Consider the following 72,089-nt stretch of genomic DNA (forward strand, 5'->3'; position numbering starts at 1 on the left):
TAAATTAGGCAAAAGAGAAGTTTAATAACACAACAGAAATATTACACTTGGTGGATATTTTCAGAGCATTGCAACCCCCAAAATAGGATATACATTCTTTTGAAGTGCACGTGGAATATTTTCCAGGATTCATGATGTACTTGGGCACAAAAGAAACCTTAGCAATTTTAAGAATTTTTCAATTACCTCAAGCAACTTTACTGAACACAATGCCATTAAGCTAGAAATGAACAACAGAGAAACAAAGGAGAACAAAAGAAAACATGGAGATTAAACAATATGTTATTAAAAAACCAATGGTTCAATGAAGAAATCAAAGCTGAAATGAAAAAGTACCTTGGGACAAAATAAAATGAAAGCAAAACCACACAAAATTTATGGGACACAGCAGAAGCAGTGCTGAGAGGGTAGTTTATAGTGATACAGGCCTTCCTCAAAAAAGAAGAACAATCACAAATAAACAATTTAACCCACCAGCAGAATGCACTAGAAAAAGAAGAACAAAAAACCACAAAAGGCAGCAAAATAAAGGAAATCATAAATATTGGGGAGGAAATAAATAAAACAGATATTATAAACACCATAGGGAATAATTCAATGAAACCAAATGCTGGTTTCTCTAAGAAGTATGTAAAATCAACAAACCTCTGTCCAAACTCAAATAAAAGAAAAGACAGAGAGCACTAAGAGCAAAATAAGGAAGGAGAATGGAGAAATTAAAACTAATTAAAAAGAAATACAGATTATCATACAAAAATATTATTAAAAGTATATGGAAATAAACTGGAAAAACTAGAGGAGATGGAAAAGTTTCTGGAAACATACTGTCCACCAAAATCAAGAAGAAACTGACCCCTTGAACAAGCAGATCACTAGAAATGAAATCAAAATAGCAATATAAAATTTCCTTACAAAAAGCAGTCCAGGACCGGACGGATTCACGGAGGAATTCTACAAAAGATACAAAGAAGAACTCATACCAGTCTTTCTCAAACTCTTCCAGAAGATTGAAAAGGAAGGAATACTCCCAAAGTCAAAGATGAAGCCATAATCACCCTGATACCACAACCAGGCAAAGACACTACCAAAAATAGAATTATAGGCCAATATCACTTATGAACACAGATGCCAAAATCCTCACCAAAATAGTAGCAAATAGAATCCAACAACACAGATAAAAGATTATACATCATGACCAATTGGTGATCATGCCAGGGACACAGGTGTGGTTCAACATAAGCAAATCAATCAGTGTAATACAGCACATCAACAAGAGAAAGGATCAAAACCACATGATCATCTCATTAGATGCAGGAAAAGCATTTGTTAAAATTTAACATCCACTTATGATAAAAATTCTCACCAAAGTGGACATAGAGGGAATATATATCAGCATCATGAAAACTATAGAAAACAAACCTACAGCCAACATAGTACTCAATGGTGAGAAAGTCAAAATTTTCCAACTAAAATCTGGGACAAGACAAGGATTCACACAATCACCACTCCAGCTCAATATAATCTTGGAAGTCCTAGCCACGGCAATCAAACAAGAGAGAGAATTAAAACGGATGTAAATTGGAAAGGAAGAGGTAAAAGTCTCACTGTATACAGATAATATGTTATTATATATAGAAAACCCTGCAAGATCCAGACAAAAACTTCTAGAGCTGATCGAAAAATTCAGCAAAGTAGCAGGTTACAAGATTAAGGTTGAAAAATCAGTGGCATATATTTACGCTAACAATTCAGATAATAGTATAGAGCTACAGTCAACACGACATCACTGTGTTGGTAGGAAAACAGACATGTAAGCCAAAGGAACAGAATAGAGAGTGCAGAAATGAACCCAGAAACTTTTGGTCAATTAATCTTTGACAAAGTAGGCAAGAAAATACAATGGAATTGGGACAGTCTCTTCAGCAAATGGTGTTGGGAAAACTAGACAACAGCATGGAAATTAATGAAGCAAGAACACTCCCAATGAAGCTAGAACACCATAGACAAAAATACTCAGAATGGATCAAAGATTTAAACATAAGCCAAGATAAAATCAACTTCCTTGAGGAAAATAAAGGCAAAACGTTATCTGACATACGTATCGAAAATCTTCTTGTAGAAGAAATGCAAACAAGAATAAACAAATGAGACATAATGAAACTTACAAGCTTCTGCACAGTACAGAAACCGGAAGTGAAACAGAAAGACAACCTACGGAATGGGAAAAAAATTTGCATATGAAACCGATAAAGGCTTGATCTTCAGAGTATATAAGCAGCTCATCCTACTGAATAAGAAAAAATAAACAACACAATCCAAAATTGGGCAGAAAATCTAAACAAGCCTTTCTCCAAGGAAGAGATACGAATGATCAATAGACACATCAGAAAATGTTTAATATCACTGATTATCAGAGAAATGCAAATCAAAACTACAGTGAGGTATCACCTCACACTATTCAGAATGGCCATCATTCAAAAATCCACAAATGACAAATGCTGAAGGGGTTGTGGAGAAAAGGGAACTGTCCTTCACTTCTGGTGGCAATGCAGTTTGGTTCAGCCACTGTGGAAAACAGGATGAAGATTCTTCAAAAGCCTAGGAATAGACTTAACATTTGACTCAGGTGTCCCACTTCTGGGCATAAATCCAGAAGGAACACTATTTCAGGATGACAGTTGAACCACAATGCTCACAGCCAGCAATATTTACATTAGCCAAGACATGGAAACAGCCTAAATGTCCATCAACAGTTGACTAGATAAAGAAGAGGTGGTATATTTATACAATGGAATGCTATTCAGCGATATAAAATGTCAACATAATGTCATTTTCAGGAATATGGGTGCTCCTGGAGAAAATCAGTCTAAGTGAAGTAAGCGAGAAAGAGAAAGAAAAATACCATATGAGATGGCTCATCAGTGGAATCTAAAAATAAAATAAAACAAAACAAAAAAAACCCAAATTCAAAACAGAAATAGACTCGCAGATATAGAATACAATGTTTTGGTTGTCAAGGGGTGGAGGGCGGGAGAGATACACTGGGAGGCCAAAATTGTAGAATAGAAAAACAGGATTGTACTGTAGCACAGGGAAATATATAAAAGATCTTACAGCAGCTCAAAGAAGGAAAAATGGGACAACAAATGTATATATATTCATTGTAACTGAAAAATTGTGCTCTGCATTCGAATTGGAGACAACATTTAAAATGACTCTAAACCAATAAAAAAAGTAAGAAAAAGAAAAAAAAAAACATGATCCTAAATATTACAGGTGCAAATATAAATTACAGAGGAAAAAAATATGCAAAAGTGTAATAAAACCAAAGATTTTGTTTTATGTTTTCTTTTTAAGATAAGCAAAATCAAAAAACTTCTAGCCAGGTGCATCATGAATAAAAGAGAGATGCACAAAAGAAATAAAGTCACAAATAAAAGTGGAGAAATAACAATTGTTGCCTCAGTTATAGAAAAAAGTGTTCATTTTGTCAACACTTATATGCCAATAAACTGGACAAATTAGAAGAAATAAACAAATGTCTAGAAAGAGACAGGGATAAGGAGAAACAAATAATTTGAACAAACTGATTACTAGAAGAAAGATAGAATCTGCATTTTAAAAATCTTTAAAAATTAGGGCAGATTTAAACAGCTCCCGTGGAGAACTGTGCAAAAATACAAAGCAGGACTTATACTCTTCAAACTATTCAAAAATATTGAAGATGTGGGAAACACCCAAATTAATTCTATGAAGATTTCATTACCCTGATAGCAAAGCCAACAAACAAAGTACAGTCAAAGAGATATTCAAGCCAATATACTTGATTGATTTTGACGCAAATATTCAACAAAATATTATTAGCAAACTAAATCCAGCAATACCAAAAATGAATCATATAGCATAATCAACTTGGTTTCATTGTAGGGCCACAAGAGACGTTCAACATACACAAATCAATAAGTTTGATACACCACATAAACAAAAGAAAATGAGAAAATGGCGTGGCTATCCCAATAAATCCATCAAAAGCATTTCACAAAATTCAAAATTTATTCATTAGGACAGCAACAACTGCAACAACAGCAACAAAAACAACAAAATCAACAACAAAAATAGAAACCTCTTACCAAAGTAGGATTCAGGAAATATATCTAAACAAAACTAAAGTCATTTATTACAGGACCACAGACAAAATAATATGCAATAGTGAAAAACTAAAAGCCAAATTAAGGAATACGACCTGAATGCTCACTCTCACCATTTCCATTAAACACAGTATGGGAAGTACTAACAACAGCAATTGGAATAGAAAGAAACTTATTCAACTTGGATTGAATGAAGTAAAACTGTTATTATTTTAGATGACCTAATAATCTATATAGAGAACCCTAAAGATTCTCCACACCAGAACAACTAAAACTAATAAAGACATTTAACAAAGTTGCATGATTCATGATTAATATACAAAAACTGTCACATTTCTTTACACTAAAAATTAAATATTCCATTATTTTAAAAAATCCATATGAAATCAGATCAAAAAATGAAAAACCTATGAAAAAACCAAGATAATAATATTGAAAGGACACTGATAAAGAAATTTGAAGATGATGCAAAGAAATGGAAAGAAATCTCAAGGTCTTAGTTTAAAGGAATTAATATTGTTAAAATCTACATACTACAAATATGTCTATAGATATAAAGTGATTCAGATCGAAGTACATGATATTTTCCACAGAAATTAAAACAATCCTCAGATTTGTATGAAACTGCAAAAGTACCAGAACTGCAAAAGGAACAATGAGGTAAAAGGACAAAGCTGGAGACATAAAGCATAACCATCCCAGATCTCAGAATATATTACAAAAATACAGTTATCAAAACAGCACAATACTGGAAAACAAACAAACATCTTTATCACTGGAACAGAACACAGAGGCAGAAATAAAACACCACACATATGGTCAACTAAACTATGACAAAAGAAACAAAAATATACAATGCCAAAAGTACAGACATCAGCAAGTGATGTTGAGAAAGTTAGACATCTACATATAAATCAATGAAATAAGAACACTCACCACACTGTGCAAAAATAAACTCAAAATGTTTTAAATATCTGAATCTAATACATGACACAATAAAACACATGGAAACTAACATAGGCAAAACAATAGATAAATTGTAGTAAAATTTTCCTATATCATTCTCCCAAGCTGAAAACAATAAAAGCAAAATAATCAAATATGTCCTAATTAAACTTAAAACTTCTACAGAGCATAATAAACAGAGTCAAAAGATGAGCTTCCAAATGGGAGAAAACATTAGGAAACAATGCAATCAACAAGAGGCTAATTTCTAAAATACACACATCATTCATACAAATCCATTACAAGGTGGATAAGAAATGGCCTACTCAATGCATCCAGTATGGATGGCTGGATAGCCTATGCTGGATAAGATCCTCAGAGGAGGACAACGAAAGACAGGCACAGCCAGCTGGATAAGAGATGTCCTACTTAATGAAGTTCCGTGATGAACTTTAAAACAATCCTTTATCATTTAACTTTCTGTGCTTATGCGGGAGCATGGGGACAAAAACAGCTTAAGATTATTAACATTGTTATAACTTAGATGATATGTGAGGCATTGTGCAAGTCCTATATAAACCCTTTTTCTAAGAATCAATAAAGAGAGAACTGCTTCACTTCTCTCCACACAGTGTTTGTGTGTATATGATTTCGTGCCACTGACAGGGTTAATTAATTTATTTTGAGTACCTTAAAAGGATGTTGCATTATGTATAATACTATTTCTGCACCTATTGAGATGATTATGTGAGTTTTATTTCTCATTCTATTAGTGTGGTGTGTCACCTTTATTGAGTTGAATATTTTGAAGTATCCTTAAACCCAGGGATAAATCCCTTTACTCATGTATGTGTATGATACGTTAAATGTGTTGTTGAATTCATTTTGATGTATTTTGTTGAGAATTTTGGTACATATGTACATCAGGGAAAATATTCTATATTTTGCTTATAATGTCCTTTCTAGCATTTTCATGCAAATAAAGCTGGCATCATTAAACAAATTGGGATACTTTCATCCCCTTCAAATTCTTGGAAGTTTTGGGGAAGAATTGGTGAGAAATTTTCTTCAAATATATGACAGAATTAACCAGTAAATTCATCTTGTAAATATTTTCTGGTTTGAGAGGTTTGGATAACTGATTTACTCATACACACTATTGCTCTATTTAAATTTCTAATTTCTTCTTGATTCAATATTGGAAGAGATATGTTTCTGGGAATTTGTCTTTTGTACTAGGTCTTTCAAATTGTTGGCTAGTGGTAATTTCTTATGATGCTATGCATCACTACATCAGTTGTAATATCTTCTCTTTTATTTCTAATTTTATTTGAGTCTTTATTTTCTTAGTCAAACTAAACGTTTGTCTACTTTATGTTTAAAACAAACAGACTTAGATATTTTTTTCTTATCTTTTCATTTGTTTCTCTTGTTATTTGCCTTACTCTCATTCATTCATTTTTCTTTTTTATTCTTTCTGTTTTCTCCTAGATTCTTGATATGTAAAGTTAAGTAGTGTGATTCTTTGTATTTCTTTTATTATTAAATACTATTAATTAATTAATTAATTAATTAATTTAAATTACTTATTTACTTATTTATTCATTTGTTTATCATTGAAGTACTGCCATTTACAATGTGTCAATCTTTGGTGTATAGCATAGTGTCCCACTTCATGCATATATTTGTGTGCCCATTAAATTTAACTTCACAATATTTAACATACTGCCCTGTGTCATACAAAAGACATTTTGAATAAATCTATTTTTATACATAGTGGATAACATTTATAATTCTACAACTCTCAAATATATCCTCTCCTAGCCCCTTTCAGCAGTAACCATAAGATGATTAAGTAGAGCTGCAAGTGTGTTTCAGTTTTGTAGATGAAATCATAGTGTTTTCATCCAAAATTTTTTTTAAGGTTCTACATACTTCATGTCATGTATTATTTTTCTTTCTCTTTCTGGCTTACTTCAATTTGATAAACACATTATGGGGACATCCATTTTGCTGCAAACGTAATTGTTTTATCATTTTTTCTGGTAGAATATTATTCCATTGTGTAAATATGGCACAAATTCTGTATACTGTTATCTGTTGATGGACAATTAGGGTGCTTCCATGTCGTGGCTGTTGTATATAGCACTGCTTAAAACATTGGGGTGCAGGTGACATTTTGAATCAGGGTTCTCTTTCATATATACCCAGAAGTGGGATTGCTGGATTTTATGTTAAGTCTATTTTTATTCTTTTGAGGAATCCCCATCTTGTTTTCCACAGTGACTGCACCAAACTATATTCCTACCAACAGTCTAGGAGGGTTCACTTTCTCTGCAGCTTCCTCAGCATTTATTGTGGGTGGACTTTTGAATGATGGCCATTTTGACTATTGTGAGGTGATACTTCATTAGAGTTTTGAATTGCCCTTTTCTGATAATGATAGTGAGCAATTTTTTTTCATATATCTGTGTGGCATTTGTATGTCTCTACTGGAGAATTGCTTGTTTAGGGCTACTGCCCATTTTCAGATTGGGTTTCTTTTTTTTAAATATTTTTATTAGGTTGTTTGAACTCTTTATATTTTGGAAATTTAGCCTTTGTCAGTTGCATCACTTCTAAATATTTTCTTTAATCCTTAGGTTGTCATTTTACATTGTTTATGTTTCCATTTGCTGTGCAAAAGCTTATAAGTTTAATTAGGTCCTATTTATTAATTTTGCTCTTACTTCCATTACCTGGGTAGGCTGTTCTAGGAGATCATTGCTGAGATTTATCTCAGAGTGTTTTGCGTATGTTTTCTCATAGGATATTTACTGTGTCTTGCCTTACATTTAAGTCTTCAAGTCATTTTGAGATTATTCTTGTGTATGGAGTGAAGGAGTGTTCTAACTCTATTACTCTGCATGCTTCTATCCAGTTTTCCCAACACCAGTTGGTGAAGAGATGGCCTTTTCTGTGTCATATTCTTGGCTACTCGGTCAAAGATTAAATTCAACTTAGGCCTGCACATTTATTTGTAGGCTCTCTATTCTGTTCCATTAATCCATATGCCTGTTTCGGTACCAATATCATGTCGTTTTGATTATGGTAGCTCTGCAATAGTGTATGGAGACCAGGCAGGTTATTGTTCCAGCCTCTTATTTTGTCTTCAATATTGTTTTGGAAATTATGGATCTTTATTTTATGTATATAATTCTTATGATCATTTGTTTCAGTCCTAAAAAGAAATGTTTTGATTAATATGATAGGAACTCAGATTAAGTCTGTGGATTGCCTAGGGTAGTATGGCCATTTTAGCAATATTATTTCTTCCATTACGAGACCTTTGGGTATCTTTTCAATTCTTCAAATCTTTCTTGATTTCCTCAATCAATGTTTTCTTGTTCTCCAAGTACAAGTCATTCACCTCCTTGGTCAGAGATATTCTTAAGCATATTAAAATTTTGGGTGCAGTAATAAAATGGGTTGTTTCTATACTTTGTTTTCCTGTTGATTCAATGGTAGTGTAAATAAATGTATTTGGTTTTTGTACATTAATCTGGCTACCTTGCCCAGTTCCTTTTTTAGCCTAAGTATTTTTTGTGAAGCTTTTACAGTTTTCTATATATAGTGTCATGTCTTCATATCGTGACAATTTTACTTCTTCTTTTCCAGTCTGAATCCTTTTATTTGCTTTTCTTGCCTGATCATTGTGGCTAGGAATTCCAAGACTATATTTAATTGAAATTGAGAGAATGGGCATCCTTGTCTTGTCTCAGGATTTTGTGGGAAGGGTTCCAGTTTTTCAACACTGAGTATTTTGCTGGGTATAAGTTTGTCATAAATAGCTTTCTTTATGTTGAGATATGGTCCCTCTATACCCACTGTGATAAGAACTTTTATTGCAAATAGATGTTAAATTTTGTCAAATGCTTTTTCTGCATCTACTTATATGATCATATCATTTTTGTCTTCTCTTTTGTTGATACGGAGTATCACAATTGATTGATTGATTTGACTATGTTCAACCATCCTTGTGTTCCTGGGATGAACCTAACTTGTCGATGGTTCATGGTCTTTTTTTTACATGCTCTTGGATTCTTTTTGTTAATAATTTCTCAAGGATTTTCCTTCTATGTTTATCAATGATATTGGCCTATAGTTTTCTTTTTGGGTAGTGTCTTTGTCTGGTTTTGGTATCAAGTTGCTCTTGGCCTTATGGTGTGAGTTTGGGAGTACTATCTCCCTATCAATCATTTGGAAGAGTTTGAGGAGAACGGGTATGGATTTTTCTTTGTATATTTCATCAATATCACCGTTGAAGCTATTTGGGTTTGAATTTTGTTTGCAGAGAATTTTTTTTATTTTATTGATAATTCTATTCCAATTCTGGTGATATGTGTGTTCAAGTGTGTAACTTCTCCTTGATGCAATATTGGTGGGCTGAATGTTTCCAAAAACTTCTCCATTTCTTCCTGGGTATCCAGTTTGCATACAGTTGCTCATGGTATTCCCTTATGATTTTTTGTAAATTTGTTGTACTCTTCATAGTTTCTCCATTGTCATTTCTAATTTATTTGTGTTCTCTCTCTTTCTTGTTAGTGAGCCTGTCCAGAGATTTGTCAATTTTGTTTACTATTTCAAAATAGAGATTGATTGATTTTTTCTATTTTTTATTTCAATTATTTCTTCCTTGATCTTTATTTTTTCCCTCTTTCTGTTGACTTTTGGTTTTGTTTGCTCTTCTTTTCTTGATTAGTTTACCTAGAACGTTAGATTATTTATTTGAAATTCTGGTTCTACTTTGAGGAGGGCCTTGTCACTATGAACTTCCCTCTTAAGCCTGTTTTAACAGTATTCCATAGATTCTGTGCAGTGTTTTGTCATATTTCCAAAGATATTTTTTAATTTCTACTTTTATTTCATCACCTCCCCCCTTGTTTTTGTGTCATGTTTTTTAATCTGGATGCTGTCATTTTTTCTCCCTGTTTTTCTGTGATTGAATTCTAGTTTCATGGTATTATACTCAGAAAAGATGCTTGAAATAATTTTTATCTTCTTAAATTTGTTGAGGCTTCTTAAGTGTCTGAGTACATAATCTTTCATAGGAAATGTTCCTTGTGCACAGGAAAAGAATGTATATTCTGTTTTGGGGAGAAGTACTGTTTTGAAATTATCAAGCACCTCCAATTATTTTATAATTTATTTTAGTATCTTTGATCCCTTTTTAATTTTCTGTGTGAAAGACCAGTCCAGTGATGGTAATGGGGGGTTATAGTCTCCTAATTTGATTGTGTTCCCAGGGATTTCTCTATTTTTATCTATTAGTGTTTGCTTTATGTATTTAATTGCTCCTATATTGAGTGCATATATCTTAATTAGTATAATACCCTCATTTTGATTTGTTCCTTTAATCATTATATCATGTCCTTGTTTATCTTTCTCTATGGTCAGTTTGTAAAGTCTCTTTTTGTGAAGTCAATACTGCTAGTCCTGCTTTCTTGTCATGTGCATTTGCTGGAATATATTTTTCCACCTTCTGACTTTCAATGGATGTGTGTTCCTCTTACTAAAGTGGGTCTCCTCTATGCTTCATAATGTAGGGTCTTGTTATATTGTCACATCTGACTATATATCTTTTGTTTGAAGCACTAAGTCCATTAACAATTGTGATAATTATTGATAGACTGGTGTTTATTTCCATATTGAACTTCATTCTCCAGTTGATATGATATTTTCTTTTTGTTCATTTCTTTTTGTTTTTGTGGCTTGATCAGTTTCATTTTATTACCTTGGTTTCTTTATGTCTTTGTGACTTCATTGTAAACTTTTGACTTATCATTACCTTGTTTTGTATGTATATTGACACGTACTATATTTGTTTATTTTAACTGATAAGAATACAAACTCAAACCCATCCTACAGAGAACAGAAACAAGAAAAAAAACACTCTGTATGTTCCTGTTTCACTCTTTGACCCTTAAAATTTTTGATGTCCTTTTTTACAACATCATATTTTTTCTGTTGTAAGTCACTGTAGATATTGCCTTTCTAATTATGCCTTTCTCTTTTCTATAGCATCCTGCTTCTTTATTATTTAGAGTAGATCTTTCTTTTATTCTTTTCTTTTGCTAAATTCTTTAAGTATTTGCTTGTGTGGAAGTTATTTATCTCTCCTTCTATTCTAAAAGATAGCCGTGCTTGATTAAGTATCTTAGATTACAGCTTTCTTTCATTCAGGACTTTGAATATGTCTTGCCACTGTCTTCTGCCTGCTGTTTTTGTGTAGGAAACGAGTTTACAAATATGTATATAATTATATATAAATGTAAAGAACACCTATAAATGAAGATAACAAATATGGTGAAATCTTATAAGTTAAAAAACAGGAAACATTCATAAAGGAAATTAAAACTGGTCGAAAGAAATGAAATGATCTCTTAAGTTAAAGCTGTGAAACAATGTGTTTGAAACAACTATACTACACAAAGCAATCTACATTTAGTGTGATTCATGTCAAAATACCCATGAGATTTTCCAATATATAGAACAAATAATTTTAAAGTTTATATGTAACCACAATGATCATGAGTTGCCAAAATAAATTTTAAAAAGAGTATTAAATATAATGGTGTAAACCTCTCCCATGTTAAACTGTCCTACAAAGCTTTAGTAATTAAAACAGCATGATACTGGCTCAAAAACAGACACCAATCAAAAGAAGAGAATAGAGCAACCAGATATACTCCCTCACACGAATGATCAATTAACCCATGAAAAAGGAAGCAAGAGTATAAAATGAAGAAAAGACATTCTCCTCAATATGTAGTGCTGGGGAGATTGATCATATGAAAGATAGATTAAAGTATTTCCTCACATTATATACAATCAATGAGCACAGAATATCTTTTATTTATTTTGGTTTACTTATGTTTCTTGCACCTTTAATTTATAGATCTATGTTTAGATCTTTTATTTCACTTACCAAATGTATTCCTCTTTTATACTTTTTAGCATAAATTTACACACAATAGTTTTCCTAATTTCTCTTCCTGATAATGTGTTGTTACTATACAAAAATGCAATGGATATTTGTATATTCATTTTGTGTTCTGCAAGTTTACTAAGTTTGTTCATCATTTCAAACAGTCAATGGAGGAGTCTATGGAGTTTTCTATCTATGCATAATTATGTCATCTGTAAAAACTTCACTGCTTTACTACATGTTGGATGAATTTTATATTTTTTCTTGACTAGTTGTTCTGGCTAGGACTACTAGTAGTGTAATTTAGGACTTGTGAAAATGAGCTACTTTTCCTTATTACTGGACCAGAGGAAAACCTTCCTGCATGTTAACATTGAAATTGATATGTCATGGATTTTTCACAAATGGCTTATATTATTCTTAGTTACATTCTATCTAGAGTGAATTTAAGAATATTTTTATAAAAAAGTCAAGATGAGATCTGTCAATAATTTTCCTACATATTTTAAGATTGTTATTTTTGAATTCTTTGTTTTTTAAAGGGATGGTATCACATATATTCATTTGTATATGTTAAATAATATTTATGAATCAGGACTAAATCCAACTTAACAATAGTTTATACTACATATAATATGCCATGAATTCAGGTTGCTAATATTTATTTAGAATGAAATTTACAGATACTGAAGGAAAACTTTACATTGTAGCTTGAAGGTACATTTATTTATTTAAAAATTATATCTCTCATTTTGAATTTGGTTTAATTTTAGTGGAATTTATTTCTAAATAAATATATAATTTTGGTAGAACTGGATTTACTACAGTTAACTGATTCAGAACATTGCTATTATTTACAATTAGTGCACAAAACACTTGCCTTAAAATGCCGTATTATACTAACAATGTCAACTGTTTCTGGACTGAGAAACATATTGCTTCCTAAAATGCAACACCTGGTCTTTTCCACCCCAAACGACATATAGTGTTACATCTTTGTTTTTTGATTGTTTATTTGCCCCAAAATGGAGGCAACGTTTATCGAACCCAGGATCTTTTGCATAAGTCTATTTTTCAATATCGTTTTGGAACACTTAACAGAAACCCCAAGAGTATGTACTACAAAGATGACAAGAAAATTTACTACTTCTAGGGACTGATAAACTTCTGAGTGAAAGAATTGCAAACAAAAAAACATTTGTAAATATACAATAAGATTGTCTCTTTTGCATTTTTAATGTTGAATATTAAATTACATTGGTTTTAATTATAGCACTGAATTACAGTTTAAAACAAAATTTCCCCTTGTGGGATTTTAAATTTGATTGATTCGATTAATCTAAATTTATTTCATAAATATTAACCATTTATTTATAAACATAACACATAAACTGATATTTATTCAACTCATGTTTTGAATATAGAGCTACTTATTGTAAAGTACACAGATAAATACCTACTTCCATTTCCAAATTAAATTATGTTTCAGTTTATTTACAAATGATGATGAAATAGTTATACATATTCTGTACAGGTTTTACACAAATTTCACTCTAAATTCCAAAACTTTAAAATTATTTTATATATTTTCTGCATTATTTATTCTCTGTTTACCAATCTGTTACAAATTTGTGTACAAATGTATGGAGATAGATTTTATTTAATAGACCCAAAAATTAAATTATTTAAAAAGATTTTGTTGGGTAAAATTTGCAGATCAAAGTGTAAAAATAAGCATCATATATGCTTCATTTTAACTGGATGAATGAGAAGTAAACACTGGCTGAAAGTTAAACTTGAGTTGCTAGGAGACCAGTCGTTTTGTGATGTCACAGCTACTCAGGTTGAGAACAATTTTGATGGCCTAGCAGTTTATCTGTGCAGGCCTGCCAAAGCAGCATTTGAAGCTGCAGTGCTCAAAATCATGCAGATTAGAAAAGTAGCTGTAGAAAAATTTATATATAATGACACATATTTCTTCAGAAATTCAAGATGTGTCTCGTAAAGATGGACCAAGTGGTTCAGGAAATTCCGGTTGATCTCTATTGTGTGATCAAACAATCTCTGGAGACTTGGACTTGAGATCTATGATTGAAGAAAATGCTTTTCAGACTTTGTCTGAAGAATTCTTGATAAAAAGGCCATTTTACACAAATTCTGTCTCTGAATCAGATGAAGATAATGATTTTCGTTCTCTGACATTTCTAAGAAAACTCTGGAAAATGGCTGGGAGTGACCAATTTAAATCCGTCTGGTGGGATGATAATGGAACTTCCATAGTGATTGATGAAGATGTCTTTAAGAAGGAAGTTTTGGAAAGAAAGGCCCCTTTCAAAGTATTTGAAACTGGAAGTATGAAAAGTTTAGTTAGACAGCTTAACCTTTATGGGTTTAATAAATTGCGGCAGAATTTTCAAAGATCTGCTTGTCTAGAAGACTTTCTGGCAGAAGAAAATAAGTCTCTGTTTTAAGCAAAGTATTCAGAAACTTTAGTTACCACATGGTAACTTATATATAAAATTTTATTTTGTACATCATTCTATGGTAATATAAATGTAAAGATAAACTTTGAAAATTATATAAAACTTCTAAGGCTAAAATACTTTATTTTTTCTAAAAAATGAGGACAGTGGCTAAAGCATTCAGATGATAAGAAACTTTGCTGGCAACTATGAATCTTAACAGAAATCTAAATAAAGGTATCAAAGCTGCTTTTCAAAAGTGGCATTCACTGTTACTGCAAATGCTAATCCTTTAATTTAATGACTATACTATTTAAATGTGTATTTTCCAAAAGGATCTTCAAAATCATCAGCAATATTCATATTTTGATTATAATATCTTTGCATAGTAAACGTGAAATCTGAGGTTTTATAAGTTAGGCTTATTGTAGTGTTGTATTTTGGTTTAAACTATTATTTAAATCTTCCTACTCTGGTTGTAGCGGCAGTTCTATCATAATACATATTTTAAATGAGGCTGTCCCCAGATTTTAGTGAAAATAAAAAGAAAAGTAGGGATTAAAAATGCCTCTCTGGTATCTTCATTGGCTGAAGATTTCAACAAGAAGCACTATAAAGCAGTGGGTAATTTTGATAATCATATTTCTGGTTTTGTGGCTTACACTAGTGGAGAAAGTGCATTTTTACCTTCTGCAAATTTAAACATGCCTCTAATAATAAAGCCCTCTACTAGCCACAGAAATGGTGATACAAGTAACCCGATGAGAGGTGATTTTTCTCCTCCATCATCAATGTCAGTTAGACCACCAGAACAAATTGCATTGGATCAAAGTGCTATTTTAAATAAGCTGACCACTGTCCACGGGCACTATCAAAGCAGCTACACTGAAGCAAATGGCCGTGTTTTGAACTTCATTACAATTACAAATTCTAATTCTCAGTACAGCATCTTGTCTCCATAAAGAGGAATTATTTTGGACACATGGTGGGCCTTCTTTTTTTCCAAATAGATATCACAACATATCTGCCAATGAAGGTCGATTTTCTAAACTTAAACCAGGAATCAACCCATGGTTTCCATGCCAGTGATAGTTGATACATCAGCTAACTCTCTTTCAAGGCCAAATCATTAGACATCTTCAGTTTATGAACGTCATACTAATTACAACTGATCTACCAGAGGACTAACAGATTATGCAGGAAAACAAAGATTAAAATTGATGTTGGCAAATGTCGACAAATATCTGCAATTTTCTTATTTGAACAATAAACATAGATGTGTACCTGTATTTATCTTATATTTTTTAAATAGTGTTAAGAGTTCAATGGGAGACAAAGTTACTATTTAAATAAAAAAAGTTATTTGATTGATATGATCATTTGATGGAACAATATTGGAGTTAATTTAAATAATTTCTTGTAAGGAAAAAGAAAAAAAGGAAGAATTTGGAGAAAGACTAAAACATGGAGAGAGGGAAAAGTACTAAGTGGTTCCTGGTTCATCCTGGAAAGGATTAAAAGTGTTAAATTAGGATGGGTTTGAACAGAAGATAAATGCAGGAACCAGCCCAGGGATCACAGTCTCTCTTATGTCATGCCTGAAATCATAAAGGTCACATGATATAGCCTCAGATGGCACTTTCAGCCTATGGTAGAATTTAGGAAGAAATTTTATCTATGGTCTTCTTTGTGCTGTCCTAAAAGCGTTCAAATTGGTTCTTTCATTTCCTGCCCTCAAGAGTCTACGCTATATTTTCTAGTCAATATTTAATGTTGCTTTTATGTTCCAGCCAAAGACAAGCTTACGTCCTCAGTGTGGCACTTAAAGCCTTTCCAACTCTAAGCACACAAACTCAACTTAGTTTAGTTATTTCTTTATAAATCTGGCATCTGTGTTCCTTGGCATATCTTTATGTTTCACTGTATCTGGAGATACATACAGACAAATGCTTGTCAACTATTTTAGCTGCTACCTCACCACTTTTGATCCAGCTCATCACTGGACTTTGGGTGTCCTCCTTTTACCTACTTAAAATTTCCCAGTCTCAGCACAGAAACTACCTCCTTCAGATGTTTTCTGTCTATCCGCCTTTCCTTGTCTAACTTGGATACCAACACAGTAAGCACAGTACATGTCACAGGATGCATTTTAGTATTTAGTGAATGAAAAATACATGTGTACTTTAAGCAAAATCTACTTTCCTGAAACAACAAAACTCTCATGGTTTTCAAACTATTTTGTTATAGTCTTTACTCTTCACCAGAAACTAGCTCTTTTCATAGCCCAAGGACTAGTTAATCAAGACAGTAAGTGGAGGTAAGTACAGGAGACAAAGTATTATTTTCTTCTTAATTCATGCCTCCGGAGGCCTAAAGCATTCCATTTTCACTTGCTGCATTTTTTCCTGTCTCTTCATCACCCACCCACTGCAGAATAGCTGATTCTCTTCCCCATACCAATAACTATACTGACTTCTGATTAATTTACTTCTTAGAATCAGAGCTTTGTCCATAAGAGACACTGCTATTGCAAATATTTAATGTAGGTTTATGCACCCCACATAACTTGTGCCCCTTCTAACATTCACACAGGTAGTATCTAAGAGGTACTAGAAACTTGGTTGGGGTGGTCATATTCAGCAACCAAATTGCAATCTAAAATGTGTGGACTAGAAAGAGGTGAGGCTTGTGGAATTAAAAATTTGTTCAACTGCAAGAATACCAAACTTCTGCAGATATTAGGAAATATAAAATATTCATGGAAGAATTTGACAATTTCCCATTAATTTAAAATAAAAGGTGAAGCATTTTCAGAATGTGAAATGACCTGTAGTGTTGGAAAAATTGTAGGCAAGTTCAGGGTGTCTAAGGCTTCTGCTCATAATCATGCAGCCAATGTCAGCGGATAAGACTGGAATGGCAACATTGGGTCCTGAAAACATGTCACCAGTTGTGAAGAAAGCCTTTGATAATCTGGAGAAAGGGCAAAAGGTCCAGGGTAAGCTCTTGCAACATCCCATCAATTTGTCCTTTACCAAGAGAAGAAAAGAGACCACTTGCAGCAGGAGATCTGTGTCTGGACAGCAGTGGTTTATCCTACAACAGAAACATCAAGTTTTAAGTTTGTCAGCTCAACTCTGATGGTGGCTATGTTGTTGTTTACATTAGCAGTCTGGAGTTCAGATGGGCTGGTTCAGCAGCTAGTTTCCAGCTCTCTTATCAGACAGTGGATTTTACCGTGATCATCTGAACAAGGTTCTATTATGATAAGTCAAAAGCTACAGTTTACTTTAAAAATTAGAAACCCTAAGGAAGAATATTGTTTGTTTGTAGTTTTCTACCTGGGAAAATCTAGAGTATTGGCAAAAGTACAAAAGTTGGCTGGTGCTTTGAAAACTATTCTCTGAGCTCTGCACACAAAACACTTCCCGCTAAATACTACAAATCTGTCTACCACTTTGTGTGTGTGTGAAGATGGATTGTTAAGCAGTAACTACGTTTTTCTTAGTTGAGTCATCATTAAATTATTCTTCTGCATCTGGCAGAATATCTGTGAATTAAGAGGTTCATTGAGCCACCAGATTTTCTTCCAGTCAGGGAGAGGTATATTATATTTCCCAGTATACTAATTGTTACCTGTTCATTGAATCCTGAGCTGATGCGAGGGCCAAGCCACTGAACCTTGAATTGGACAGAGGCATATACATTCTCCAGTCCCCAGAGCCCAGCACAGGACTGGGTCTCATTTTTAATTTAAGCTTATGTCTAATTTCTTTTTTCTTCTAATTCTCATTGTTGACACAACTTATTTTGGCTTTGAACACCCGTTGACTAATTTAGAGTGACTGAACAACTGACTTATTCCCGTTCACCTAGAAATTGCGAAAACCTTTTTTCCTTGTACTACCTGGAATAGAGTGTGCATAGTCATCATTTTGAAATCAGTCCTCAGTCCGAATAAACCAGAACCTTTATACTTCTTTGCCAAGCACTTGAGTAAGAATGTTTGTTGTGGATCTCAGCGATTATCCTCACATCCCATAATGCAACCATGAGAAAAAACACCACATTGTTATCCAAAATCATGTTTTTGTCAGTATTGCATTCCCATAGTAAAACAGTTAAGAATTTTAGGAGTTGTGAGATTTTACCATACTGAGATATTTAGCAACCTAGTATGTTCATTTCTTACAGATGCTTTCGGGGAGATAAGACCATCGGTCAGAGTTAGTGAACTTTATTTCTCAGAGAAAAAGCAGCCAGTTTAAAATTTGTATCCATTTCCTAATCTCAGATGAATACACAAAGTGAAATTTTGATGCCTACAGGAGCAGTAGGCTAACATGAAGGAAGTTTAAGTCATGGTAAAACACTTATTTTATTAGTATCTTTATGTATTATTTATTAGAATCACTTATTTATTAGTATCTTTACCTTGGATAAATATATCATGACTCAAGTTTACTTGCTTCAGAAGCAATCATGAGAAATGTTATGGGAATAAATCAATATTGACTTTCCATTTTTCCTTCTGATTCTATTGAGATATAATTTGTGTAGAATATTGTGTAAGTTTAGGTGAACAGGATAGTGATTTGATTTACAAGTTTCATGAAATAAATATCATAGCAACTTTAGTGAGAATTCATTATCTCATTTAGATACAATTTTAAAGAGATACAATTTGCCTTTTTGTTGTGATGAGAAAACATAGGGTCTAGTCCCTTAACAACATACATATATAACATAAAGCAGTATTAATTGTAATTTTCATGTTAATTTGGGGCATCCCTAGGACACATTTGTTTTACAGCTGGCGGTTTGTGGCTTTTGAGTGCATTAATCAAATCCACCATTCCCAACCCCTGCCTCTGTTAACTACAAATCTAATTTTTTTCTCTAAAAGAATGTTAGTTTTTAAAGTGTACTTTAATTTATAAACTGTTTTAGTTCCTCTTACACAACATACTGTTTGCTATATTTAGTAAATTTCAAACTGATCACAAGAATATATCTAGTTATGATATGTTGCTATTTAAAGATATTTCATATTTATTTACTATTCCCCATACAGCACATTTCTTGCCCCTGACTCATTTAATTTGCAACTGGAAAATTTTCTCTCTTAATTTTCGTCAAATATTTCTTTTTCCTCACACCTTTTTCCTCCTTCTTGTGAACAACCTGTTTCTTTGTATATCTATATCTCCTTTTCTGTTGTGTTATGTTCATTTCTTTAAATTCCAATAAGAGTAAAATCATACAGCATTTGTCATTCTCTTTCTGAATTATTTCACTTAGCATATTACCCTCTTGGTCTACCCTTTTTTTGCAAATGAAGAACTTATTCTTTTCATAGCTGAGTAATAACCTAAAGTATATTTATCTGTGTGTGTGTGTATATATATATAAATATAGATAAGTCTATAAAATATAAAAATAAAAATTATACATTGGTAGATATATATACTATAAACACACACTTTCTTTATCCATTATCTATTGCTGAACAATTAATTTGCTTCTATATCCTCTCTATTGTAAATAATGCTGCAGTGAATATAGGTTTGAATTTATCTTTTCTAGTTTTTGTTTTTATTTTCTTGGAATAAGTATCCAGATATGGAAATGTTGGTTTATATTTCATTTTGAATTTGTAGATAAAACTGCATACTGTTTTCCACAGTGGCAGCACAAATTTACATTCAATCCAGCAGTGCATCAGGGTTGTATTTCTTACCTCCTCACCAACATATTTATGTGTAATTTTTTCAATAATATTCATTATGACAGGACTGATATACAATCTTTTTGTGCCTTGGACTTGCATTTTTCTGATGGTTAGTGATGTTGACCAGTTTCATATTCCTCTTGATTACCTTTCCCCACTCTATATTCATTTTTAATAATGGGCTAAATGACCATAAGTGTCTGATTTCATTATCAGGCATTTTTGTGTTCCATTATTTTCTTTGTTCTGTGCCACTACCATATCCTTTTTATTACTGTAGCTTTTTATTATAGTTTTAAATTAGGGAACGTGATACATCTTCTCTGTTCTTTGTCAAATATGTTTGTGTTTATTGTTTGTTTTCTTTCTTTTCATTTATTTTTAGTGACTTCAATTCTTTTGTGTTTAAATGTAAGTTTAAAATTATTTATTATAAATTCTGAAAATGCCCTTCGTATTTTGATAGGCACTGGATTCAATTAATGTATTTTCTTGGCTAGTACTGTCATTTAAACAATATTTTTTTCTTCATTAATGAATACAGTATATCCTTTTATCAGTTTACATTATCTTCAATTTCTGTTATAAATATTTTATAGTTTTCTGTGTACAGGTCATTTACCTCCTTGGTTCAATATATTTCTAGAATATTTTTTGTAATGCAACTGTAATTGAGACAGTTCCCTCACTTTCTCTATCTGTTAGCTAGTTGCTTGTGTGCAGAAATGCAAAATTTTTGTATGTTAATTTCACATTCTGAAATTTAACCAAATGCATTGATAAGGCCTAGTAGTTTTGAGGTGCCATCTATAGGATTTCTGTTTAACGTATGTCATCTGCAAACAGATACTTTTACTCCTATTCTTAATTAGCTATATTATATTTCCTTTTGTTTTGGATAGCTATGGCTAGAATTACCAATACTATACTGAATAAAAGTGGTAAGGGTGAGCATTCTTGACTTCTTACTGCTCTAACAGGAGATGCTTTGAGCTTTTAATCAGTGACTGTCATGTTAGATGACGTCTTGTCATATATGACCTTAACTGTTTTGAGGTATGTTTCCTCATGCCCAATTTGAGGAAAAATATAATCTTAAATAGTTAATGAATTATCAAAACATTTTATGACCCTATTGATGTGACTATAAAATTTTATTCTTAAATTTGTTAGTGTGGTATATCATATTGATTAATTTGCAGGTAATGAATCACTTTTGCATCCCTGGATTAAAATGGACTTAATCATAATATATAATCCTGTTAATGTATTTTTTGCTTTGCTAAAATTTCAGTGATGATTTTTACATCAATTCTTATCAGTAGTATTTTACCTGTAATTTTATCAGGTATTTGTTCCAGTTTTAGTAGTAGTGTGATACAGAAAGGTGGGGTAGGAAGCCTTCATTCCTCTCCAAATTTTTGGAATTCTCTGAGAAGTATAGGTGATAGCTCTTCTCTAAATGTTTGGCAGAATTCACCTGTGAAGCTGTCTAGGCCTGGAATTTTGTTTGTTGGGAGATTTTGTTTAATGACATATTCAATTTCATTAGTGCTAATCTGTTCAAATTTTCTATTTCTCATTCCATCCTGGAGATTATGTCTTTCTCAGAAATTGTATAGTTCTTCTAGGGTTTATGTTTTATTTTCATAAAATTTGTTGTATCTTCATATGATGTTTTGTATTTCTATGATATAAGCTGTAGTTTCTCAATTATTTCTGAGCTTATTAATCTGTACTCTTTTTTACTAATGAGTCTGTTTAAAGTTTATCAATTTTATTTATCTTTCAAAAGCCATTATTTAGTTTGATTGAATGTTTCTATTTTTAATCATTACTTTATTTATGTTCTGAATTTTCAACTGTCTTTCCTTCTACTAACAATTTTTTTTCCTATTTTGCTATATCTTTGTAAGATTATAAGAGAGAGATGTTTCTTATTTGTATAAGTGGGATAATTTGCTATAAGAATCGTTATTATTACTGCTTTTGCTATACCCAATGGACTTTGTTTTTGTTGTCATTTTTCTTTATATATATTTCCTTTGATTTTTACAGCAATCCATATGTTCTTTAATATTGTATGATTTATCCTGCACATTCTACAATTTTTCTTAAGTTTTTACTTTTAATAAATTTCTATTCTCACAGAATCTATATGTTTCTTCTCAAAACAAGTAGAAAAATAATAAAATTTATACAAAAATAGGAAAGAAACAAATTTTCTAAAATTAACTTCGAAAAATGAACAAAGCTTTGGGTATTATCCTCCCTGAATTTATAACATACCACAAAGCTAGAGTAATCAAAACATCAATATATATTACTAACAGAGACATATATATCAATGGAACAAAATAAAGAGTCCAAAAATAAACCCACACACATATAGTCAATTAGTCTACAATGAAGGAGGCAAGAGTATACAATGGAAAAAAGGCAGTCTCTTCAACAAGAAGTTCTGGGAAAACTGGACAGTACATGTAAAAGGAAGATTTATGAGCACTTCCATCCATAGACTACAGAATAATATATCAATGGATTAATTTCCTACATGTAAAACCTGAAACTATACAATTTCTGACCAAAAACATGAGGAGAATGGACTTTGAGATAAATCATAGCAATATTTATTGGTGATCTGTCTCCCAAGTAAAAAAAGAAAAAGAAAATTTTCAATAACAGTTTTAAGTTTATGTAGGAAATATTAGATTTATTTTGTAATACAGGGATTCTACTTCTTGTATAAGTGTGAAGTGCAAAACCTTTTGCAGAGCAAAGGAAACCTTCTACAAGACATATGACAACACACAGAATAGAAGGAAAAAAATTCAGGCAATGAGACCAACAAGGTGTTATTATCCATAATATATATGTAGCATATTAGACTAAGTATTTTAAAACACAGTCCCCAACTTTAAAACAGTTTAAGGATCTTCATGGAAATTTTTCAAAAACAGACATGTGGATGATTTTCATTCACATAAAAAGAAACACAACGTTGCTATTCATTAGGAAATCTTAAATCAAAACCAGAATGAAATATAATCTCACAGCAACCAAAATGGCTATTAAAAAAGGCTTCAAATGACAAACATTAATAAGAATGTCGATAAAAGGGAACCCAAGTATACATTTTGTGGAAATATTAATTGATGCATCCACTATTATAAAAGTGTAAACAGTGCACAGAAAACTAGAAATAAAAGCAATATATGTTGCAGCTTTTCCAGTTTTTGTTATAAATCTGTAAAAACAAGAAAACATTAACTTTAAAGGATATATTACCCCCATTGTTCTTAACATCATCATTTATAATAGCCAAGGATAGATGCACAATTCAACTGCCCATCAACAGATGATTGACTGAAGTAGATGTGAGATATAGATAACATAATAAATACTTAGTCACTGTCATATTAAAAAATAAAATTCTTCCATTTGGAAAAATGTGACTGGACTCAGAAAGTGTTGTACATATGAAAATAAGTCATACAGAGAAAAACACTCCAAGTTATCACTTATATGAGGAAACTAAAGATATAAGAGAAATAATCATAAAGAAACAGGAGCAGAATCACATATATATGTGTAGTGTACCAAGTAGTGGTTTCCTTTCGGGACAGACAAGAAGGATGATGAAGACAGAAATATGCAAGCTACCAGTTATAATTTAGAGAAGCAACAGGGCTATATTTACACCACAGAAAAATATATTAATAATTTAAATGATTTTAAAGAGATTATAGGCATATATTTTAGTAAAATGTACATGTATTTGGGGAAAACAATGAAGGAAATAACCCAGGAAAATCAAAATATTTTGTAGTACTATGACATTAAGGGGGGTGATTTGTTCACTTTCTTTACTTTTCTTATAATGTCCTAATTAGAATTTAAGCTTTTAAATGAACAAGTATATTCTGTGAAAAAGTGACATAAGTTTAAACAATTTTTGTCTCTCCCCTTAAATCTACAGTAAGTAAAACATTCATATCTCAACAAAAATATAGAACACAAAACAAAACTCCAGAACTCATGTGTAAAGCTGAAGTTTGGTGGGCTAAAACACACAATGGAGGCTCAAATGAGGGAAGAGCAGATTTGGTGCCTACAACCAAGGCCCAATTATTAGAGTATCTGAGCCCACAGGCTCAGAGATCCCAGTAGAAACAGGGTCTCAGTGGTTCACACAGCTTCTTCCTCCAAATGCACCAGCACTCATGGTCACAAGTAACTAGGAGGGAGCCACAATGGAGACAGAAATTCCATCCTTCAGACACTCAGACATTCATGACACTGTCCTAACTCCCCATTCATATTGGTGGAGACAAGTTACCTTGCAACACTGGACATGGGAAAGTCACTTGCCTGATTCCAACTATCCACCTATCTTTACACGTTTCCTCAATGTGTATACTGAGTCTCAAAGGATATCAGATAAAAGGAAGGGTTCACCATACCAGTGACAACAGTGGCATTAACTACCAGAGATGTCTAAAAAGTGACAATGAAACATATCTTTTATCCAGACAGTAGTGACTGGAATGCGTCATTTTGAAATATTATGAGGTAGCTCAGGTAAGTATAACCGAAAATTGCGCAATATTGCAAACTACCAGGAAACAAAACAAGGGCTCCAACTCAAAAACTGTTATTTAGTGTCATTAGAGCAATAATTTACCAAGATCATGACCAATCACAGTAACATTATAGTGCATGCACACACACAGATACACAGACACAGACACCGAAAAAGACACAGAAACACACGATTACGCACACGCACACACACACATAATGTCAACCCTGCAGCAAACAAACTTAAAGTCATGGTATATTGCCATATAATTAATAGAGAATTCAAACAGGTGTCATACAGAAACTCAATACAAAAACAAAACTCAGATAGCAGTTTAGTGAGCTTAGGAATAAATTAAATGCTGATAATGAATACATTACCAAAGAGATTGAAACTAAAAAATAACCAAACGTTATTGGAGGACCAGATGAACTTAATATCTGAGATGAAGAATGCAACAGAAAGCATTGGGAACAGTCTGCCTTTGTGGAAGAGAGTTTAGCAAACTCTCCAATACAAAACTAGAAATGATAGAGGAGCGCAGAGATACAAGATATTAAAAAGTGAGGAAATTCTACAATAGCCATCAGACTTCTTCAGGAAGTGCACTTTAGAGTGAAATCCTGGAGGGAGGAGAAAGTTAGAAGGTAGCTGATGGTTTATTTAAAGAAGTAATTGTTGATAACTTCTCGAACCTGTGTAAGGAACAGATATACAATCCGTGAGCCAACAAAACACCAATAACTTTAAGGCAAAGAGACCTTCTTCAAGATACGTCATATGCAAATTGGCTAGTCAATGACAGAGTAAAATTTTAAAGACAGTCAAAAAATATTATGATAATCTACAAATGATCCCCCATTAGACTTTCAGCAGATTTCTCAGCAGAAAACTTTGGCCAAGGGTAAATTAAATGGCGTTTTCAAACTACTGAAATATGAAGTCTCTCACCTAAGAATACTCTACCTTGCACAATTATCACTTAGATATAAAGTGAAAATAAAGACATTACCAGACAAACAAAACATGAATGAGATGAAAAAAACAAAACTGAGACACCTTACACGGGGTGCAGAAAAGAGGACGTCTAAGAAATATAAAATGGCAAAAATATGCAAACATTGAAGAAAATGCTAAGCAGACACCACGAGAAATTTGCAACTGTTTCTTTGGGTATGTTCTTAAATACTACTGTACTCTATGGATTAAAGATAGAAAAATAGGAAATCAGGGGCAAGAAATATATATACATCAAACTGGTATCATTTTCACAAGAGTAAAAGAAATAATTTGAGACAGTAATCATAAAAGGTAAAAAGTAAATCAATATTAAAGGAAGCTGCTATCAGCGGAAAAAGGAATAAATTTTACATAAGATGTTTTATTTTTAATTGAAGCACAGTAGATGTACTATATTTTGTAGTTTCAGATGTACAGCATAGAGATTCCAACCACTCTGTGGAGTACATTGCATTATAAACTATTACAGTACTTTTAACATTCAATTATTATAAGTTATTATGTATAATTCCTTGATCTATACAGATTATACTTGTTGCTTATTTCCTTTATTTATACTACATTATATCTCTCAATATTGTACCATAAAATTGTCCTTCCCTTCCACTTTGGTAAACATAAATTTTTTCCCATATCTTTCAGTATGTTTCAGTCTTGTGTATCTAAACTCTCTATCTCTCTTCCATGTCTCTATCAATAAAACAATCTATCTGTCTATCTATCGATCTATCTATCTTTTTATCTACCATGTATCTATCTATCCTTCTATTTATCTGTCATTTATCAATAGATAGCTGTAGATAGAAGTACATAGATATTTGTTATTCTTTAGATTCCACATATAAAATATATGATATACTTTTGTCTTTGTCTAAGTTTCTTCACTAAGCACAAAATTTACTAGGTCCATTCAGGATGCTGAAATAGCAATGTGTTATACTTTTTCATGGCTGACCAATATTCCATTGCATATTTATAGAATCATCATATCTTCTTAAGTCCATTCTCTACTGTGGACTCTTGGATTGCTTCAAAGTCTTGCATGTTAAAAACAGTGCTGTTGTGAACATTAGTTCTTTTCAATTTAGGGTTTTTTCCCCAGATTTTTCCTAGGAGAGGTCTTACTGCTTCATATGGTAGCTCTGTTTTAGTTTTTAAAGATATATGAATACTGTTTTCCATAGAAGCTCTACCAATTTATATTCCTACCATGTGTATACAAGAGATTTCTTACCTCCACATCATCTCCAACACTTTCCATTTGTAGACTTTTTTATAATAGCCACTTGAACAGTGTGAAGTGATACCTCATTGTGATTTTGATTTGCAATTACCTAATAATTAGTAACGTTGAGCATTTTCATCACCTGCCCGTTACTCATCTGTAAGTTTTCTTTGGAAAAATATTAACTCAGTTACTCTGCTCTTGTTTTTGATTGGGTTTTTACTTTTCACATTGAGTTTTGTAACCTAAATCCATGTTACATCTATTAACCTACATCTATTAAACCCTGGTCACTTGCATTATTTGCCAATATATTCTCCAATTACACAGGCAGTGTTTTCACTTCATTGATTGTGTCCTTAGCTGTGCAGAAATTTTCAAGTTTGTTTAGGTCTCACTTGCTTATTTTTGCTTTTATATGTTTTGCCTTAGGAGACTGTTATAAGAAAATATTCCTATGATATATATCCAATAGTGTATCTCCCATATTCCTTTATAGCAGTTTTATAATTATTAGGTCTTACATTTAGGTCCTTAATACACTTGTAGTTTATTTTTGTATATGTTGTCAGGGAATGCTCTCATTTCATTGTTTTACATGTAGATATCCAGCTTTCCCAACACCTCCCATTGACGAGACTGTATTTTCTCCATTGTGTACCTTTGCCTCTTTTATCACAGATTCATTGCTCATAGGTGTGTGGAATTGTTTCTAGGCTCTCTGTTTTTATTGATTATATCTCTGTGCCAATGCCATGCTGTTATTATTACTGTAGTTTTTTAATATAGTAATGTATCTGGGAGGGTTATATCTCCAGATTTCTTGCTTTTTGTCAAGATCATTTTGGCAATTTTTAATGGTTTCATTTAAAACTTATAGTTATTTTTATCTGCTTCTTTGGAAAATTCTACAGCTTCGTAACATTAATTGCACTAAATTTGTAGGTTTCTTTGTGTAGTACAGCCATGTTAACAATATGAACTCTTTCAATCCAAGAGCACAAGACATCTTTCCATTTCTTTCAATCATTTTTAAATACTTTGTCAATGTTTTATAATTTTCAGTGTGTAGATCTTTCACATATGTGGTTACATTGATTCCAAGATATTCTAGGGAATTGGATTTTATATAGTATTGCTTTCAACGCTCATTTTTGGGTATCTCATGATTAATGTGCAGAAATGCAGGAGACTTTTTACATTAATCTTGTACCCTGCTCTCTTGCTTAAATTATTTATTATTCATAACAGTCAGTTTGGAGCCATTCGGACTCTCTGTGTAGATTGTTATGCCATCAGTACTGGTGACAATTTTGCTTCTTTCTTTCCATTTTGTGTTTCTTTTCCTTCTTTTTCTTTTCCTTTTCCTTTCTTGTATTACTATGGAACAGAAGTGGTGAGAGTAGGAGTCTTTTTGTTGTTCCCGAATTTACCCAGAATGCTTTCACTTTTCCCCCTGATTATTATAAATTGCTATAAATTTCCTATATTATGCTGAGAGATGTTCCCATTATACTCACTTTCATGAGAGTTCTGGTCATGAATGTATGTTGAATTTTGTCAAATGCTTTTTCTGTGTGTATTGACATGGTCCTGTGAGATTTGTCCTTCCTTTATTAGATATGTTTCATGCTGATTGACTTGTGTATGTTGAACCATCCTTGTGACTCTGGAAGGAATCCAACTCATCATTGTGCATAATCCTTTCTATATATTGCTGGATTAATTTGTAATTTTTCTTTTGAAGATTTTTGAATGTATATTCATCAAGGATATTGGCTTTCATTTTCACTTATTTTTTGGTAGTGTCTTTGATTTTCTTATCAAGGTAATGTTGGCCTCATAGAATAACTTTGGAAATTTTCCTTCCTACTTCATTTTTTGAAATACTGGAGAGGAAAGAGGTTTTAGTGAAGGCATCCAGGCATTTTGTTCAAGGGGTGTTTTCAAAATTATACATTTCATGTACCTTATACTGATTGCTCTTTTCAAGTTTTCTGTTTTCTCTTTATTCAGTGTTTGTAAGCTGTACATATCTAGAAATATGTCCATTAATCTTAGGGCATCCAATTGGTTGTCACACTACTGCTCATAGTGATTTCATAAACTTTTTTTATTTCTGTAATATCAGATGTTATTTCTACTGTTTCATTTCTTATTTTGTTTGGGTCCACCCTGTGTATTTCTTGATAAGACTGGCTAAATGCTTAACAGTTTGTTAATATTTTTAAGAAAAAATATAGCTCATAATTTTAGGAATTTTAACTTATTTTTTGATTTTTATATCATTTATTTTCAACCTATTAATTAAAGATTTCTCATTCTAATGCCTTTATGTTTTGTTTGTTCTTATTTCTAGTTATTTTTGTTGGTATGCTTGGTCCGTTCTGTGAGATTTCTCTTGTTCCTTGTAGAAGGCATTATCGTTCTAAACTTCCCTCATAGATTTGTCTTTGCTGCATCCCATACATTTTATGAAGCTGTGCTTTCATTGTAATTTGTCTTTTGGTATGATTTTATTACCTCTTTGATTTCATCATTGACCTTGTTTTATTTTATTTTTTTAAAGGATGTGGTTTAATCGCATGTTTGTTCTTTTCCTGTTCTTCTTTCTAGAGTTGATGCATTGTTTCATACTTATGTGTATGGAAAAATACTTGCTGTAATCTATCTTTGCTTAAAGTTCCTGAGGCACTTTTCATGACATAATTTGTGGTTATTTCCTTAGATAACATCCTGTGCACACTTGAAAAGTTTATGTGTTCTGCTTTTGTAATGCAGTGTCCAAAAACCCAGATAGGTTCAAATGATCTAATATATTATTAAGACATCTATTTCCTTACAGATATTCTTTCTGGATGATCTGGCTATCAGAATAGTGAGGTGTTAAATTCGTCTATTATTATTTTTTTATAATCAATTAATTCCTTCATGTCTACTAATATTTCTTTATATAGATAGGATCTATGGTGTTGGGTCCATATATAATTTAATGAGTGCAATACCCTATTTTAACATTGATCTCTTTTTCATTATATAATCTCATATATATGTTTCATTGTGGCCCTTATTTTGAAACGTATTTTGTATGAGTTGAGCATTGCAATCTGCATTTTCTTATCAATTCCATGAAATAACTCTTCCATCTATTTCTAGGATGTGTTTATCTTCCACCATAAAGTGAGACCTTTTGTGGTGGAGGCCAAGATTGTGGAGTAGAAGGATGCTCAATAATCACCCTTTCCCACAAATGCACCAAACTCACATCAACAGACCCACTCAGCTAACCAGAGAACCTGCAGAAATCTGGCAGAACATTGTCCTTTTCAATAGGTAAAGATGCTTAAAATCTGGTAGGATGAAAGGAAGAAAGAAAGATGAAAAGGCAAAACAGAGTGGGACAGGTCCCACAGGGAGGGAGCTGCAAAAATGGACTGGCACTCATTCACTGGGTCTCCACTCTACAACTGAGGGTTCGGCTGGACGGAGGGGGAGCCTCCAAGGCTTGGATCTGTACAGAGTATAAGTTGACTGACAGAACTAAGTTAAACAGGCACAGACACCCAGTCCAAGGTGCAGCCCGGAAGCTGGGGGCAGGGCCATGCTGCATGAGCTGGGTGGAAGATGGGGATGGCTGCACTGAGGCAGTCTGGGGAATGGAGGGGTCTTGTGTCATTGCTGTGGGTGTACGGGGCAGAACGACCTGGGCCCTCCATAAAACAACAGGGCAGATGTGCCCTGTGGGTGGAAGGGTGCATAACCATGTCTGAAAATTCACAAAAGTTTCTCGGTGAAGAGAGCTGGGGCTCAGACACAGACACCATACACTCTGGTGTTTTGCACCCAGGCAGCAGCAGGGGCAATATCGGCATCCACGTCTAAGGACTTAGCAGCCTTAAGGGACAGACGCAGTCTTCTCTACAGGCGGAGACAGATAGGATCATTCTGTCCTGGTTCCTCAGAGAACTTGCTTCACCAAGACAAACAAGGAGCTGGATTTTGGGCCAGACCAGGGACAGTGCTGTTCCTCAGTCTTCCCTGAGCCCACTTCTGGCATGCAAACCTGAGGCAGACATTATAGTGGCACAGATTGATGGAGTAACTGGCACCCTGAGGGTCCATGTGGCCCCCCAACTTTTCTGCTAGAATGCAGCCCCTGACCATGGTGCTGGGAGAGGGCGTGATGCCCACTCCTGCCTGGTCAGCCTGCAACAGCTGACTGCAGCATCAGGCAGGGCAGTGACAAGCCAGCCCAGAGTAAAGAGAGCTGCTCCAGATGCAGTGTTGGGTGTTGGAGTGATCTGCTTGCTGAGAGGCACTGGGAGCAACACAGTTGAGGGCTCCAATGGAGGGCCTCTGAAAACAGGAAGATGAGCATCCAAAACAAGATGAATACAGAAAGACTTCACATTTAATGTACCCAGTCTACAGGAGGACACAGACCACTGCCTTATTTTAATCTGTTTTTACGTGTTCCATTTTCTGTTACCCTATAATTTTTACTTCTTAGGCAATTATATATACACCTATTTTCATCCCTTTGAAATATTTAAAAATATATTTATTATTATTATTTTTCAACAATCTGCTTCAACTTGCTCTTCTATTATGCATTATACAATGTCTTCAAATATTTATTTCCCCTTCTTTAAAATTCATTGTCTCTCTCTCTCATTTTTCTCTTTTTTAAGTTGTATTAATTCATTGACATTAGGTAGAGAAATTCCTTTAGGACCAGAGTAGATAACTGTTATTCCATAAACCACAGTGCCAGAGAGGTAGGAGCAAGATGAAGAAGCAGAGAAACCAATCCCAATTAAAAGAATAAGAGAAATCCCCTGAAAGAACGATTAGTGAAATAGGTATTGATAACCTACTATATCAATATTTAAAAAAAGGAGAGATCAAATTACAGAAGGAAATTAAAGATAGTGTTTAGAGATATAAAACATGTTAAAAATGAAATGTGATCTATAAAGAAGAGCCGAGTAGAATAAGTAAACTCATTGACTGAGATGAGGTATGATATTAAGACGTCGCAAAGCAGACTAGATAATGTAGAGGAATGAATTAGTGACTTAGAAGACAGTAAAATAGAAAGCACTCAATCAGAAGAGCTACAAGAGAAACAATGGGAAACAAATGAAAAAAGCATAAGGGACCCATGGGATAATAGAAAGCATGCCAATCTTGGAATAATAGAAGTTCCAGAAGGGGAGAAAAGATCAAAGGGGATTGCAAAGGTGTTTGAAGAAATCATGACTTAGAACTTCCCAAACTTAAAGAAGGAATCAGATATCCAAGTACAGGAAACTCAGAGTGCCCCAAACAGGAAGAACCCAAATACACCCACAGCAAGTCATAAAATTAAGATGGCCAGGGTCAGGGATAAAGAAATGATCCTAAAGGCAGCAAAAGAATAGCAAGAGTGAGTTACAGGGGAATCCCCATAAGGCTCCCAGCTGATTTCACTACACAAATACTACAGGACATAAAGTAGTGGCAAGATATATTCAGAGCCTTGAATGAAAAAAATGATATACCCTAGGATAATTTAACCAGAAAGGCTATATTTTATGGTAGAAGGAGACATAAAGGATTTCACAGACAAGAAAAAGCTACAAGAGTTTAGCAACATAAGACCCATGCTAAACGAATTATTGAAAGCTCTACTCTAAAAAGAAAAGCAGCAGGATGCTACAGAAATATGAATCTCAAAGCTGGAAAGGTGACAACTCATGAATTATAAATAAAATAAACACCAAATTTTAAAACAAGACATACAAATCATTGAGAGAGTTAGAGGGAGGCAGGAAAAGGGAGGTTTTTTTTTTTATTTCCTTTTAGAATTTTTGTTCTCAGTAGGATGGGTTGGAGATCTTGTTACTATCAGTTTAATAAAAGCAGTTATAATAATGGTATAAAATACGTATATAAAAGGGTAACAAGAAGACATTAACTTATCAGGGTGTCACTAAAACTAAATAAATTTTATGATAATTTCAAGGAAAATGACCAAACGATAAAAGGAAGATGAAATGAACAAAGAGGAAAAACCAAATCAACAGCAAAGATAAGGTCAAATGGCAATAAACACAAACATATCATAGATTATTGTAAATGTTAATGGACTAAATGCTACAGTCAAAAGTCATAGAGTGGCAGGCTGGATAATAAAACCAGAACCTTCAGTATGCTGCATACAAGGGACCCACTTCAGGGAGAAGGACACATATAGATTGAGAGTAAAAGGATAGAAAAAGATATTCCATAAAAATGGAAAAGCCAAAAAAGCAGGTGTTGCAGTACTGATTTCAGTCAAAAGAGTTTTTAAAACAAAGGCCATAAAGAAAGATAAAGAAGGACATTTTATAATGATTGAAGGAGTGATCCAAAATGAGGATAAGTCACTCATTAATATATAGGCACCAAATAGAGGAGCACCTAAGTACATAAAATAATTACTAACAGATATAAAGGGGGATAGTGATGGGAATCTAATCATAGTTGGAGATTTCAACACTGCATTAACATAACTGGACTGATCATCGAGACAGAAAAGAAATTAGGCAACAGCAAAGTTAAGTAATACAATAGAAATATTACACAAGGTGGATATTTTCAGAACATTGTGCCCCCCAAAAATAGTATATACATTCTTTCCAAGTGCACATGGGACATTTCCCAGGTTTCATGATATAGTTGGGCACAAAAGAAACCTCAGCAATTTTAAGAAGATAGAAATTACCTCAAGCATCCTTACCGACCACAGCACCATGAAGCTAGAAATCAACAACAGAAAAACAAAGGAGGACAATAGGAAAACATGGAGATTAAACAATATGTTATTAAAAAACCAATTGGTCAATGAAGAAATCGAAGCTGTCATGAAAAAGTACGTTGAGACAAAAGAAAATGAAAGCAAAACCACACAAAATTTAAGGGACACATCAAAAGCAGTGCTGAGAAGGAAGTTTAAAGTGATACAGGCCTTCCTCAAAAAAGAAGAACAATCACAAATAAACAATTTAACCCATCAGAATGAACAAGATAAAGAAGAACAAAAAAACCCAAAAGGCAGCAGAAGGATGGAAATCATAAATATTGTGGAGGAAATAATTATAATAGAGATTAAAAAAAATAGCAAAAAAATCACCAATCAAATAGCTGGTTTTTTAAAAAAGTAAGTAATTCCAAAACACCTCCGGCCAAACTCAAAAAGAAGAAAAGAGAGAGAACACAAATTAGCAAAATAAGATAGGAAAATGGAGAAATTACAACAAATAAAATTGAAATACAGAATATCACATGAGAAAATTATGAAAAATTTATGGAACCAAACTGGATAACCTAGAGGGGACAGACAATTTTCTGGAAAAATGCTGTCCACCAAGAATGAATCAAGAACAAATGACCCATTGAACAAGCACAGAAGTATAAATGAAATCAAAATAGCAATATAAAACCTCCGTACAAATATCAGTCCAGGACTGGACGGATTCAATGAGGAATTCTACCAAACATACAAAGAAGAACTCATAGCAGTGTTTCTGAAACTCTTCCAGAAGATTGAAAAGGAAGGAAAACTCCCAAAGTCATTCTATGAAGCCACAATCACTCTGATACCACAACCAGGAAAAGACACTACCAAACAAGAGAAATATAGGGCAATATCACTGATGAACACAGACACAAAAATCCTCACCAAAATAGTAGCAAATAGAATCCAAAAACAGATAAAAATTTTATACATCATGGCGAAGTGAGGATCATGTCAGGGACACAGGGGTTTTTCAACATATGCAAGTCATTCAATGTAATAGAGCACATCAACAAGAAAAAGACCAAAACCACATGATCATCAAAATAGATGCAGGAAAAGCATTTGATAAAATTCAACACCCATGTATGATAAAAAGTCTCAACAAGGTGGGCATAGAGGGAACATATACCAGCATCATGAAAGCTATGGATAACACACATACAGCTAGCATAGCACTCAATGGTGAGAAAGTTAAAAACTTCCCACTAAAATCTGGGACAACACAAGGATGCACACTATCAACACTCCAACTCAAGATAGTCTTGGAATTCCTAGCCACAGAAATCAAACAAGAGAGAGAAGTAAAAGGGATGCAAATTAGAAAGGAAGAGGTAAAAGTCTCACTATATGCAGATAATATCTTACTAAATATAGAAAACACTACAAGATCCAGACAAAAACTAATATAGCTGATCAAAGAATTCAGCGAGGTAGCAGGTTACAAGATTAAGTTTCAAAAATAAGTGGCATTTCTTTACGCATATGATTCAGTAATACTATAGAGCTATAGTCAACATTACAGCACTGTATCGGTAGGAAAACATACATATAGGCCAATGGAACATAATAGAGAGCCCAGAAATGAACCCACAACCTTTTGGTCAATTAATCTTTGAAAAAGGAGGCAAGAAAATACAATGGAATTGAGACAGACAATTCAGCATATGGTGTCGGGAAAACTGGACAGCAGCATGTAAATCAATGGAGCTAGAACACTCACAATGAAGCTAGAACACTACACACAGAAATATAATCAGAATGGATCAAAGACTTAAACATAAGTCAAAATACAATAAACCTCCTTGAGAAAAACTTAGGCAAAATACTATCTGACATAAGTCTCGAAAATTTTCTCGTAGAAGAAATAAAAGCAAGAAAAAACAAATGAGACCTAATGAAACTTACAAGCTTCTGCACAGTAAAGAAACCGGAAATAAAACAAAAAGACAACTAACAGAATGGGAAAATAATTTGCATATGATACCGACAAAGGCTTGATCTTCAGAGTATATAAGCAGTTCATCCAACTGAATAAGAAAAAATAAATGACCCAATCCAAAAATGGGCAGAAAACCTAAACAAGCGACTCTCCAAGGAAGACATACAAATGATCAAAAGGCACATCAGAAAATGCTCAATATCACTGATTATCAGAGAAATGCAAATCAAAACTACAATGAGGTATCACCTCACACCAGTCTGAATGGCCATAATTCCAAAATCCACAAATGACAAATACTGGACAGACTGTGGAGAAAAGGGAACCGTCCTTCACTGCTGGTGGCAATGCAGATTGGTGCAGCCACTGTGGAAAACAGGATGGAGATTCCTCAAAAGCCTAGGAATAGACTTACCATTTGACCCAGGAATCCCACTCCTGGGCATAAATCCAGAAGAAACCCTACTTCAGAATGACACCTGCACCCCATTGTTCTTAGCCAGGAATATTTACAATAGCCAAGACATGGAAAAAGCCTAAAAGTCCATCGACAGTTGACTGGATAAAGAAGAGGTGGTATATTTATACAATGGAATACTAGTCAGCCATATAAAATGACAACATAATGCCATTTTCAGCAACACGGATATTCCTGGAGAAAATCAGTCTAAGTAAAATAAGCCAGGAAGAGAAAGAAAAATACCGTATGAGATGGCTCATTAGTGGAATCTAAAAACAAAGAAAAACAAAACAAAAAGAGCACAAATACAAAATAGAAATAGACTGGCAGACATAGAATACAAAGTTTTGGAGGCCATGGGGCGGGGTGTGTGAAGAGATAGACTGGGAGGCCAAAATTGTAGAATAGATAAACAGGGTTCTATTGTATTACATAGGGAAATGTATAAAAGATCTTAAGGCTGCTCAAAGACGATAAAATGGGACAACAAATATATATATGTTCATTGTAACTGAAAAATTTTTCTAACGCTTGAATTGGAGACAACTTTGTAAAATCATTAAAAATAAATAAAAAAATGTTAAAAAAGGAAAAAAACATTATCCTAAATATTACAGGTGTAAATATAAACTATAAAGAAAAAAACTTTGCTAAAGAGTAATAAAACCAAAGACTTTGTTTTATGTTTTCTTTTTGAGATAAGCAATTCAAAAAACATCTAGCCAGGTGCATCATGAAGAAAAGGTAGATGCTCCAAAGAAATAAATTAAGAAATAAAAGAAGAGAAATTACTAATTTTACCTCAGATGTACAAAAAAGTGATCATTTGTCAACACTTACATGCCAATAAACTGGACAAATTAGAAATAATAGACAAATGTCTAGAAAGAGACAGAGATAAGGAGAAAGAAATAATTTGAACAAATTTTTTACCTGAAAAAAGATATAATCTGCATTTAAAAAAATTGTTGAATACAAGTGCAGATTTAAACAGCTCCCGTGGGGAACTGTACAACAATACAAAGCAGAACTTATACTCTTCAAACACTTCAAACGTAGTGAAGATGTGGGAAACTCCCAAATTAATTCTATGAAGCTTTCATCACCCTGATAGCAAAACCAAAAAATAGTACAGACAAAGGGAACTTCAAGCCATTATATTTGATAGATTTACAGGCAAAAATTCTACAAAATATTATTAGCAAACAAAATCCAGCAATAACTAAAATGAATCATACACCATGATCAACTTGGACTCATTGCAGAGTCACTAGAGAGGTTCAACATACACAAATCAATCAGTTTGATAAAACCACATTACAAAAGTAAAAGAGAATACATGGTCATCCCAATAAATCCATAAAAAGCATTCCATAAAATTCAACATTTATTTATTAAGAGAGCAACAACAGCAACAACAACAAAAACAACAACAGCAACAACGACAGAAACCTTTTAGCAAAGTAGGATTCAGGAAATATATCTCAACATATCTAAAGTCATTAATTACAGACCCACCAACAACATAATATGCAAAAGTGAAAAGCTGAAAGCCAAATTAAGGAATAAGATAAGGATGCCCACCCTCACCATTTCTATTAAACACAGTATGGGAATTTCTAGCAACAGCAATTGTACAAGAAAATATGTTACTCAAGTTGAATTGAATGAAGTAAAACTGTTATTATTTTAGATGACATGATAATCTATATAGTGAAACCTAAAGATTCTCCAAGCCAAAACAACTAAAACTAATAAAGACATTTAGCAAAGTAGCATGATTCATAATTAATATACAAAAACTGTCACATTTTTACACAAACAATGATATATTCCATAATTTTAAAAGATCCATATGAAATCAGATGAAAAAACGAAAAACCTATGAAAAATCCAACATAATAAAATGAATAGGACACTGATAAATAAATTTGAAGATGATGCAAAGAAATTGAAAGAAATCTCAGGGTCTTAGTTTAGAGGAATTAATATTGTTTAAATACACATATTAGAAAATATGCCTACAGATATAAATTGATTCAGATAGAAATACTTGATATTTTCTGCAGAACTAAAAAGAGTCCTATGATTTGTATGGAACTGCAAAAGAACCAGAACTGCAAAAGAACCAATGAGGAAAAAGAACAAAGTTGGAGGTATAACCCATTACCCTCCCAGATCTCAGACTATATTACAAAAATACAGTAATCCGACAGCACAATGCTGGAAAACAACCGAAGATCTTTATCACTGGAATGGAACACAGAGGCAGAAATAAAACGTCACACCTATGGTCAACTAAACTATGACAAAGGAAACAAAAATATACAATGCCTTAAAGACAGCCTTCAGCAAGTGATGTTGAGAAAGCAAGACAGCTACATGTAAATCAAAGGAATTAGAACACTCCCTCACACTGTACAAAAATGAACTCAAAATGATTTAAATATCTGAATCTAATACATAACACAAAAAACTTCTGGAAACTAACATAAGCAAAACAAGACATAATTTGTAGCAAAAATTTCTTATGTCACTCTGTGAAATATGTGAAAACAATAGAAACAATATAAACAAAAGGTCCTAATTAAATTTAAAAGCTTCTAAACAGCAAAATATACAAAATGAAAAGATGAAATTCCAAATGGGAGAAAACATTAGGAAACTATGCAATTAACAAGAGGCTAATTTCTTAAATACACACATTTTTCTTACAACTCCATTAAAAAATCTACAAACAACTCAGACAGAAAATGAGCAGAAGACAATTCTCTAAAGAAGACACAGAGATGACAAAGAGGAAAAGGAAAACATGCTCACATTGCTAATCATTATACAAAAATAAAAGGCAAAAATAAAATAATGTTTTACATCACAATATTGAGAAGGGCTGTCATACAAATGTCTACAAGTAATAAAGAATGAGGTGGTTGTGGAGAAAATGGGACTCTCCAACGCTGTTGGTGGGAATGAAAATTGGTGAAACCACTTTGGAAACTGTATGGAAGTTCATTTAAAAATAAAAATAGACCTATCATATGACACAGCAATCCAACTTCTGGGCATATAAAACATAAATCCTGAAAACAAAGAATCGTAGAGAAAAACATAAGAATTACACTCTGACTTTGGACTTAATATGATTCTACATATGTCTCCTCTGGCAAGGGAAGCAGAAGCAAAACTAACAAAATATTATTGCATCACTCTAAACAGATATACGCTGCAGAAGAAATGATCAATAAAATGAAAAGTCAAGAAACACAATGGGAGAATATAATTGTAATTATATTTTCCAATCTAGTGTTAATATCCAATATATATGGCAAAATCTAACCCCACAACAACAACAAAAAAGACCAAACAATCCAATTAAAAAAATGTCCATAGGAACTGAATAGATTTATCTGAATCAATTTTCTATAGAAAACATACAGTTGGCTAAATGACACATGAAAATATGTTCAGAGTTTTAAATTATTAGGAAAGTCATAAACCAAGAATGAGACAAGACCTCACAATTGTCAGAAGGCTCTCGTCAAAAAGAAAACAAATAGATATTGGTGAGATTGTGGAGAACATGGAACATCATGGACACTGTTGATAGGAATGCAAATTATTGATTCCATTGCATATATACATCAAATTTTCCTCATCCATTTTTGTGTCAAGGGATGTTGGCTTTGTAGGCCCCTGTCTGAAGGCTCTAGAGAATAAGCCCATGGGCTGAACTTATAAACAAACTGTGAGGATTGTCTCATATCAAGGCTGGATAAGAAATGGCCTTCTGAATGTATCCAGCATGGTTGGCTGGATAGCCTGTGATGGGTAAGATCCTCAGAGGAGGACAACCTAAGACAGGCACAGCCAGCTGGATAAGTGATGGCCTACTTAATGGAGTTCCGTGATGAACTTTAAAACAATCCTTGGTCATTTAAAAACCTGTGCTTACTGCAGGAGCATGGGGACATAAATAACAAGATTATTAACATTGTTATAACTTAGATGATATGCGAGGCATTGTGTAAGTCCTATATAAACCCTACTTCTAAGAATCAATAAACAGAGAATTGCTTTGCTTCTTTCCACACAGTGCTTGTGTGTATATGATATCCTGCCAATGACAGGGTTAATTTAATTTGTTGGGAGTATCTTAAAAGGATGTTGCATTATATACAATGCTCTTTCTGCACCATTTGAGATGATTATGTGAGTTTTATTTCTCATTCTATTAGTGAGGCATGTCACCTTTATTGATTTGAATATTTTGAAGTATCCTTAAACCCAGGGATAAATCCCTTTACTCATGTATGTGTATGATACATTAAATGTGTTGTTGAATTCATTTTGCTTGTGTTATGTTGAGAATTTTGGCACATATGTTCATCAGGGATAATATTCTATATTTTGCATATAATGTCCTTTCTCTCATTTTTATGCAAATAAAGCTGGCATCAAAAAACTTGTTTGGAATCTTTCACCCCTTTCAAATTCTTGGAAGATTTACAGAAGTACTGGTGAAAAATTGTCTTCAAACGTATGACAGAATACACCAGTAAAGTCGTCTTGAAATTTTCTCTGGTTTGGGAAGTTTGAATTATTGATTTACTCATTCACACTTTTGCTCTATTTAAATTTCTTATATCTTCTTGATTCAGTATTGGAAGATGTATGTTACTGGGAATGTGTCTTTTGTTCTAAGTCATTCAAATCATTGTCTAGTGGTAACTACTTATGATGCTTTGCATCTCTACAGCATCAGTGGTAATATATTCTCTTTTATTTCTAATTTTATTTTCTTAGCCAACGTAAAAGTTTGCCACTTTATGTTTAAAAGAAGCAGACTTAGGTATTTTTTTTTATATTTACAAATGTTTCTCTTTTTATTTGCCTTCCTCTCATTCATTCAATTTTCCTCTTTATTTTTTCTGTTTTCTCCTACATTTTGAGGTGAAAAGATAAGTACTGTGAATCTTTGTATTTCATTTATTACTGAATATTTTTATTTAGATACTATTTATTTATATGCTTATTTATTTATTTATTTATTTATTTATTTATTTATTTACATATTTATTCATTTATTTATCATTGAACTACTGCCATTTTCAGTGTGTCATTCTGTGGTGTATAGCACAGTGTTCCCGTACATGCTAACATTTGTGTACCTATTAAATGTTACTTCATGGTATTTAACTTACTGCCCTGTGTCATACAAAAGAAATTTTTAAAAATGTATTTTTATATATAGAGCATAACATTTATAAATTTAAATACCCCAAGTATATCCCCTCACAGCCCCTTTCTGCCGTAATCATAAAATTGTTTAGTAGGTCTGCGAGTGTGCTTAAATTTTTAGATGAAATCATTGTGTTCTCATCCAAATTTTTTTTAACATTCCACATATTTCATGTCATGTGTTATTTTTCTTTCTCTTTCTGTCTAACTTCATTTAGAATGACAATTTTTGGGGACATCCTTTTGGCTGCAAATGTCATTGTTTTATCATTTTTTATTGCAGAATATTTTTCCATTGTGTAAATATGGCATAATTTCTGTATACTGTCATCTGTTGTTGGACAATTAGGTTGCTTCCATGTTGTGGCTGTTGAATACAGCACTGCTGAGGACATTGGGGTGCATGTGTCTTTTTGAAATAGGGTTCCCTTTGATATATACCCAGAGGTGGGTTTGCTGGTTCGTATGTTAAGTTTATTTTTATCCATTAGAGGAATCCCCATACTGGTTTCCAAAATGACTGAACCAAACTACATTCCTACCAACAGTGTAGGAAGGTTCCCTTTCTCCAAAGCTTCCCCAGCATTTATTGTTTGTGGACTTTTGAATGATGACCATTGTGACTACTGTGAAGTAATACTTCATTATACTTTTGGATTGCCCTACTCTGACAATGATAGTGAGCAATTCTTTTTTCATATATCTATGTGGCATTTGAATGTCTCTATTGGAGAATTGCTTGTTTATGGCTTCTGCACATTTTCAGATTGGGTTTCTTGTTTTTTTTAATTATTATTAAGTTGTATGAAGTCTTTATATTTTGGAAATTAAGCCTTTGTCAGTTGCATCACTTCTTAATATTTTCTTTAAACCTGTAAGTTGTCATTTTGTTTTGTTTATGGTTCCCTTTGCTGTGCAAATTCTTATAAGTTTTATTAGGTCCCATTTATTAATTTTGCTCTTACATCCCTTCCCTGGGTAGTCTATTCTAGGAGATCATTGCTGAGATTTATCTCAGAGTGTTTTACCTATGTTTTCTTCTAGGTGATTTACTGTGTCTTCCTTATATTTACATCTTCAAGCCATTTTGTGTTTATTCTTGTGTATGGAGTGAAGGAGTGTTCTAACTCCATTGCTCTGATGCTGCTATCCAGTTTTCCCAACACCAGTTGGAGAAGAGATGGTCTTTTCTCTGTCATATTCTTGGCTACTCTGTCAAAGGTTAATTGAACATAGGGCTGTTGATTTATTCCTAGGCTCTCTATTCTGTTCCATTGGTCCATATGCCTGTTTCTATACCAATATCATGTCATTTTCATTATTGTAGCTCTACAATAGTGTATGGAGACCTGGTGAGTTATTTCTCTAGCCTCTTTCTTTTACTTCAATATTTCTTTGGAAACTATGTATTTTTTATGACTCTATGTAAATCTTCGGATCATTTGTTTCAGTCCTAAAAAGAAATATTTTGCATAATTTGATAGGAAATCAAATTTTCTTGCCTGAACGTTGTGGCTTGGAGTTCCAAGACTATATTGAATTGAAATTGTGAGAATGGGCAACCTTGTCTTGTCTCAGGTTTTTGTGAGAAGGGTTTCAGTTTTTCACCATTGAGTATGTTGCTGGCTATATATTTGTCATAAATAGCTATTATTATGTTGAGATATGGTCTCTCTGCATCCTCTGTGATAAGAAATTTATTTGCATATAGGTTTTAAATGTAATCAAATGATTTTTCTGCATCAATTGAGATTATCATGTGGTTTTTTTGTCCTCTCTTTGGTGATATGGTGTATCACAATTGATTGATTGATTTGCATATGTTACACCATCCTTGTGTTTCTGGGATGAACCTAACTTGACCATGGTGTATGATCTTTTTTTACATGCTGTTGGATTCTGCTTTTTAATAATTTCTTAAGGACTTTTACATCTATGTTTATCAATGATATTGGCGTATAGCTGTCTTTTTAGGTAGTGTCTTTGTGTGGTTTTGTTATAAGGTTTATGTTGGCCTTATGGTGTAAGCTTGGGAGTACTCTCTCCATATCAACCTTTTGGAAGAATTTGAGGAGGACTGGTATGGATTTTTCTTTGTATGTTTGGTCAAATTCCACAGTGATGCTATTTGGGTCTGAATTTGTGTTTGCAGAAATTTTTTATTTTATTGGCAATTCTATTCCGTTTCTGGTGATCTGTCTGTTCAAGTGGTCAATTTCTTCTTGATGCAATATTTTTGGGCTGAATGTATCCAGAAACTTCTCTATTTCTTCTAGGTTTTCCAGTTTGTTTCCATAGAGTTGCTCATGGTATTCCCTTATGATATTTTGCAAATTTGATGTACTCTTTGTAGTTTCCCCATAAGAATTTCAATTCTTATGTTATTTGTGTTCACTCTCTTTTCTTGTTGGTGGGCCTGCCCTGAGTTTTGTCAATTTTGTTTAGTATTTCAAAAAAGAGTTCGATTTTTTTCTATTTTTTAGACTCTATTTCAATTCTTTCTTCCTTGATCTTTATTATTTCCATCTTTCTGCTTACTTTTTGTTTTGTTTGCTCTTCTTTTCATGATTAGTGTACATAGAACATTAGATTATTTATTTGAAATTGCTCTTCTACTTTGAGGAGGGCCTTAGTCTGAACTTCCCTCTTAAGCCTGCTTTATTTGCATTCCATAAACTTTGCATAGGGTTTTGTCATATTTCTCGATATTTTTTAAATTCTTATTTTACTTCTTCAACTCCCCTACTTGTTTTAATACCATGTTGTTTAATCTAAATGCTGTCATTTTTTTCTCCCTGTTTTTCTGTGATTGATTTCTACTTTCATTGTATTATTCTCAGAAAACTAGCTTGAAATAATTTTTATGTTCTTAAATTTGTCGAGGCTTCTTCTCTGCCTGAGTAGATAATCTTTCCTAGAAGATGTTCCATGTGCACTAGAAAAGAATGTATATTCTGTTTTGGGGAGAAGTACTGTTTTGAAAATATCAACGAACTCCTATTATTTCATTCTATCTTTTAATATCTTTGTTTCCTATTTAATATTCTGACTCAAAGACCTGTCTAGTGATGGTAATGGGGAGTTATAGTCTCCTACTGTGATTGCGTTCCCTCCGACTTCTCCCTTTTTATCTATTAGTGTTTGCTTTATGTATTTAGGTACTCCTATATTGAGTGCATATATCTTAATGAGTATAATTCCCCTCATTTTTTATTGCTCCTTTCATCATTATAACATGTCCTTGTTTATCTTTCTCTATGGCCTTTCATGTAAAGTCTATTTTGTGTGAAGTCAATACTGCTAGTCCTGCTTTCTTGTCATGTCCATTTGCATGGAATATATTTTTCCATCTTCTGGCTTTCAATTGATGTGTGTTCCTCTTACTAAAGTGGTTCTCTTGTATGCTTCATAATGTAGGGTCTTGTTATATTATCCCATCTGACAATATATATCTTTAGATCGAAGCAGTTACTCTATTAACAATTGTGATAATTATTGATAGACTGCTGTTTATTTCCATTTTGAGCTTCATTTCCCAGTTGATTTTGTATATCCTTTTTGTTCATTTCTTTTTCTTTTTGTGGCTTGATAAGTTTTCATTTATAATCTTGGTTTCTTTTTGGATTTGTTACTTCATTGTAAGCTTTTGATATATGGTTACCCTGTTTTGTATGTATATTGACCCGTTACTATATATGTTTATTTGACTGATAAGAATACAAACTCTAACCCCTCCTACAGAGAATAGAAACAAGAAGAAAATACTCTGTATTGTCCTGTTTCACTCTGTGAGAATTAAAAATTTTGACGTCCTGTTTTACAGCATCATGTATTCTATTGTATGTCATTGCAGCTATTGCCATTCTAATTATGCCTTTCTCCTTTCTATAGCCTCCTGCTTCTTTTCTTTAGAGTAGATCTTTCATTATTTCTTTTCTGTTGCTAAATTCTTTTAGTATTTGCTTTTATGGAAGGTATTTATCTCACCTTCTATTCTAAAGGATAGCCTTGCTTGATAAATTATCTTAGATTACAGCTTTCTTTCATTCAGGACTTTGAATATGTCTTGACACTGCCTTCTGCCTTATATTTGTGTAGGAAACGTGTTTACAAATATAATGTATATAATTATATATATATATGTATATATGTAAAGAATACCTAGAAATGAAGCTAAAAAATAAGATGAAAACCTCTACATTAAAAAATAGAAAACATTGATGAATGAAATTAAATCTTATCCAAAGAAAGGAAAAGATCTCTTATGTTAATGATGTGAAAGTATGTGGTTGAAAAAACATTCTACCCAAAGCAATCAACATTTACTGTGATTCATGTCAAAATACCCATGAGATGTTTCCATTAAATAGAACAAATATTTTCAAAATTTATATGTTGCCACAAAGATCATGAGTTGCCAAAATAATCTTGAAAAATAGTATTAAGTCTAATAGTGTAAAATACTCTGATGTTAAAGAGTCCTATAAAGCTTTTGTAATTTAAACAACATGATACTGAATCAAAAACAGAGAGCAATCAATAGGAGAGAATAGAGCAACCAGATATAATCCCTCACACCTATGATCAATTAACCCATGAAATAGGAACCAAGAGTATAAAATGAAGAAAAGACATTCTCCTCAATAAGTAGTGCTGGGGAGATTGAACATGTGAAAAATAGATTAGAGTATTTCCTCACATTGTATACAATCCATGAGCACAGAATATCTTTCCTTTGTTTACTTATATTTCTTGCACCTTTAATTTATAGATCTATGTTTAGATCTTTTATTTCACTTATCAATTTTATTCCCATTTTATTCTTTTTAGAATAAGTGTACATATAATTGTTTTCCTAATTTGTTGTTAGTATATAAAAATGCAATATATATTTGTATATTGATTTTGTATTCTGCAAGTTTACTAAGTTTGTTGACTGTTACAAACACTCACTGGAGAAGTCTATGGGGTTTTCCATCTATGTATAATTATGTCATCTGTAAAAATTTTACTGCTTGTTTACAAGTTGGATGCCTTTTATATTTTTTCTTCACTAGATTTTCTGGCTAAGACTTCTAGTAGTGCAATTTAGGACTTGTGAGAATAAGCTATTTTTTCTTATCACTGGACCAGTGGAACACCTTCCTGTATGTTAACATTGAACTTGATATTAGTCACGGGTTTTTCGTAAATGGCATTTTTTATCTTTAGTTATATTCTATCCAGAGAGAATTTGTTAAGAATTTTTTGTATACAAAAGTTAAGATCAGTTCTGTCAATAATTTTCCTACATTTTTTTGAGATTCTTTCTTTTGAATTCTCTGTTTTCTAAGGGATGGTATCGCATTTATTGATTTGCATATGTTAAATAAATTTTGTGGATCAGGACTAAATCCAACTTAACTATAGTTTATAATACTTAAAATATGCAATGTATTCAGGTTGCTAATATTTATTTAGAATGGAATATACACATACTGAATGAGAAATTTACATTGTATCTTGAATGTACATATATTTATTAAAAAAATTTTCACTCAATTTGAATTTGACTTATGTTTAATGGAATTTATTTCTAAATAATAAATATAAATTTTGGTAGAACTGGATTTACTACAGTTTACTGATACAGAACATAGCTATTATTTACAATTAGTGCACAAAGCAGTTCCCTTAAAACACTGTATTATAATAACAATGCCAACTGTTTCAGGACTTGGGAACATATTGCTTCCTAAAATGCATTACCTGGTCTTATCCATCCTAACCCACATATAATGTTATTTCTTTGTTTTTTGATTGTTTTTTGGTTGCCACTTAATGAAGTTACTGCTTATAGAACCCAGGATATTTTGCATAAATCTATTTATTAACATCATTTTGGAAAATTTAACAAAGCCACAAGAGTATGGATTATAAAGATGACAAGAAAATTTATTCATTCTAGGGACTGAAAACCCTCTGAATGAAAGAATGTCAAAAATAAACATTTGTAAATGTACAATAAGATTTTCTCTTGTGTAATTTTAAAGTAGAAAATTAAATTACATTTGTTTTAATTATAGCACTGAATTACAAATTGAAACAAAAATTCCCCCCTTTGGGATTTCTTAAATTTGATTGACTATTTTAATCTAATTTTAATTCATAAATATTTACCATTTATTTACAAACATACCAAATAAACTGATATTTATTCTGCTGAAGTTTTGAATATAGAGATACTTCTTTTAAAGTACACCGAGAAATAAATACTTCCGTTTCCAAATCAAATTTTGTTTCACTTTAATTACAAATGATAATGAAATTGCTATACCTTTTCGGTAAAGGTTTTACTCAAATTTCACTTTAAATACCAAAACTTTAATATTATTTTATTTATTTTGTGCATATTTATACTCTGTTCACCAATCTGGTATAAATTTGTGTACAAAAGGAAGGAGATTGGTTTTATTTCAAAGAACCCAAAATTAAATTATTTCAAAAGATTTTGAGGGGAAAATATTTGCACATCACATTATAAAAAAAAAACATCCTGTATGTTTCATTTTAACTGGATGAATGAGAAGGAAACACTCGCTGAATGTTACACTTTGGTTGCTAGGAGACCTGTCATTTTGTGATGTCACAACCACTCAAGTTGAGAACCATTTTGATGGCCTAGCAGTTTAAATGTGCAGGCCTGCTAAAGCAGCATTTGAAGCTGCAGTGCTCAAAATCATTCAGATTGGAAAAGTAGCTATAGAAAAAGTTATTTGAGATGGAAAATATTTCTTCAGAAATTCAAGATGTGTCTCGTAAAACTGGACAAACTGGTTCAGGAAACTCCAGTAGATCTCTATTGTGTGATCAAACATTCTCTGAGGACTTGGACTTGAGGTGTATGATTGAAGAAAATGCTTTTCAGACTTTGTCAGAAGAATCCTTGATAAAAAGACAATGTTACACAGATTGTGTCTCGGAACCAGATGAAGATAATGATTTTCATTCTCTGACACTTCCAAGTAATCTCTGGAAAATGGCTTGGAGTGACCAATTTAAATCCATCTGTTGGGATGATAATGGAACTTCCATAGTGATTGACGAAGATGTCTTTAAGAAGGATGTTTTGGAAAGAATGGCCCCTTTCAGAATATTTGAAACTGGAAGTATGAAATGTTTAGTTAGACAGCTTATCTTTTATGGGTTTAGTTAAATACGGCAGAATTTTCAAAGATCTGCTGGTCTAGCTGACTTTCTGGCAGAAGAAATAGAAGTCTCTGTTTTAAGCAAAATATTCAGAAATTTTAGTTACTTCTTGGTAACTGATGTATAAAATTTTATTTTGTACATCACTCTGTGGTAATATAAATATGAAGGTAGGTTTTGAAAATTGTATAAAACTACAAAGGCTAAAATTCTTTATTTTTTCTAAAAATGTGAACAGTGCCTTAAGTATTCAAGATTTTGAGAAACTTTGCTAGCAACCATAAATCTTAGCAGAAACCTAAATAAAGGTATTAAAGCTGCTTTTCAAAATTGGCATTCACCGTTACTGCAAATGCTAACTTCTTAAATTTGATGACTATACTATTTAAATGTATATTTTCCAAATAAGGAACTTCAAAATATCGTTATCAATTTTCATATTTTGATGATATTATCTTTGCATAGTAAAAGTGAAATCTGAGGTTTTATAGGTTATTCTTATTATAGTCTTGTGTTTTGGTTTGAAATATTACTAAAATCTTTCTCCTTTGGTTGTAGCTTCAGTTCTATCATAATCCAAATATTAAATGAGGCTTTCCCCTGCTTTTAGAGAGAATAAAATGAAGAATTGGGATTAAAAATTCCTCTCTGGTATCTTCACTGGCTCAAAATGTCAACAAGAAGCACTTTAAAAGAGGAGGTAATGTTCGTAAACATAATTCTGATTTTATGGCTGACACTAGTTGAGAAAGTGCATTTTTACCTTCTCCAAATTTAAACATGCCTCTAATAAGAAAGCCCTCTACTAGCCACATAATTGGTGATACAATTACCCCGATCAGAAGTGATTTTTCTCCTCCATCATCAATGTCATTTAGACCACCAGAACAAATGCAGTTGAACAACGTGCTATTTTAAATGAGTTGACCACAGTCCACGGGCACTCTCAAAACAGCTACACTGAAGCAAATGGCTGTGTTTTGAACTTCATTACAACTACAACTTCTACTTCTCAGTAGAGCATCTTTTCTCCCATACAGAGCAATTAATTTGGATTGATGGTGAAGCCTTCTACTTTTCAAAATAGATATCACAACATATCTGCCAATAAATGTCATTTTTCTAAACTTCAACCAGGGAGCAACCCACGGTTTCCAGTGACAGTGATAGCTGATACATCAGCTACCTCCCTTTCAAGGCCAACTCATCAGCCATCTTCAGTTTATGAATGTCATCCTAATTAAAACTGATTTACCAGAGGACAACCAGCTTATGCAGGATTACAAAGATTAAATTTGACGTTGGTAAATGTCGACAAATATCTGCAATTTTCTTATTTGAACAATAAACTTAGATGTGTAACTTTATTATCCTTATTTTTTAAAATAGTGTAAAAAGTTAAACGTGAGACTAAGTTACCATTTAAAGAATAAAAGAGATATTTGATTGATATGATCATTTAATGCAACATATGGGTATAAATTTAAATAATTTCTAAGGAAGAAGAAAAAATTGAAGAATTTGTAAAAAACTAAAACATGGAGATAGGGTAAATTACTAAGTGGTTTCTGGTTCATCCTGGAAAGTATGAAAAGAGTTAAGTTAGGATACATTAGAACAGGAGATAAATTCAGGAACTGGCCCAGGGATCATGGTCTCTAATATGTCATGCCTGGTATCATAAAAGTCACATGATATAGACTCAGATGGCACATTAAGCATGTGGTAGAATTTAAAAGCAATTTTATCTATGGTCTTCTCTGTGCTGTTTCCAAAGCATTCCAATTTGTGATTTCTTTTCCTCCCCTCAAGAATCTACACTATATTTTCAAGTGAATATTTTAAGTTACTTTTATGATCCAGACAAAGACAAGCTTACATCCTAAAGGTGGCACTAAATGCCTTTCCAACTCTAAGCCCACAAACTCAACATAGTTTGTCATTTCATTATAGATCTGACATCTTACTAATTTGGCATATCTTTATGTTTCACTGTTTCTGGAAATACATCCAGGCAAATGTTTATGGACCATAATAAATAAAACCTCACAACTTTGGCTCCAGCTCTTCCTTCGACTTAGGATGTCCTCATTTTACCTATAAAGATTTTCGTAGTCTCAGCAGAGAAATCACCTCCTCAAGATATTTTCTGTCTATCCCCCTTTCCTTGTCTAAATTGGATACCAGCACTGTAAGCACAGAACATGCCACAGGATACATTTTAGTATTTAGTGAAAGAAAAATTCATGTTGACTTTAAGCAAAGTCTACTTTCCTGAAACAACAAAACTATCATAGTTTTAAAACTGTTTCGTTATGTTCTTTACTCTTCACCACAAACTAGCTCTTTTCGTAGCCCAAGGACTAGTCACTCAAAACTGTAATTGGAGGTATGTACAGTAGACAAAGTATTATTTTCTTCTTAATTCATACCTCCAGAGGCCTAAGGCATTTCATTCTCATTTGCTGGATATTTTCCTGTCTCTTCATCACCCACCCATCCCAAAAGAGCTGATTCTTTTCCGCATACCAATAAGTATACTGATTTCTAATTAATTGACTTCCTAGAATCAGAGCTTATCCAGAAGAGACAGTGCCAATGCAAACATTTAATGTACGTTTACACACCCCACATAACTTGTGCCATTCTAACCTTCACACAGGAAGTATTTATGAGGTACTAGACCCTTGGTTGGGGTGGATGAATTCAGTAACTAAATTGCAATCTAAACTGTGTGGACTAAAAAGAGGTGAGGGTGGTAGAATTAAATATTTGTCCAACTGCAAGAATATTAAATTTCTGCAGATACTAGGAAATATAAAATATTCATGGAATACTTTGACTATTTCCCATTAATTTAAAATTAGAGGTGAAACATTTTCAGAATGTGAAATGAGCTGAATTTCTGGGATAAGTGTAGGCTTGGTCAGGGAGCCTAAGACTTCTGCTCACAATCATGCAGCCAGTGTCAGCGGATAAGACTGAAATGGCAACATTGTGTCCTGAAAATGTGTCACCTGTTGTGAAGAAAGACTTTGATAATCTGGAAAATGGGTTAATGGATCAGGGTAAGCTCTAGAAACATCCCACCAATATGACCTTTACCAAGAGAAGAAAAGAGCCCACTTTCAGCAGGAGACCTGTGTCTGGACAGCAGTGGGTGTTCCTATAACACAAATATCAAGCTTTTAAATTTGTCAGCTCAACTCTGATGGTGGCTATGTTTTCGCTTATATTAGCAGTCTCGGGTTCAGATGGGCTGGTTCAGCAGCTAATTACCAGCTCTCTTATCAGACAGTGGGTCTTACCGTGATCATCATAACAAGGTTCTACACTGATAAGTCAAAAGCTACTGCTTACTTTCAGAATAAGAAATACTAAAGAAAAATATTGTTTGTTTGTCCATCTATAGTTTTCTACCTGGGAAAAGTAGGCTATTTGCAAAAGTACAAAAGTTGGCTGGTGTTTTGAAAACTATTCTCTGAGCTCTGCCCACTGAATTCTTCCCATTAAATACTACAGATTTGTCTACCATTGTGTGTGTATGTGAAGATGGATTTCTAAGCAGTAACTAAGATTGTCTTAGTTGAGTCATCAGTGGATTATTCCTCTGCATGTTTCAGAATTTCTGTGAATTAAGAGTTTCATTGAGCCACCAGATTTTCTTCCAATCAGGGAGAGGTAGATTATATTTCTCCCAGTATACTAATTGTTACCTGTTCATTGAATCCCGAGCTAATGCTAGGGCCAAGCCACTGAACCCTTGAATTGGACTGAGGCATATACATTCTCCAATCCCCAGAGCCCAGCACAAGACTGTGTCTCCTTTTTAATTTAAGCTTATGTCCAAGTTTATTTTTCTTTTAATTCTCATTGTTGACACAACTTATTTTGTATTTGAACACCCAATGACTAATTTATAGGGACTGAACAGCTGATGTGTTCCCGTTCATCTACAAATAGCAATAACCTTTCTTTCATTGGACTACCTGAAATACAGTGAGCATAGTCATCATTTTGAAAGCAGTCCTCAGTCCTAATAATGCAGAATCTTTACACTTCTTTGCCAGCACTTGAGCGAGGATGTTTCTTATGGATCTCAAGTATTATTTTCACATCCCCTTATGCATCCTTGAGAAAACACCATATTGTTATCCAAAATAATGTTTTTGTCAGTATTGCATTCCCATTGCAAAACAGTTAAGAATTGTAGGAGTTCTGAGATTTTACCATGCTGAGATTTTTAGCAACCTAGTATGTTCCTTTCTTACTGATGCTGTTGGGGAGATGAGACCTTTGGTCAGAGACAGTGAACTTGACCACTCACAGCAAAAGCAGCCATGGTTAACTTTTGTATCCGTTCACTAATCTCAGATGAATACACAGAGTGAAATTTTGACGCCTACAGAATCAGTGGGCTGTTATCATGAAGAAAGTTTAAAGCATGATAAAACCCTAATTATATTAGTATCTTTATGTATAATTTATTAGAATCACTTATTTATTAGTATGTTTCTCTAAGATAAGTCTACCATGACTCAAGGTTGCTTGCTGCAAAAACAATAATGAGAAATGACTTGGGAAACAATGATCATTCTCTTTCCATTTTTCCTTCTGCTTTTATTGAGATATAATTGACATAAAACATTGTGTAAGTTTAGACGCATAGGGTAGATATTTGAGTTACATTATCATGAAGTAAATATTATAGCAACTTTTGGGAGAATTCATTATATCATTTAGATACAATATTAAAGAAATACAATTACTCTTTTTGTTGTGATGAGAAAACTTATGGTCTACTTTCTTAACAACATTCATATATAACATAAAGCATTATTAATTGTATTTATCATGTTAAAACGTAGCATCCCTTGAACACGTTTATTTTATGGCTGGAGGTTTGTATCTTCAGAGTGCATTAATCTAAATCTCCTTTTCCAACCCCTTCCTCTGTTAACTACAAATCTGTTTTTTCTATAAGTATGTCTGTTTGTTTTTGAAGTGTAGTTTAATGTATAACACTGTGTTCGTTTCTCTTACATAACATAATGTTTGCAAATTTTAATACAATTCAAATTGATCACAAGAATAAAACTAGTTATGATTTGTTGCTATTTAAAGATATTTCATAGTTATTGACTATTCCCCATACAGTACATTTCTGGTCCCTGACTCAATTAATTTGCAAGTGGAAAATTTTCTCTCTTAATTTTCCTCACTATTTCTTTTTCTTCACCACATTTCCCTCCTTCTTGTAAACAACCTGTTTCTTTCTATATCCCTAACTCCTTTTCTGTTTTGTTATGTTAATTTGTTTTAAATTCTAAATATGAGTAAAATAATTTAGCATTTGTCATTATCTGTCTGAATTATTTCACTTAGCGTATTATCCTCTTGGTCTACCCATTTGTTGCAAAAGACAAGAACTTATACTTTTTAGAGCTGAGTAATAACCCATTGAAATTTTATGTGTGTGTGTGCATATATATATATACTGTACATATATATATATATATATTTAGCGTATGTGCATATATATATAAATATAGATAAATCTTTAGTTGATAGATGGTTAGATATATATATTATAAACAGACATTTTCATTATCCATCATTTATTGATGAGCAATTAGTTTACTTCTATATCCTGGCTATTGTATATAATGCTGCAGTGAATATAGGGTTGAATTTATCTTTTCTGAATAATGTTTTTATTCTCTTCGAATAAGTATCCTGATATGGAAATGTTGGATCATATTTCATTTTTTTTTGATTAAACTCCAGAGTGTTTTCCACAGTGCCAGTAAAAATTTACATTCGCTCAAGCATTGCATCAGGGTCCTTTTCCTTATATCCTCACCAATATTTATATTTTTTATCATTTTGATCACTGTCATTCTGACAGGAGTGACATAATTTCTCATTGTGCTATGGATTTGCATTTTTCTGATGGTTAGTGATGTTGACCATTTTCATGTGCCTGTTAATTACCTTTCCCCCACTATATATTCATTTTTTTTGTAATGGGCTAAATGACCATTACTGTCTGATTTCATTTATAGGCATTCTGTAGTGTTCCATTATTCTCTTTGTTCTGTGCCCCTACCATATTCATTATTGTAGCTTTGTATTACAGTTTAAAATCAGGGACAGTGATACTTCCTCTTTGTTCTTTGTAAAATTTGTTTGTGTTTTTAGTTTGCTTTCTTTTCATTTCTTTTCTTTTTAGTGATTTCAACTCTTATGTGTTTACATGTAAATTTAAGAATTATTTTTTGTAAGTGTCTGAAAATGCACTTTGTATTTTGATAGGCACTGAAATTAATTTGTGTATTTTCTTCGCTAGTACTGTCATTTACACAATATATTTTTCCTAATGTATGAACACAGTATATCCTTTCATCTGTCTGCATTAGCTTCAATTTCTTTTATAAATTTTTTATAGTTTTCTGGGTACAGGTATTTTACCTCCTTGGTTGGATACATTTCTTGATTTTTTTTTGTAATGCAACTGTAAATGAGACAGTTCCCTCACTTTCTCTATCTGTTAGCTTGTTGTTAGTGTGCATAAATGCAAGATTTCTGTATGTTAATTAACATTCTGAAACTTTTCCAAATGCATTGATAAGCCCTAGTAGTTTTGTGGCGTCTTCTTTAGGATTTCTTTTTAAAGTATTTCATCTGCAAACAGATACTTTTACTCCTTTTCTGAAATAGCTATATTTTATTAACTTTTACTTTGGATAGCTATGGATAGAATTTCCAATATTATACTGAATAACAGTGGTAAAAATGAGCATTATTGTCTTCTTCCTGCTCTTACAGGAGATGCTTTCAGATTTTAATCAGTGAGTGTCATGTTAGCTGTGTTCTTGTCATATAAGACCTTAACTGTGTTGAGGTATGTTTCTTCATGCCCACTTTGAGGAGAAATATAATCATAAATAGATAATGAATTTGTAAAACATTTTATGATACTTTTGAGGAGACCATATAATTTGTATATTTCAGTTTGTTAGTTTGGTGTATCATATTGATTAATTTGTGGGTAATGAATCACTTTTGCATCCCTGGAATAAAAGGGACTTAATCATACTGTATAATACTTTTAATGTATTGTTTGATTTGTTAACAATTTAGTGATGATTTTTTCATGTATGCTTATCAGTAGTATTTAACCTGTAATTTTATGAGATATTTGTTCCTGCCTTAGTAGTAGTGTGATACAGAAATGTGGAAGCCTCCCTTCCTCTGCAAATTTTTGGAATTCTCTAAGAAGTATAGGTGATAGCTCTTCTCTAAATTTTTGGCAGAAGTCACCTCTGAAGATGTCTAGGCCTGTAATTTTGTTTCCTGGGAGATTTTGTTTAATTACTAATTCAATTTCATTAGTGCTAATCTGTTAATATTTTCTATTTCTCATTCCATCCTGGAGAATATGTCTTTCAAAAAATTGTCCATTTCTTCTAGGGTTTCCATTTTAATTGGCATATAATTTGTTGTATCATCTTATGATGCTTTGTGTTACTTTGATATAAGCTGTAACTTCTCATTCATTTTTGAGCTTTTTAATCTGTACTCTCTTTTTTGCACGTTAGTGTCATTAAAGCTTATCAGTTATATTTATATTTTGAAAGCAATTATGTAGTTTGATTAGATGTTTCTATTTTTAATATTTTTTAATATATATTCTGACCTTTCAGCTGTCTTTCCATCAACTAACAAGTTTGTTTATTATTTTTCTACATCTTTTCTTTGTAAGATTATGTTATAAGAGAGAGATGTTTCTTATTTGTATAAGTGGGATTATTTTGCTATAAGCATCCCTATTAATACTTCTTTTGCTATACCCCATGGAATTTGTTTTTGTTGTCATATTTCTTTATAGATATTTCCTTTGATTCTTACAGCAATCCATTTGTTTAATATTGTATGATTTATCCACCACACTTTACAATTTTTCTCAGGTTTTTCCTTTCAGTAAATTTCTTTTCTCACAGAATCCATATGTTTCTTCACAAAACACAGAGAAAAATAATAAAATTTATATAAAATTGTGAAAGATCCAAATTTTCTATTATTATCTTTGAAAAATTAACAAACCTGTGGGTATTATCCTCCCTGACTTAAGAATATACTTCAAAGTTACACTAATCAAAACATCAAAATATATCACTTAAAGAGTCACATAGATTAATGGAACAAAATAAAGAGTCCTAAAATAAACCCACACTAATATGGCCAGTTAGTCTACAATGAAGGAGGCAAGAGTATACAATGGAAAAAGGGAAGTCTCTTCAACAAGTAGTCCTGGGAACACTGGACAGTACATGTAAAAGGAAGATGTAAGAGCACTTCCTTCCATATTATACAAAATAAGATAAAAATAGATTAATTTCCTAAATGTAAAACCTGAAACTACAAAATTTCTGACCAAGAACAGGAGCAGAACTTCCTTTGAGGTAAATCATAGCAATATTTATTTTTGATCTATCTCCTAAGTAAAAAAAAAAGGAAAACTAACAATAACTGTTTTTAATTTTACTGAGGAAATAATAGATTTACTTTGTGATAAAGGGATTCTACTTGTGTAAATGTGAAGTGCAAAACATCTTGCATAGCAAAGGAAACCTTCAGCAAGATGTATGACAACACACAGAATAGAAGAAAGAGTTTCAGACAATGAAACCAACAAAGTATTAATATCCATAGTATATATATAGCATATTAGAATCAAGAGTTAAAAAACAAAGACCCCAACTTAAAAACAGTTCAAAGATCTTCATCGAAACTTTTCAAAAACAGACATGTAGATGATTTCATGCACATAAAAAGAAACATAGCTTTGCTATTATTAGGAAATCCTAAATCAAAACCAGAATGAAATATAATCTCACAGCAAGCAAAATGGCTATTAACAAATAGTCTACATATGACAAACATTAATAAGAATTTCGATAAAAGGGAAACCAGGTACACTGTTGGTGGAAAAATAAATTTATGTGTCCACTATTATAAAAGTGTGGACACTGCTCAGAAAACTAGAAATAGAACCACTATATTTTGCAGCAATTCCAGTTTTTGGTATAAATCTCAAAGAAAATGAAAACATTAATTTTAAAGGATATACTACCCCCAATGTTCTTAACATCAACATTTATAATAGCCAAGGGTAGAAGCACAACTCAACTGCCCAACAGAAGATGATTGGATGAAGCAGATTTGAGATATAGATAAAGTAATAAATACTTAGTCATTGTCATATTAAAAAGTAAATTTCTGCCATTTGGAACAATGTGTCTGGACCCAGAGAGTGTTGCACATAGGAAAATATGTCATACAGAGAAAAATACTCTATGTTACCACTTTCCTGAGGAAACTAAAGATATAAGGGAAACAATCTTAAAAAAAACAGGAACAGAATCACATATATATGTGTACTGTACCAAGTAGTGGTTTCCTGTGCAGACAGGGAAGAAGGATGGAGAAGACAGATATGTGTAAGCTATTAGTAACAAATTAGAGAACCAAAAGGGCTATATTTACAACACAAAGAAATATTTTAATAATTTAATTGATTTTTAAGAGATTACAGGGATATTTTATAGTAAAATGTGCATGAAGGTGGGAAAAAAAAGAATCAAAATATCTTGTAGTACTATGATATTAGGGGAGGTGATTTGTTCACTTTTTTTAGTGTTCTTATAATGTCCTTAGTAGAATTTAAGCTTTTAATTGAAAAAGTATATACTTTAAAAATTGACATGTTTAATCTATTTTTGTCTCTCCCCTTGTATCTACAATCAGTAAACCTTTCACATCTCAACAAAAAGAACTACAACACAAAACAAAACTCCAGAACACATGTGAACATGTGAATTTGGTGGACTAAAACACACAAAGGAGGCTGAAGTGAGGGAAGAGCAGATTTGGTGTCTGCAACAAGGCCCCTTGACTAGGATATCTGAGTCCACAAGTTCAGAGAACCCAGCAGAAACAGGGTCTCAGTGGTTCACACAGCTTCGGCCCCCAACTGCACTATTACTCATGGTCACATGTAACTAGGAGGGAGACAAAGTGGACACAGAAATTCCAACCTTCAGACACTCAGACATTCATGACTCTGTAACTTCTCCCCATTCACAGTGGTGGAGACAAGATACCTTGCAACACTGGACATAGCAAAGGCACTTGCCTGATTCCAAATACCCAGCTGTCTTTACAAATTTCCTCAATGTGTACACTGAGTCTCAAGAGATATCAGATAAAAGGAAAAGATCGCCTTCCCAGTGACAAAAGTGACATTAACTACCAGAGAAATCTAAGAAGTGACAATGAACACACATCTTTTATCCAGACAGTAGCGACTGGAAAGTGCCATTTTGAAATACTATCAGAGGTAGCTCAGGTAAGTAAAACCAAAAATTGTGCAATATTGCCAACTACCAGAATACAAAACAAGGACTCCAACTCCCAATTTGTTATTTAGTGTCATCAGAGCAATAATTTATCAAGATCATGACCAATCAGAGTAACATTATAGGGCATGAACACACACAGATACACAGACACAGACACCGACAGACACAGACACACACATGCACACGCACCTGTGCGAGCACACACACACACACACAATGTCAACCATGCAGCAAACAAACTTAAGTTATGGTATATTGCCATATAACTAATAGAGAATCCAAATAGGTGTCATTCAGAAACTCAATACAAAAAACAATACTAAGAATGTAGTTTAGTGAGCTCAGGAATAAATGAAATGATGATAAGGAATACATTACCAAAGAGACTGAAACTATAAAATAACCAAACTTTGTTTGAAGACCAGGAGAACTTAATAAATGAGATGAAGAATGCAACAGAAAGCATTGGAAGTAGACTGTCTCTGCGGAAGAGAGATTAGCAAACTCACCAATACAAAATTAGAAATGATAAGAGAGGGCAGAGATACAAGATATTTAAAAGTGAGGAAATTCTACAGTAACCATCAGACTTCTTCTGGAAGTGCACATTAGAGTGGAATCCTGGAGGGAGAAGAATATTAGAAGGAAGCTGATGGTTTATTTAAAGAAGTAATAGTTGATAAATTCCTGAACCTGTGTAAGGAACTGATATACATGTCCATGAGCCAATAAAACACCAATAACTTTAAGACAAAGGGACCTCTTTCAAGATAAGTCATATGCAAATTGGCAAGTCAATGACAGAGAAAAAATTTTAAAGGCAGCCAAAAAAATTATGATAATCTACAAAGGAACCCCCATTAGGCTCTCAGAAGATTTCTGATCGGAAAACATAGGGCAAGGGTAAATAAAATTACATTTTCAAACTTCTGAAATAAGAAATATCTCACCCAGTAATACTTACACAGTTATCACTTAGATATAAAGTGAAAACAAAGACATTACCAGACAAAGAAATCTTGAATATGATGAAAAAAACAAAACCGAGACACCTAATAAGAGATGAAGATAAGACATCTTCTAAGAAATATAAAATGGCAAATATATGCAAAATATTGATCAAAATGCTAAGGGAATACCAAGAGAAATTTGCAACTGTTTCTTTGGGTATGTTTTTAAATGCTACTATACTACATGGATTAAAGAGAGAAAAATAGGAAATCAGGGGCAATAAATATAGATACTTCAAACTGGTAACATGATTACAAAAGTAAAAGAAATAATTTGAGTCAGTAATCATAAAAGGAAAAGAGTAAAAATAAATCAATATTAAAGGAAGATTCTATCAGCTAAAAAATGACTAAATAATACATGAGGTGTTTTATTTTTAATTGAAGTACAGTAGATGTACTATATTGTGTAGTTTCAGATGTACAGCATAGGTATTCTAACCACTTTGGTGATTATATTTCATTATGAATTATTGAAATGAATTTAACATACAATTATTTTAAGCTATTGTGTATAATTCCATGATCTATACAGATTATCCTTGTTGCTTCTCTCCTTTATGTATACTACATTCTATCTGTCAATATTCTACCATTAAATTCTCTTTCCTTTCCCTTTGGTAAACATAAGCTTTTTCCCATATATTTAAGTCTATTTAAGTCTTGTCTATCTAATCTCTTAACCACTCTATCATGTCTCTATCTATCTATCTATCTATCTTTCTATCTATCTATCTAACTTTCCATTTATCTCTCATCTATCTATCAATCATCTATTTATCTAGCTTTCTAACATGTATTATCCTTCTAACTATCTGTTTATCTGTCATCTATCAACAGATAGCTATAGATAGATGTACACAGATATTTGTTATTCTTTGTATTCCACGTATTAATTGAATTATATTCTTTTGTCTTTGTCTAAGTTACTTCACTAAGTACAATATTTTGTAGGTCCATTCATGATGCTGAAATAGCAATGTGTTAAACTTTTTCATTTCTGAGTAATATTCCATTTCATATTTATAGAAACATCATATCTTCTTAAGTCCATAGTCTACTGTGGACACTAGGATTGCTTCCCTGTCTTGCATATTATGAACAGTGCTGTTTTGAACATTGGTTCTTCTCAATTTAGGTTTTCTTCACCAGATTTTTTCTAGGAGATGTATTACTGTGTCATGTGGTAGTTAACTTTTTAGTTTTTAAACAAATCTGAATACTGTTTTCCATACAAGTTACAAAAATATACATTCCTACCAAGAGTATACAAAAGATTGGTTACCTCCACATCGTCTCCAACACTTTCTATTAGTAGAATTTTTCATAATAGCCATTTGACCAGTTTTAAGTGATATCTCATTGTGGTATTTATTTGCAATTACCTAATAATTAGAAATGTTGAGCAATTTTATCACTTGCCTGTTACTCATCTGTAAGTTTTCTTGGGAAAAATATTAACTCAGGTTCTCTGCTCTTGTTTTTGATTGGATGTTTGTTTTTCACCTTGAGTTGTGTAAACTAAATCCATGTTACATCTATTAACCTACATCTATTAACCCCTGGTCACTTGCATTGTTTGCAAATATGTTCTCAAATTATACAGGCAGTGTTTTCATTTCACATATAGTGTCCTTAGCTGTGCAGAAATTTTCAAGTTTATTTAGGTCCCACTTGCTTATTTTTGCTTTGATTCTTTTGCCTTAGGAGACTGAAATATGAAAATATTCCTATGATATATATACAATAGGGTATCACATATATTCCATTCTAGAAGTTTTATAGTATCAGGTCTTATATTTAGATCTTTGATTCACTTGGAGTTTATTTCTGTATATGATGTCAGGGAATGCTCTCATTTCAATGTTTTACATGTAGATATCCAGCTTTCCAAACACGATCCATTGACGAGACTGTCATTTCTCCATTGTGTACTCTTGCCTCTTATATCATAGATTCATTGGTCATAGGTGTGTGGAATAATTTCTAGGCTCTCTATCTGATTTTATTGATTATATCTCTGTGCAAATGCCATGCTGCATTTATTACTGCAGGTTTGTAGTATAGTAAGGTATCTGGGAGGGTTATACCTCCAGATTTGTTGTTTTTACTCAAGATCATTTTGGCAATTTTTAATGGTTTCACGTAAAACTTATTTATTTTCAGGTTCTGTGGAAAATACTACAGCTTCGTAACAGGAATTGCACTAAATCTGTATGTTTCTTCGTGTAGCCTCGCCATGTTAGCAATATTAACTCTTTCAATCCAAGAGCACAAGACATCTTTCCATTTCTTTGAATCATTTTTAATCTCTTAGTCAATGTTTTATAATTTTCAGTGTGTTGATCTTTCACATATGTGGTTACTTTATTCCAAGTTATTTGGGGTATAGTGTTTTAAATATTATTGCTTTCAAGGTCAATTATATGGTATCTCATGTTTAATATGTTGAAATGCGAGACTACTTTACATTAAACTTTTACCCTGCTCCCTTGATGAAATTATTTATTGTTCATAATAGTCAGTGTGAAGCCCTAAGGACTCTCTATGTAGATTGTTATACCATCAGTACTGGTGACAATTTTGCCTCTTTCTTTCCATTTTACATTTCTTTTACTTCTTTTTCTTTTTCTTTTATTTTCTTCTATTACAATTGAACACAAGTGCTGAGAGTAGGAATCCTTTTCCTGTTCCCGAATTTACCCAGAATGCTTTCAGCTTTTCCCCTGAGTATTATAAATTGTTATAAATGGCCTTTAGTATGTTGAGAGATGTTCCCATTGTACTCACTTTCATGAGATTTCTGATGATGAATGTATGTTGAATTTTGTCAAATGTTTTTTCTTTATGTATTGACAGCATCTTGTGAATTTTGTCCTTCCTTTCTTAGATATGTCTCACGCTGATTGACTTGTGTATGTTGAATCATCCTAGTGACTCTGGAAGGAATCCAAATGATCATCATGTATAATCCTTTCTATGTATTGCTGGATCCATTTGTTGATGTATTTCAAGGATTTTTGAGTGTATATTAATCAAAGATATTGGATATTAATTTTCATTCTTTTTTGTTAGTGTTTTGACTGATTTTGTTATCAGGGTAATGGTGGCCTCATAGAATAACTTTGGGAATTTTCCTTCCTCCATCATTTTTTAAAATACTTGGGGGTAAAGAGGTTTTAGTGAAGGCATAAAGGCATTTTGTTCAAGGGGTATTTTTTAAATTATAGATGTTACTTAACTTATACCGATTGCTCTTTTCAAGTTCTCAGTATTCTTTTTATTCATTGTGGTCAGGCTGTACATTTCTAGAAATTTGTCCATTTCTTTTAGGTCGTCCAATTTGTTATCATGTAATAGCTCATACTGCTTTCATAATCATTTTTTGTATTTCTGTAATATCAGATGTTAGTTTTACTGTTTCATTTCTTATTTTGTTAGAGTCAAGTCTCAGTGTTTCTTGATAAGCCTGGCTAAATGCTTACCTGTTTGTTAATATTTTTAAGAAAAATTAAAGCTGTTGATTTTTTTATTTTTAATTTATTTTTCAACTTTTATTTTATTTATTTTCAACATAATTATTAAAGATATCTCATTCTACTGCCTTTGGGTTTTGTTTATTCTTATTTCTTGTTATTTTTTGTGGTATGCTTTGTCCTTTGTATGACGTTTTTCTTGTTCCTTGTAGAATACATGATTTGTTCTCATCTTCCCTCTTAGATTTGTGTTTGCTGCATCCGATACGTGTTATAAAAGTGTGTTTTCATTGTAATTTGTCTCCAGGTATGATTTTATTACCTGTCTGATTTCATCACCTATTTGATTTCATCATTGACATTTTTAATTTATTTTTTAAAGGATGTGGTTTGACTTCATGCTTGTGATTTTCCTATTATTCTTTGTAGTGTTGATGCACAGTATCATACTTTTGTGTATGGAAAAATATTTGCTGTAATCTATATTTGCTTAAAGTCCCTGAGGCTCATTTCATGACATAATATGTGGTTAATTCCTTAGATAACATCCTGTACACACTTGAATAGTTTATGTGTTCTGCTTTTCTGATGCAGAGTCCAATAGCTCACTTAGGTTCAAATGATCTAATATGCTGTTAAGACCTCTGTTTCCTTACAGATTTTCTTTCTGGATGATCTGGCCATCAGAATAGTGAGGTGTTCAACTCATCTACTATTATTGTTTCATAATGAATTAATTCTTTCATGTCTACTAAAATTTCTTTTTATACTTAGTATCTATGGTGTTGGGTCCATATATATTTTAATGAGTGTAATACCCTTATTTTATCTATTTTTCTTTATATAATCTCATATTTTTTCATTTTGGCCCTTATTTTAAAACATATTTTGAATGAGTTGAGCATTGCAATCTGCACTTTCTTGTCATTTCCATGGAATACCTTTTCCATTTTTTCCAGACTATGATTATCTTCCACAATAAAGTGAGACTTTCTGTGGGGGATGCAAAGATGGTGGAGAAGAAAGATGCTCGTAGCTCACCCTTTCACACAAATGCACTAAGAGTCACATCCACAGACCCACTCAGTTAACCAGAGAACCTGCAGAACTCTGACAGAACATCGTCCTCTTCAATAGATAACTATGTGAAAAATCTGGTGGGAGAATAGGAAGAAAGAAGAAGAAAAGTCAAAACATAGTGGGACAGGTCCCACGGGGAGAGAGCATCATAGAAGGACTGATGCTCATTCACAGAGTCTCCCCTCTCCAACTCAGAGATCGGCAGGTTGGAGGGGGAGCCTCCTAGGCTTGGACCTGTACAGAGTATAAGTTGACTGACAGAACTAAGATAAACAGGCATAGAGAATCCCTGTGACACCCAGATGAAAACCCCCAGAAGCTAGTGGCAGGGCCATGCTGCCTGAGCAGGGTGGTAGATGGGAAATGGCTGCACTGTGGCGGTCCAGGAGAATGGAGTGGGCTTTATGCCATTGCTATGGGTGAACAGCACAGAACAAACTGGGCCCTTCATAAAACAACAGGGCAAATGTGCCCTGTGTGGGGAAGGGTGCAATTCGCATCTCTGAAAATCCACAGAAGTTTCTAGGTGAAGAGAGCTGGGCTCAGACACAGCCACCATAGCCTCTGGTGCTTTGTACCCAGTCGGCAGTGGAGGAAAAACCTACATCTACACCTAAGGACTTGGCAGCATGAAGGGCCAGACTGAGACTTGTTGACAGCATGAGGCAAATATGATCCTACTGCCTTGGTTCCTCAGATAACTTGTCTGCCAAGACAAACAAGGAGCTGGATTTTGGCCCAGACCAGGGACAGGGCTGTTCCTCAGTCTTCCCTGAGCCCACTTCTGGTGTGTAAACCCGATGCAGAGTGTACAGTGGCACAGAGCAGCAGAATGATCTGCAACCTGAAGGGGTGGGTGTACCCTCAAATTTGAGCTGGAATGCAGCCCTTGACCATGGTGCTGGGAGAGGGCATGATGCCCAATCCTGCCTGGTCAGTCTGCAACATCTGACTGCCGCATCAGCAGGAAAGTGACAAGCCAGCCCAGAGTAAAGAGAGCTGCACCTGAACCAGTGTAGGGTGTAGGAGCGATCTGCTTGACAACATGCCCTGGGAGCAGCACAGATGAGGGCTCCAATGGAGGGCCTCTGGAAACAGCAAGCTGAGATTCCAAAGCAGGATGAATACAGAAAAATTTCACATTAAAATACACACTCTCCAGCAGGACACAGACAACCCCATTGTTTTAATCTGTTTTTACCAGTTCCATTTTCTATTACCCTCTTAATTTTTACTTCTTATTCAATTATATATACCCCCATTTTAATCCCTTTGAAATTTTTTAAAATAATTTTATTATTTTTTTTCAAAACTCTGCTTCAACTTACTTTAATATTATTCATTATACAATGTCTTCAAAGCTTTATTTCTCCCTTCTTTAATATTCTTTACCTCTCTCTCTTTTTTTCTCTTTTCCAAGTTGTATTACTACATAGGCATTAGTTAGATATACTCCTTTAGGACCAGAGTAGATAACTGATACTCCATAAACCACAGTGCCAGAGAGGTAGTAGAAAGTTGAAGAAGCAGAGAAGCCATTCCCAATTAGAAGAACAAGAGGAATCCCCTGAAAGAATGATCATTGAAATAAACATCGAAATCCTACTAGATGCAGATTTCAAAAACGCAGTGATCTAAGTACTGAAGGAAATAAAAGAGATAGTGTTTAGAGATATAAAATATGTCAAAAATGAAATGGAAGCTATAAGGAAGAGCCGGGTAGAATAGAACACGTTGACTGAGATGAGGAATGATTTAAAGGTGTAGCAATGCTGACAATTTAGTGCAGAGGAACGAATTAGTGACTTATAAGACTGGACAATAAAAAGCAGCCAATCAGTAAAGCTACAAGAGAAACAACAAGAAACAAATTAGAAAACCATAAGGAACCTATGGGATAGTAAAAGCATGCCAAACTTGGCATGATAAATGTCACAGAAGGGGAAGAAAGATCAAAGTGGATTGCAAAGGTTTTTGTAGATATCATGACTGAGAACTTCCTAAACTTAAAGAAGGAATCAGATATCCAATACAGGAAGCTCTGAGTGCCCCAAACAGGAAGAACCCAAATACACCCATACCAAGACATATAATTAAGACTCCCAGAGTAAAGGATAACGAAATGATCCAAAAGACACCAAGACAATAGCAAAGAGTGTGTTACAAGGGAATCCCCATAAGGCTCCCAGCTGATTTCACTGCACAAATACTACAGGCCAGAAGGGAGTGGCAAAATATATTCAAAGTCCTGAATGAAAAAAATTGTATAACCTAGGATACTTAAACTAGCAAGGCTATTCTTTTTGGTAGAAGGAGACATAAAGAATTTCACACAGAAGAAAAATGTTCAAAAGTTCAGCAAAACTAGACCCATGCTAAAAGAATTATTGAAATGTCTTCTCTAAAAGGAAAAGCAGCAGGATGCAACAGAAATGTGAAACTCACAGCTGGAAAGGTGATAATTCATGAATTACAAATAAAATAAACACAAAATTTTAAAACAAGACTTGCAAATCATTGAGAGTGGGAGAGGGAGGCAGGAAAATAGAGAATTTATTTTTTTGGTCTTTCCATTTAAAATATTTTGTTCTCGGTAGGATGGGTTTGAGATCATATTACTATCCGTTTAATAAAATCAGTTATAGTAATGGTCTATAGGACTTATAAAAAAGGGTAACAAGAAGACAAAAACTTACCAGGGTGTCACAAAATCGAAATAAAATTCATGATAATACAAAGGAAAATGACCAAACTATAAAAGGAACATGAAAGGAACAAAGAGGAAATACCAAATGAACTGCAAAGATAAGGTGAAATTGGCTATAAACACAAGCCTATCATCAATTATTGTAAATGTTAATGGACTAAATGCTCCAGTCAAAACTCATTGAGTGGCAGGCTGGATAATAAAGCAAGAACCTTCAATATGCTGCATACAAGAGACTCACTTCAGAGAGAAGGACACATATAGATTGAGAGTGAAAGGTTGGAAAAGGGTATTTCATATAATTTGAAAAGCCTAAAAGCAGGTGTTGCTGAACTGATTTCAGACAAAATAGTCTTTAAAACAAAGGCCATAAAGAAAGATAAATAAGGACATTTTATAATGATTAAAGGATTGATACAATATGAGGATAAAACACTCATTAATACATATGCACCAAATACAGGAGCAACTAAGTACATAAAATAATTACTAACAGATATAAAGGGGGATTCATATTTGGAGATTTCAAAATTGCATTAACATCACTGGACAGATCATCGAGACAGAAAATAAATTAGGCAACAGAAAACTTAAATAATACAATAGAAATATTACACTTGGTGGATATTTTAAGAGTATTGCACCCCCCACAAAATAGGATATACATTATTTTCAAGTGCATGTGGGACATTTTCCAGGATTCATGATGTACTTGGGCAGGAAAGAAACCTCAGCATTTCAAAGAAGATAGAAATTACCTCAAGCATCTTTACTGACCACAATGCCATGAAGCTAGAAATCAACAAAAGAGAAGCAAAGGAGAACAATAGGAAAACATGGGGATTAAACAATATGTTATTCAAAAACCAATGGGTCAATGAAGAAATCAAAGTTGAAATGAAAAATTAGCTTGAGACAAAAGAAAATTAAAGCAAAGCCCCACAAAATTTATGGGACACAGCAAAAGCAGTGCTGAGAGGGTTGTTTATAGTGATACAGGCCATGCTCAAAAAAGAAGAACAATAACAAATAAACAATTTAACCCACCAGCAGAATGAACAAGAAAAAGGAGAACAAAAAACCCCAAAAGGAAGCAGAAGGAAGGAAATCATAAATATTGGGGATGAAATAAATAAAATAGAGATTAAAAAGACCATAGGAAAAAATCAACCAATTCAAAGCTGGTTTTTCCAAAATGTAAGTAAAATCGACAATCCTCTGGCCAAACTCAAAAAGAAGAAAAGTGAGAGAGTACAAATTACCAAAATAAGAATGGAGAATGTAAAAATTACTACAAAAAAATTAGAAATACAAAATATCATACGAGAATATTATGAAAAGTATATTGAAACAAACTGTAAAACCTAGAAGGGATGCACAAGTTTCTGGAAACATACTGTCCACCAAGACTAAATCAAGACATAACTGATCCCTTGAAAAAGCAGAGCACTAGAAATGAAATCAAAATAGCAGTATAAAACCTCCCTACAAATAACAGTCCAGGACTGGACGGATTCACTGTGGAATTCTACCAAACATAAAAGAAGAACTCATACCTGTCCTTCTCAAACACTTCCAGACGAATGAAAAGGAAGTAATATTCCCAAAGTCACTCTGTGAAACATCAGTACCACAACCAGGCAAATACACTAACAAAATCAGGATTATAGGCCAATATCACTGATGAATACAGACGCCAATATCCTCACCAAAATAGTAACAAATAGAATTCAACACAGAAAGATTATACATCATGATCAAGTGAGGATCATGCCAGGGACACAGGGGTGGTTCAACATATGGAAATCATTCAATGTAATACAGCACATTAACAAGAGAAAGAACCAAAACCACATGATCATCTCAATTGATGCAGGAAAAGCATTTGATAAAATTCAACAACCATGTATGATAAAAATTCTCACCAAATTAGGCACAGAGGGAATATATCTCCACATCATGAAAGCTATAGATAACAAACCTACAGCCAGCATAGTACTCAATGGTGAGAAAGTCAAATTCTTCCCACTAAAATCTGGGAAAGTAAAAGAATGCACACAATCACGACTCCTACTCAAGATAGACTTGGAAGTCCTAGCCACAGCAATCAAATGAGAGAGAAGTAAAAGTGATGAAAATTGGAAATGAAGAGGCAAAAGTCTCACTATATGCACAGAATTCGTTACCATATATAGAAAACTCTTAAAGATCCAGACAAAATTTACTACAGCTGATCAAAGAATTCAGCAAGGTAGTAGGTTACAAGATTTTGCTTCAAATATCAGTGGCATTTCTTTATGCAAAAGATTCACATAATACTATAGAGCTATAGTCAACATGACAGCACTCTATTGGTAGAAAAACATACATATAGGTCGATGGAACAGAATAGAGAGCCCAGAAATGAACCCACAAAATTTTGGTCAATTAATCTGAGACAAAGAAGGCAAGAAATTACAATGGAATAGAGATAGTCTCTTCAGCAACTGGTGTTGGGAAAACTGGACAGCAGCATGTAATTCAATAAAGCTAGAACATTCCCAATGAAGCTAGAACACCATACAAAAAATATAAACTCAAAATAGAAAAATCACTTAAACATAAGACAAGATACAATAAAACTCCAAGAGAAAGATAAAGGCAAAGCGTTATCTCACATATGTCTGGAAAATTTTCTCGTAGAAGAGAAAAAACAAGAATAAATAAATGAGACCTAATGAAACTTACAAGCTTCTGCACAGTAAAGGAACCGGAAGTAAAACAAAAAGACAACCTATGGAAAGGGAAAAAATTTGCATATGAAACCGTCAAAGGCTTGATCTCCAGAGTATATAAGCAGGGCATCCAACTGAATAAGAAAAAATAAACAACCCAATGCAAAATTGGGCAGAAGACCTAAACAAGCAATTCTCCAAGGAAGACATACAAATGATCAAAAGGCACATCAGAAAATGCTCAATATCACTGATTATCAGAGAAATGCAAATCAAAACTACAGTGAGGTATCATCTCACACCAGTCAGAATGGCCATCATTCAAAAACCCACAAATGACAAATGCTGGAGAGGCTGTGGAATAAAGGGAACCGTCCTTCACTTCTGGTGACAATGCAGTTTGGTGCAGCCACTGTGGAATACAGGATGAAGATTCCTCAAAAGCCTAGGAATAGACTTACCATATAATACAAGAATCCCGCACCTGGGCATAAATCCAGAAGGAACCCAATTTCAGGAATACACCTACACCCCAATGTTCATACCCAGCACTATTTACAATAGTCAAGACATGGAAATAGCATAAATGTCCATTGACATTTGACTCGATAAAGAAGAGGTGGTATATTTATACAATGGAATAGTAGTCACTCTTATAAACTGACAACATAATGCCATTTTCAGCAACATGGATGGTCCAGGAGAAAATCAGTCTAAGTGAAGTTAGCCAGAAACAGAAAGAAAAATAGCATATGAGATGGCTCATGTGTGGAATCAAAACGCAAAACCAAACCAAACAAAAAAGGCATAAATACAAAACAGAAATTGACTCCCAGGCAGAGAATACAAAGTGTTGGTTGCCAAGGGTTATGGTGTGGGAAGATATAGGCTGGGAGGTAAAAATTGTAGAATAGGTAAACAGGATTGTACTATATAGCACAGGGAAATATATAAAAGATTTAACGGCAGCTCACAGGGGAAATAATGGGACAACAAATGTATATAAGTTCGTTGTACATAAAAAATTGTGCTCTAAAATGGAATTAGAGACAACTTTGTAAAATGATTGAAAACCAATTAAAAAAGTTAAAAAAAGAAAAAAACATGATCCTAAATATTACAGGTGTAAATATAAATTATAGAGAAAAAACAACTATGCAGAAGAGTAGTAAAACCAAAGATTTTGTTTTTGTTTTCTTTTAAAGATAAGCAAATTCAAAAAACCTCTAGAAAAGTGCATCATGAAGAAAAGAGAGATGCTCCAAAATAATAAAGTCAGAATTAAAAGTGGAGAAATAACAATTGTTCCCTCAGATATACAAAAAAGGGAACATTTTGTCAACATTTACATGGCAATAAACTGGACAACTTAGAAAAAAAAGACAAATGTCTAGAAATAGACAGGAATAAGGTGAAACAAATAATTTGAACAAACTGATTTCTAGAAGAAAGATAGAATCTGCATTTAAAAATTTCGTTGAATATTAGGGCAGATTTTAACAACTCCCGTGGAGAACTGTACAAAAATACAAAGCAGAACTTATATTCTTCAACTATTCAAAAATTGTGAAAATGTGGGAAACTCACAAATTAATTCTATAAAGCTTACATCACCCTGAAAGCAAAGCCAACAAACAAAGTACAAGCAAAGAGAATTTCAAGCCAATAACTTTGGTTGATATAGATGCAAAAATTCAAAAAAAAAATTATTAGAAAACTAAATCCAGCAATACCTAAAATGAATCATACTACGTAATCCACTTTAATTCATTCCTGGGTCATAAGAGAGTTTGAAATTACATGAAATCAATCAGTTTTATACAGCACATTAACAAAAGAAAAAGGGAAAATGATGTGGTCATCCCAATAAATCGATAAAAAAACATTTCACAAACTTCAACTTTTATTCATTAAAACAGCAGCAACATCACCAACAACAAGAACAATAGG

Source organism: Vicugna pacos, unplaced genomic scaffold (assembly GCF_048564905.1).
Source record: "Vicugna pacos unplaced genomic scaffold, VicPac4 scaffold_20, whole genome shotgun sequence".
Classification (NCBI taxonomy): domain Eukaryota; kingdom Metazoa; phylum Chordata; class Mammalia; order Artiodactyla; family Camelidae; genus Vicugna; species Vicugna pacos.